The 67,429-nt window shown below is 58.0% G+C and overlaps 3 protein-coding genes across 9 annotated transcripts; all 3 read left to right on the forward strand.

Annotated features, from left to right (window-relative positions):
* Positions 1-4,164: 4,164 nt before the first annotated feature.
* Positions 4,165-9,752, forward strand: CPLANE2 (ciliogenesis and planar polarity effector 2). Of its 3 annotated transcripts, none has more exons than XM_041768266.1 (6): positions 4,165-4,304; positions 6,032-6,180; positions 7,443-7,595; positions 8,102-8,226; positions 8,484-8,620; positions 9,027-9,752. In XM_041768266.1, the coding sequence occupies exons 1-6, from the start codon at positions 4,300-4,302 to the stop codon at positions 9,274-9,276; spliced, it is 819 nt and encodes a 272-aa protein (XP_041624200.1). In that variant the 5' UTR covers positions 4,165-4,299; the 3' UTR covers positions 9,277-9,752. The 3 variants fall into 3 exon arrangements, with proteins under 3 accessions (XP_041624200.1, XP_041624202.1, XP_041624199.1); XM_041768268.1 differs by lacking the exon at positions 4,165-4,304 and adding an exon at positions 5,455-5,654; XM_041768265.1 differs by lacking the exon at positions 4,165-4,304 and adding an exon at positions 5,682-5,890.
* A 4,607-nt stretch (positions 9,753-14,359) lies between these two features.
* Positions 14,360-36,073, forward strand: ARHGEF19 (Rho guanine nucleotide exchange factor 19). Of its 4 annotated transcripts, XM_041768261.1 has the most exons (17): positions 14,360-15,599; positions 16,123-16,404; positions 26,222-26,665; positions 27,081-27,362; positions 27,525-27,633; positions 27,722-27,798; positions 28,076-28,338; positions 29,245-29,405; positions 29,517-29,669; positions 29,943-30,072; positions 30,218-30,292; positions 30,427-30,516; positions 30,707-30,867; positions 33,034-33,192; positions 33,501-33,580; positions 35,010-35,114; positions 35,542-36,073. In XM_041768261.1, exons 3-17 carry the CDS (start codon positions 26,251-26,253, stop codon positions 35,697-35,699), a joined length of 2,418 nt encoding a protein of 805 aa, XP_041624195.1. In that variant the 5' UTR covers positions 14,360-15,599; positions 16,123-16,404; positions 26,222-26,250; the 3' UTR covers positions 35,700-36,073. The 4 variants fall into 4 exon arrangements, with proteins under 4 accessions (XP_041624195.1, XP_041624196.1, XP_041624197.1 ...); XM_041768262.1 differs by lacking the exons at positions 14,360-15,599; positions 16,123-16,404 and adding an exon at positions 20,854-22,413; XM_041768263.1 differs by lacking the exons at positions 14,360-15,599; positions 16,123-16,404 and adding an exon at positions 22,447-22,989.
* LOC121498177 (anoctamin-7-like) lies at positions 18,270-19,939 on the forward strand. 2 transcript variants are annotated; one of them, XM_041768269.1, is made up of 3 exons: positions 18,270-18,600; positions 19,198-19,263; positions 19,810-19,939. In XM_041768269.1, exons 1-3 carry the CDS (start codon positions 18,409-18,411, stop codon positions 19,915-19,917), a joined length of 366 nt encoding a protein of 121 aa, XP_041624203.1. In that variant the 5' UTR covers positions 18,270-18,408; the 3' UTR covers positions 19,918-19,939. The 2 variants fall into 2 exon arrangements, with proteins under 2 accessions (XP_041624203.1, XP_041624204.1); XM_041768270.1 differs by having other exon boundaries at positions 19,813-19,939.
* Positions 36,074-67,429: the final 31,356 nt, after the last annotated feature.

A 67,429-nucleotide genomic window follows, 5' to 3' on the forward strand; every position in this document is an offset into this window, starting at 1 on the left:
CACCCCGCTAAACTGAGGCAAGGGACAGATGAGAATAATGTCTTTCTGGGGGATTCCAGGCCTCACCCTGGGAAGACTGACTCCCCGTGGTCCAGGAAAGGTGCAGAGGGGCCCTGGGAGGTCTGGCTTATCCAGAAGAGCTGGTATTTAGGGGCTGAGGGCAGGACAGAGCCACCCATATGGATTTGATGACCAGAGTCACCCCTTCAGATGTAGCAGGTAAAGAAGCTTATGACCAGAATCCATAGTGGGAGGAGAAGCCAGGACAGATGGCGCCATGGCAAAATTAAGGAAGAGAACGTGAGGCCCCTCCCAAGGTCCAGAACAGAGGATGCCCAAGGAGTGGGTGCCCCCACCCCCAGACACATTTCCCTGCCATTGGGGTAGCCCCTCCTACACACCGACCATGAGCTCCAGGGCTAGAGGAGCAGGAGACAAAAAGAAACAACCTTGAGGAGATTTTTAAATTGTAGAGAATGAGACGTCCGCTGACTTTAAGTTTACTGGGAAATTAGTGAATTAAAATGGCAGGAGCCAGGGGGATCCCTGGGTGGCTCAGTGGTTTAGCGCCTGCCTTTGGCCCAGGGCGTGATCCCGGGATCAAGTCCCACGTCGGGCTCAAGTCCCATGTCGGGCTCCCGGCATGGAGCCTGCTTCTCCCTCCTCCTGTGTCTCTGCCTCTCTCTCTCTCTCTCTCTCTCTCTCTCTCTCTCAAATCAATCAATCTTTTAAAAAATGGCAGGAGCCAGATTAAATCAAGTCAGGAAACGGCTCTATTTTGATAAAGGTAAAAGCTTGTACTTACTCCAGTTAGGAGAGAAATCAGATAAAGTGCTAGGGAATCCCAGCACCTAGGGGTGCTGTGGCTGCTGCCAAGGGAAGAGAAGAGTATTCCAGTAGAGGTAATTCGAGTGGAACCAGGTGGAACCAGCCCTTCCAGATACGACCGTGAGAAGATCAGTGTGACCCAAATGCACAGGGCGGAACTAGAGGATGAATTGGCGAGGAGGATGAAAGGCAGGCAGGATTGGGGTCCAGACCCAGGTGAGGGCGACCCCAAGAGGACACTTAATGTATAGGGAGAAAACCCAGTCCCCAGTGGCTGACTGGATCAAGGGAGGAGGAGGCCAGCGCCCACTCCTGCAGTAAGCGAGCATGTACTGCTGCTGTGTGCCAGACTCACTCTGTGGAGTTTATATTTCAGGGGGGCAGTGAGGGAGAGGGACAAATGTGTAAAGAGCTGAGCAACAACAACAACAACAAAAAACAAAACTGAGCAACATCATTCCAAATAAAGACCATGAGAAAACTAACAATGGGGCGTGACAAAGTGTGATGGGCTCGGGCTCATCAGAGAAGGCCTTTCTGAGGAGGTGACATTCAGCTGAGACCTGAATGTAAGGGCAGCCACGCAGAGAGAACAGCAGAAACAAAGGCCCTGAGGCAGGCATGAACTTGACAAATTCAAGGAGCAGAGGCAAGGCCTGTGTGTCTAGAGTATGTGAGTGAAAGCAGAGGGTGCAGGTGGGCCTTGTAGGCCACGGGGAGGGAGGGTGGGCCTGACTAGGTGCAGGGGAGGCCGTTAGAGAGTTGTGAGCAGGGAAGTGATGCGTGAGGCTGTCCAGGTCAAGGACACCAGCCTTGCTGCCAAGCGCAGGCCTGGCACATCCCAGGCTCAAAAAAACTCCCTGGGGATGATTTGGCAGCTCCAGCCCTGAATCTTGTATTTAAACAGGATCTGGACGTTTTATTCCGTCCTTCCTCTTTACCCTACCGCCCTGCTTCTAAGTGCAGTTGCCCGGTGATACGATCTCAGTCTGCTCCACAGTGGTCTTTCCAGCGTCTGGCCTGGCACAGGGAGTGCTCGTACATACTCGACAAGTACTTGTCTTCACCCACTCAGGCCCAGGTGGTTTGCCCAGCTTCCTAACCGCTCCTTCCAGGCGCAGCCTCTTCAGGCCATTCCCTACGCTGCAGCCACAGCCAGTCAGCCAACACATTTCTCTTGAGCTTTTATTATGTGTCAGACATACACTAGCTAGTGGGGATTATTATGAGCCGAACTGTGTCCCTCCATCACCCCTACCACCACCAAAAAAACAATTCTTAAGTCCTAATGCCCAGCACCTCAGAATGATGTCATATTTGGAGATAGGGCCTTTACGGAGGTAATTAAGTTAAAGCGAGGCCATCAGGGTGGGCCCTGATCCAGTGTGACTGTCCGTCCTTGGAAGAGCAGCAAATTTGGATTCAGACTCCCACGGAGGGAAGGCAACGTGAAGACGAGAGGAGAGGTCACCTACAAGCCACAGAGAGAGGCCTGGAGCTGATCTTTCCTCCCGCCCCTACCAACCTCTCGATCTATCATTTTGAGCCTCCAGAACTAAGAAAACACATTTGTGTTATGTAAGCCACCCAGTCTGGTACTGGGTTACTGCAGGTCGAGCAGACTGATTACGGGGGTAAAAGAGAACAAAAAGGGCCTTATCCTCACGGAGCTTGTGTTCTAGGTGAGAGAGACCAACAATAGATTTAAAATTTCAGAATCAAGAGGCGCCTGGCTGACTCAGTTGGTAGAGCATACAACTCTTGCTCTCAGGATAGTAAGTTCAAGCCCCATGTTGGATGGGGAGTTTACTTAAAAATCTTTAAAAAGTACAATTTCAGAATCCAGAGCAGGACGACACGAAGGAGTGAGCCTAGGGGGTAAGGGCACGTCATCCAGTGGGGGAGGAGGAAGGCCTCTGCAGGTGAAGCAGCTCCTCCCATAGGAAGTTAGTGGGGGAGATGCAGAGAGCACCAGGTAGTGGGCACCACAGTGCAGTGGCCCTGTGTGGGAACAGAAGGCCAGCTTCGCTGGAGTGTAGTAGGCAAGGGGAAGAGTGGCCGTGAAAGCGAGAGGTGGTCATGGGCCAGTCACGGAAGGTCTTGAAGCTATGAGGTTTGGATTCTACTCTGAGCGCAGTGGAAACTACTGGAAAACTATAAGCATGGCTGTAACATTGCCGGATTGATGTTGCCTAAAGGCTACTCTGGTGCCTCTGGCATTCCAGAAGGCAAGCTGGGAAACCCTACAGGACACAGCTGCAGTGTCCAGGCAAAAGAAGAGAAACGTAAATCTGACCACCCCTTCTCCACGTACCTCCTTGGGCGGCCCACCCACCTCTGCGCCCGAGGTCCTCAGGCCTGTTGTGCCTGCGCACCTGGGCCGCGGACTTCTCCAGGCAGGTTGACTGTCCCTCCTTGCCTTGATAAATCCTCTCCACACCTTATGAAGCCTTGTCCAGAAGGTGCTCAACAATTTGGAGATGGAGAGAGACCAAACCATGAAGAAATTAGTGGATTAATCAGGAAGTTTTACACCAGAAGGGCTCTTAGACAGATGGTCCACCTGCTTCACCTCAGGCCTTAAGAGGAGAAGCATCTTGCTTAGGGGAACATTCAATTTAATGGTCAGAGGAGGAACAGAAAAGTGGAACTCACTAGACCAAAATGGCCCATGAGCATCCTCCAAAATGAAATTCTGATCACCTCATTCCCGGGCTCTCACCACTGAGTGGCCTCCTGCCCGGCAGCCGTGTTTCCACCTGCAGACCTGTCATGGACCGAACTGTGTGTCTCCCCTCTACACTCCCCCTCCACCAAAATCCATATGTTAAAGCTCTAGCTCCCAGTGTGAAGAGAAGGCTGCTGCCTGCAAGCCAGGACAAAAGGCCTCACCAGGAGCCAGAACCCTGCTGGCACTTGATTTCGGGCTTCAGCTGCCCGAACTGTGAGCAACGAGATTTCTGTTGCTCAAGCCACCCAGTCTGTGGGATTCTGCTTTGGCAGCCCCAGCAGCCCCACACAGAACCCAGCTTCTGAACCGCCCAGTGCTCTTGTCCCATGTGCAAACTTATAGACCCATCTGGCCCCTGCAGCAGAATCCCTGGTGGATGGACCCCAAGAATCCAGGTTTGAACAGGCTCCTGATGCTCACTGAAGTGTCCTCTCCATGGGCTCCCAAGGGCAGTGAAGGCTGATTCCCCTAAAGACCTCTGGCCACTAGCTCCTCTGATCAGCAGCCTCCTTCTCTGTCCAAGAAGATTTCACATCTGGCCTCCAGGTGAACTGGCGAGCTCATTCTGCGGAGTTGCTTCATTTCCTCACGCTCTCCCTGAGCCCTCTGGGAGCCAAGACAGGGCAGGGCTAAACGGTGAAGTCTGGAAACTCAGATAAGTCAGATCGGAGCCCTGCCACGGAGGCACTCCTGGTCCACGGAGAGAGCGCTCCACACTGTGGCCTCTCCTGCCCCTGCAGATGCGGTAAGAACGGCAGGAAAGGGCGCTGAGCACCTGGGAGCGTGGGCGAGGGTTTCAAGCTGCAGGATCCCGTAGGGCTGGTATTCAGTTGTGATTCTGCCTGACTGCGGTGGAAGCAGGTTGAGAGCAAGCGCCCAGTCTCAGGCCTGCCGCTTCCCCTCTACTCTCTTGGGACTTAACAGGCCTCAGTGATTTGTGGGTTCAGGCCTCCGGCTGCTTTCAGCACTACTAAGAGGAGCCCTCCTAGTCGCTGGGGGCAAAGTTTAAAAAAAGCAACAACAGGAGACCCAGTCTGGCAGGACAGGTGTTCAGACCCCAGGAACCCCAGGTTTCAAGTGTAGTTTTCTTCTCACTGACCAGCTGTGTGATGTGACCTCAGGTAATTATGTTGTCTCCGAATTTCCTCATCTGTTAAAGAGAAGAGGGGTCATAAAACAAGCCTTCCTAATGAGGTCCCCTCTGGAAAGCCCCCGCTGTCTGGCACTCAGTTATCCTTCAATAAAGGTTAATTTATAGATCACTCCTTTAAAAAAAATAGTGATTTGTCCTGCGGGAAGCCTCCTCCAAGAAGATACTGGTGACAAGTGTAATAGCCTCTCAGGAAGGACCCAGCTGCATCCTGTCCCACTCACAGGCGCCCACCTTCTGCTAACAGGCGGGTGCTGGTGGCTGGAACAGGGGACAAGGGGCTCACGACCTCGGTGCTGAAATGTCAGCTCCAGGGGGCCAGTCCTTGGGGCCGTCTTTGGAGCGCCGGCGCCTGGAACAGGGGAACACCTAGCAGGTGCTCAGTGATCACTTGCTGAACGAAGGAGATAAATAAATGATAAAAAGCAATGAATGACTGCCCGATACCATCCTGTGGGCCTCTGACTCCTTTGGAAGAGCTTGAGCAAGTCCTTGACCCCTCTGAGCTGCTGTGTCCCCAGTCGTGAAGGCAGCGGGGTCTGTCCTGGGCCCTGGGCCCTGGTCCTGCAGCAGGAGCAGGCGGAGCCGCAGCGCTGCTGTACGCGAGCAAGCCCCAGGAGGCGCCGGCACAGGCGGCGGCCGGCGCTGAGACGCAGGAAGGCTCCCGGGGGAGGGGCCGGAACCGGGGTGTGGAGGGAAGGCAGGGGCAGGCGGGTGCAGGGCGGCGCGGCGCGGCGGGGGCGGGGGCGGCGGAAGGGAGAGGAGCCCGCCCCGCCTCCGCCGTCTCCCTGACAACGGCCTCCGCGCATGCGCCCCAAGGCCGGCGGCCGGGCAGGCGGCGCGCTCCGAAGCCGGACGCCAGCCGGGCGGAAGTGGCCCTGGCGGGCCGCGCTCTTAAAGAGACCCGCTCCGCCCGGGCCGGTTCGCCCACGGGACCTGCTGAGGGTGAGGGCTGGGTGGCCCCGGGGTCGGGATCGAGGCCGAGGGCAAACAGGGCTGCGGACACCCCCGCCCCCACGGCCCAAGATGACCTGGGAGGGGAGGGCCGCGAGTGTCCCCGGGGAGCAGCATGTGGGGGAGAAGAGACTATGGGGTTGCACCTCCTGGGTAGTAAGAGGGAGACGGGGATCGTGTAGCTCCCCAGGACCGTGGACGGAGCTCGGGCCCAGGGCGCTGATGGGGTAAGGGTGGGGGCCCCATAACCGACCCCCCCACCCCGGCCCGCCGGGAGGGAGTCGGGGCTCCAAGGGAGAGGCGGAGAGCAGGTTGAGAGGGATCAAGGTCCAGCTCCGGGCAGTTACCCTCCCCCATCCCCCACTCAGCCTCCTGCCGCCTCCTCACCCAGTGGGGCGCCCAGCCATGGCCAGACCACCCGCCCCGGGCTCGGTGATTGTGCCAGACTGGCACGAGAGCGCCGAGGGCAAGGAGTACCTGGCCTGCATCCTGCGCAAGAACCGCAGACGGGTGTTCGGTAAGTGCCTGTGGCCTGTCACCCCCCACACCCGGGTGACAACAGTGTCACCTGGTGTTTCCTGGGGGGGGGGGCAGAGAAGTAGGGCAGTGAGGGCCTGCTTTTCACTTGGGGACCCCTGGAAGCCCCATCCCTGGGCGCCCCCCTGCCCCCCCCCCCCCCCGCAGGCCTTAGAGCTAATTCCATCATCAGAGCCAGGAACATGGAAACAGCCCAAACCCTGCCAAGAACCACTGTCACCAGAGAGGCTGTTGATTGAGTTCTCACCCGGTGCCAGGCCCTCTGCTGGGCACATTACACAACAGACCCCCCATTTACCCTCAGCACTACCCCTTACAGACTTCTCCAAGACCCAGCCTGCTAAATAGAGGTAAGCCTCACCTATATCCTGCTGTCTCTAAGACAAGACATTCGTATTTCCCAGGATGAAGCCAACCTAGGGTTGGGCTGACAGGTCAGCAGAGGGGCCTGGCGTCTGCTGTGAGAGCTCAGCTCCAGCCAGAAGAAACAAAGCACCGGAAAGGTTTAAGACAGAGAATGAGAGGGCAACCCACAACTTAGGACTTTCAGGTCCTAGGCCCTGTGGATGTATCCTAATTTAGACTCTTTTTTTTTTTTTTCAAATTAAAAGCATTCATAAAGATCTGATCTATTGATTCTAATAAGTCTATTTATAGTAATTGAGAATATGTGTGCCGATATTTCTCCATTGAGGAAACACTGATGAAAAACCTTGCCTCTACGTGTGGGAAATCTAGAACGTGTGATAATAGTATCAATTAAAACAGCCTCATTGGGATCCCTGGGTGGCGCAGCGGTTTAGCACCTGTCTTTGGCCCAGGGCGCGATCCTGGAGACCCGGGATCGAGTCCCACATCGGGCTCCCAGTGCATGGAGCCTGCTTCTCCCTCTGCCTGTGTCTCTGCCTCTCTCTCTCTGTGTGTGTGACTATCATAAATAAATAAAAATTAAAAAAAAAATAAAAAAATAAAAAAAATAAGTTAATACAACAGCCTCATGCATGCATCAAACTTTAAAAGTAATTTGGTGTTATCTGGAGTGGGCCTTGGTGCAGCTCACAGAGCACAAGTGCTCTTAGCCGAGCTCATCCAGGGATCCTGCTTGTGTCCCAGGCCTCTAATGAGTATAGAAAACCATGGGTGTCTGGCACTGAAAGGCTGTTAAGAGTTGATGGGTCTGATGGGGCAAGTGCAGGTTGACCTCTTGACACCCCACCCCCACCCCGTTTCCTTCTCGCCCAGGGCTGCTGGAACGGCCAGTGCTGCCCCCACCCGTGGCCATTGACACAGCCAGCTATAAGATCTTCATGTCTGGGAAGAGTGGCGTGGGCAAGACGGCACTGGTGGCCAAGCTGGCTGGCCTAGAGGTACCCGTGGTACACCATGAGACCACTGGTGAGTCCAACCATGGAGGGCTTCCCTGGGGTGGAGGAAAGACTGGCCCTTGTCCCACCATTTAGTCTGCAACCTTGAAAAGTCACTTCACTTCTCTGAGCCTACACTGTTCAACAGAGATAATAGTACCAACGCCAAGTACTAGTGGTAGTACTGAGCTGACACAAGACAGGTGCTCGAGGAGCTCTACTCTTCCTTTCTTCTTTCCTTCCTCTGGATGCTCATTGGCCGTCAGGTTGCAACATCTTCCAGTATCCAGTACCTTTGGGTCCCCCTCTGCGTACAAGTGAAACTGCTTTGTCGTGGCTAGGGCTACGGCTGCATCTCCCCAGCCGACTGGAGGCTCATCTAGGGCAAGTCGGTTTCTCCATCAGATTGAGGTTAGCGACTGTATCTTCCTCGTCAGGCTGGTGACCCATCAGGGACATGTCTTCTTCCTATTTATTCCTGGCCACCTACCCCTCTCCACTCTGCCTCCCCCATGCTGAATGGCTGACCCTCCCCAGGCATCCAGACCACCGTGGTATTTTGGCCAGCCAAGCTGCAGGTCAGCGACCGTGTTGTCATGTTCCGCTTTGAGTTCTGGGACTGTGGGGAGTCTGCACTCAAAAAGTTCGATCACATGCTGCCGGTGAGCAGGCAGGTGGGCCTGGGAGGGTCTGGGAGGAGCTAGTTGTCTGTTGCCTGCTCTGCAGGAGCCAGATTTGGGCATGGGCCGAGGGTGCTGCCCCATGTGGGTGAGCTCTGAGCTGGCAGGGGGTACTGGGTCCTCGCCCGGGCTCTGCCCTGGGATAGTCACTCCCTGCTCTGGGCCTGTGGAGGGAGGAGTGAGCTGAGACTTCTCAGGGCCTCAGGTTACAAGCCTCACATCAGCCTCTCCATCCCCAGGCTTGCAAGGAGAAAACGGATGCCTTCCTCTTCCTCTTCTCCTTCACCGACCGCGCCTCCTTTGAAGACCTCCCTGGACAGCTGGCCCGAGTAGCAGGAGAGGCCCCTGGTGTTGTCAGGATGGTCATTGGCTCCAAGTATCCTTTGGGTGGCCCCTAGAACAGTCAGAGGCCACACTTGGCAAGGCATGGAGCAAGGGTATCAGGGACACTGCCTCTGCCCAGTTGTGGGGCCTAGTCCCATGGACTTTATCTTTTTTTTTTTTTTAAGATTTTATTTATTCATGAGAGACAATGAGGGAGGCAGAGACACAGGCAGAGGGAAAGGCAGGCTCCTCAGACAGAGCCCGATGCGGGACTCGATCCCGGAACCCCAGGATCACACCCCAAGCTAAAGACAGATGCTCAACTGCTGAGCCACCAGGTGTCCCCCATGGACTTTATCTTAAAGGCAGCAGAGGCCTCCCCTGCACCAGCCCAGGGAGGAGCGCTAAGGCGGCCGGTAAGCAGAGGCACCCAGCCAGGCTCCTTGACCCTCCTCCAGATTTGACCAGTACATGCACACAGATGTGCCTGAGCGTGACCTCACAGCCTTCCGGCAGGCCTGGAAACTGCCCCTCCTGCGGGTGAAGAGTGTGCCAGGGCGGCGGCTGGCGGATGGGCGCACGCTAGATGGGCGGGCTGGCCTGGCCGACATTGCCCACGTGCTCAATGGCCTGGCGGAACAGCTGTGGCACCAGGACCAGGTGGCGGCTGGCCTGCTCCCCAACGCCTCTGAGAGCACCCCCAGCTGATCCCTACTCCCAACTCTCAGGCGACCTAAGGAAGAGGGCGGCAACCAGGTCCTAAGGCCGAGGCAGGAATATCGATGGCGTCCTGAGGGCCGGCCAGAGGGGCCTGTCAGGAGAATGGTGCCCTGAGAAGCCTCCTGCCCCAGCAGCATGTTCCTTGCAGAATTCATGGCAGTGAGATGGGGGCACAAGGCTCTGTGGGCCAGTCGGCTGAGGGCACGTGGGTGCCCCCCGGCCTTCTCCCTCTGCCCTGGGTGTGTGTGTGGGGTCTAGGCTCCAGAAGCTGAGGAACTATAGGGGCAGGGCCCGCTGGCCTCAAGCTTCTCCCCCAACTGCCTGTTACCCACTCCCTTGCTGCTGTACCCAGAGATGGTGACTGGGAAGAGGGTTGTCCCAGCCGGGCCTTCGATCAAGAGCCTGTATTAGTTGAGTGACACCATCTGCTGTACCAGATAAACCCCAAAATATCGGTGGCTTAACTCTACTGAAAATTTTTTCTTGCTGTGTCTCACTTCAGGTGGAAGTGAAGGTGGGTCTGGAGGTTCTGCTGAGTGAACTCATGCAGAGACGCTGACCCCAGGGCAAACAGGCTCCCGGGTTTGCCCTGGGGCATCAACACGGGTCAGCAGATTCTGAATGAGTGCAGTGGAAGGTCACCTAGGAGGTTTCCGTGGACCTGGCCTCTGGCCATGTGCCTTCTGCCCACCTTCCTTGGCCAACACACAGTCACATGGTTACATGGAGCTGCAGGGCATGCCGGGAAATGTAGTCCACCACCGTGTTAAGTAGGTGAGCCCTCTCTGCAGTACCTTTCTCCATCACGGAGGTGCCAGGCTAGGACAGCGGCCCTGCCAGCCTGGGGAATCCAAAAACTCCCTTTGCAGGACCAGGGGCTGAACCAGGTGGGGTCAGGGAGTGAGTTGCCCAGTTGGGCAGCTCTGCGCTGTGGAAAGCCACAAGGGCAGGTGTAGGAAAGTGAGTGAATTTGCCCACTCTTCTTCACCCCTGCCCCATCTGCCAGAGACACTGGTGAACGCAGGCCGATGTATGGCGGGGTGCTGATGATGAGGGCCTTTATACGTTTGGACACCCCCTGATGGTGGGCTGAGGCCTGGCCTGAGTCTGAGCCAACTGAAAGGGCCAGCCATGTCGCCCCAAAAGCCAGCTGACCCTTGGAGCCCTCTCTTGCGAAGGCAGCACTGGGCTCTGTACACCCCATACTCAACATGCACGATCACATACTGGCACTTGTTCTAAAACGCTGCCCTTCACACGTATGCACACCTGCTGGCACACACAGGAAGTTCCTGTATACCCACTCTGGCTCACACTCCTGGGCACACTGTTTGCCTCCATGGCATTTACCACGTCTGCCACCCTGGGCTCCACCTGAAGTTTTGTCACCCCCTTCCAGGGCCCAAAGGACTGATTTGAGCACCTTCTTACCCCCCCAGCTCTGGTTCAGAGCTGAGACCTGAGCTCATCCCATACCCCAGACTAGGAATGTTCGTGGGCAGGACCCCATGCCTCTCAGTGGCACAGCTGGTAGACTGGCTATGGCTCCTGGGCCATAGACCCTCCCACTGGAGGCATCAGCTCTGTTTCTGGGCAGGAGGTTCAGTCCGTTCTTCTCTGTTCTTAGCTCCAGTAGACCTTACCCTAGCAGGCGACAGCAAAGTTTGGGAGTGAGACCCAGTGAAGGTAGCCTCTGTGCTTGAATGTGACCCCATAGCTATAGATTATCTGTGTTGTCAGCACCGGCTACCCCACATCCAGCTGGTTATCTCTGGGCTTGAAGCTCCCCCAGAAAGGAAGCTTCTGTGTCCTTCTGCATCCTTCTTGGGCACCAGCTCTGCACCAGCAGGCCAGTTTTCTCCTGGTTAGCCCAGCTTCAGTCAGGGACTCACCCTGCCACCCTCCTTCACCCCAAACCAGGAGGTGAACAAACCCTGTGTTTGCCTGTGTAAGGACAAGGTGGGAAGGGTGGTGGGACTTGGAGCCCAGCCACCTGCCATCGCAGCAGCATGTTCTCAGCCCCTGCAAGACCTGCCCCTTTGCCACTTCAGTACTTAGTAGGCTGCTTGTCCAGGGGCCTCAAAGGCAGTGTAGAACTGGGAAGCCGAGGGAGGAAGGAAGCATTATAACACCTGGTGGCCGTGCCTGCAGGGTGCTCTCTGGGCAGGGTCACAGGGAGAGTGAGAGGAGTGTGTAGACACACATGTGTGGATTCAGGCCAGCTTCGTGGGCCTGCCACGTGGGCAGTCCCCAGGGTCCCACACTCAGAGGGGCCTTCCCACCTGGTTTAATGCTCTGCAGTTGCCATCTTGGAACTGTGGACACCACAAATTATGCAGCAAGTCTGGTGTGTTGTCCAGGGACAGGGTCTGGGTTCCAGATAAAGCTCCCCTCTCAGGACTTGGAGTCAGAGGCTGCTTCAGTGAAGTGTCACAAGGGAGGCCCGTAGGAGAAGGGACCATCTTCTCCTGAGGTGAGGGTGGGGGTGGGTTGTGCTATGGCCCAGCCCTGCTCCTGATCTTCCCTGAGTCAGGACTTAGCAGCCCCGCTTCCTTCCCCAAACAGGCTCTCAAGGAGTCCCACCCCCTTCCCTACAGGGGAGTGCCTTGGACCGACTTGTGTCCACCGCCCCCCCAAATTTATCCTTTGAAATCTGAATCCCTAATGCCCTGGTATTAGGGGCCTTTGGGAGGTGATTAGCTCTTGAGGACGGAGCTTCAAGCATGGGATTAGTTATTTTATGAAAGAGACCCCCCAGAGCTCTGTAGCCGGTCTACCCAATGAAGACACAGAAAGTGCAGGCTGTAAGCCAGGTCCTCAAGGACCCTGCTGGCACCTTGATCGTAGACTTCCTGCCTTCAGAGCCGCAAGAAACAAATCTCTGTTGTTTCTAAGCCACCCAGTCTGTGGTATTTGTTATAGCAGCCCAAACAGACTAAGATAGAGAAGCTGAGGTCCAGAGGGGGACAGGTGTTTGCCCAAGGTTGCGGAGCCTTGAAACAGCCCCGAGGCTCTCGGCCCTTGGCACTCCCCTCCCTTGAACCATCCCTCCCCCTCATCCCCTAATGCTGTCTGGGGTGGGGGTGGGGTGGGGGTCCAGCCTCTCACAAGCCCTTTCCAGGTTCTCCCTGCTTTTCCAGCTGAGAAGCCTGGGGCTGCCCATAGGAGGGGAATGCAGAGCTGGCACCTCCTTCCTCCCTCTCCTTCCCTTTTCCTCCTCCCACTGCCCTTCCCAGGCCACGCAGAGCTGGTCAGTGAAAGGTTCTTCCCTGCCGCCAGCCAAATCTGGCAGGCCTCCTGGGCAACTGGGAGGAGCCCAGGCAAGAAACCTGGCCCCAGGATAAGGAAGGGGAGCTGGGTGGGCTTCCAGGGCTCTGGCTGAGGCCAGGGTGGGGGTAGAGTTTCCTGTCTTGCTGAGGATCTCCTAGCCCCCAAGCAGCCTGGTGCCAACTGTGATCCCTGTGTACCAGGCACAGACTTGGAGATGGGGGGGGGCGGGGAGTGCCCAGATGGAGGCAGGAGGCTCAGGAGCCAGGACCAGTTGGAGCTGTTTGGAGTCCAATCCCCAGAGGGCCAAGCTGGGGGTGGAGAGTGAAGGGTTGCAGGGGGGGCGGTGGAGGTTCTTCCCTCCCTGTGACCTCCGACCCAGAGCCTGGGACAGTGGGGGTGGGGGAGGCTGGTATTCAACTCTATTCTAGAAAGTGGGGGTGGATCCCGGGAGCAAGGATGATTGGGGGGGGGGGCAGGAGGAAGGTGAAGGAGAGCTAGAACCTCGGACCATTCACTTTAATTCCTGTGTGTTCGTCTGTAAAATGAAGACAAGAGCAACACCCCCTTTCTTCTTTTGAGTTGTAAGTAAATGTGTGTAGAATGTTCAGCGCCGCAGGAGGCAGCAAGTGAAGGGCACAGTAAACACTGGCTATTGCCTTCGTCCTTGCCTTCCCGTAGAGGTGGCCCTTGTTGGGCTGAGAGCGGCTGGAGAGGAGGGAGACCGGTCGGGTCGCAGATGGGAGGACAGCGAGGTGGCAGTTGCCCTGCATATTCCCCCTTGGGGGTGGTGGCTGATGGGCAGAGGGAGGGGCAGCCCAGCTGGGGCGGGGAATGGAGGAGCTCCTGGCACCTGCAAGTGCACCCGGAGCCCCACCCCCTCACTCCGGTCCTGGGGCGCCCTGGAGGGCGATGGCACCCAGAACAGGCACCTGGACCACGACCCTGTCCGTGCTCCCGCATCAGCATTTATGCCTCAGACTCCCGGGGCAACCTTTTCTGCGCAGGAAGACCCACCTGGGTGAGACCTGGGCCAGACAGGACTCTTGCCCCACATCACGAGGCTGGAGTAGCCGCCCCACGGTCCCTCCCTTAAATCCCCTCTCCCCTAAATCCCAGGCATCTCTGGTCTATTTCTTGCAACGGGCAGTTCCACCTGGAACTTCACCCAGTCCCTCTTGTGGCAGCGCAACTATTTCCTTGAATTTCAGCTTCAGGGGGACCGATAAGCCCAGTCCCCTGCTCCCCGCCCAGGAGGGAGGTGATGATGCAGCTGGTCCTAACCGGCCCCGCGGTGGGACAGTCTTGAGCTCCTGCGGGAGGAGCTGCTGTGACCCCCGCGGAGGCCGTGGAGTCCAGCGGGAAGAACCAGCGCCCTGGGCTGCGCGGCGCCAGCTCCATCCCCCAACGAGCTCTGCGACCTGCGGGAGCGACTTCGCACCTCATCTGTAAAATGGGCTCTACCGTAGGGTCACCCCCGGAGAAGGGCTGGGATGCTTAAGTGGACAAAGTGTGTCCAGCGCTCGGCCCAGGGGCCTTGCACCATGGAGGTGGCCTGTACAGTGGACACAGCAGCCACAGCTTGAGGTCGCAGCCCACTCGGAGTCTCTCCACGTTCATACGTGGGGTGCTAGTTCCCTTCCTCGTTTGAACTTCAAAAGAGAAAACGTGCGTCAAAGTGCTTTTGGGCTTTTTTTTTTTTTAAGTAAGATTTTGTTTATTTATTCATGAGAGACACAGATAGAGAGAGAGAGAAATAGAGGCAGAGCCACACACAGGCAGAGGGAGAAGCAGGCTCCATGCAGAGAGCCTGACGTGGGACTCGATCCCAGGACTCCAGGATCACGCTCCAGACCAAAGGCAGGTGCTAAACCGCTGAGCCACGCAGGCATCCCCTGAGCCACCCAGGGATCCCCCAAAGCGCTTTTGAAGGCGGAAAGGACCCTCGTGCAGCAGGACCTGTCACCCCCAGCCGGAGTCGCAAGGCAAGGGACTCGGGGCTCTGGCCCACTGGGAGACCCTGGTCCCCGGGAGCACGGGCCTGCCCCGCCCCACGCCGTGGACTTCGCCAAGCTGAGCGCACCTGGTTCCACGTGGAGGGCCCGGGAGGGGTCGCCGGGGGTGCGGAGTATTGCCAGGTGTGGGTGACCCTGCTCTGGGCCCCCAGGCCTGACCCCACCTGGCCTCGGCCGGCTCGTTGGAGCAGCTGCGGTGCGTGGGTGGGTGCGACTGCAGCAACCCATGGCCAAGGGGCCCGGGCTTTCCCCGGCGCACAGCCCGCAGCTCCTCGCTCTCTGCTCCCAGCTCCCGGCACCAGCTCCTAGCTCCCCCCTCCTAGCTCCCTGCGAGCTGCGGGAGGCGGCGGGGGCCTTCGGCGCAGGGGCCGGGCGCTGTGCTCCCAGGCTCCCGCAGGGAGGCACCACTTTAGGTCTGGGGGCAGTCCGTGTCCTAGCGGCCCGCGGTGCCCCATTCCCGCCTCCTCTGTCCCCCTCGGACGCTCACCCGCTGGAACACCCCAGCGCAGGCTGAGCTTAGTGGGCAGATGGGCTCTCTGATCATAGCAACCGGAAGGTCGCCGCCCTCGGTCCCCAGACTGAGACGAGACTCTGCAGTCCCGCTGTGTTAGGTCTGGCGCTGGGCAGAGGGCTCCTGCCCCGGCTCTGCTCACCGATTCCTGGGCAGGGATTACTAGGACTCCTACTTCAACACACTGAGGCAGGGGTGGCGAGACAATTGCCTGGGAGGGTGGAGCTGGGACCTAAGTGGGGAGCTGATGCCAGGATTCTCTCTGGCAGGTGGCAGTCTGCGGGAAGATGGCCATTGCCGTTGCTGGCCGGGGAGTCTACACTGCAGCCTTCCCACTGCATGAAGAGGAGAGGACGCAGCCTCAGCTCTCTCCTGCTCCTGGGGCATCAGGAAGGAATTCTGGGACTTCCCTGCAGCCCTCCCTCCTTTCTTCTGCCTAGGGACCCTTGGAACCGCCCAGACCCCGACCCTCACCGATTGCTGTATTCATACTGGACCTGCTGGAGATGCTAGCACAGGTACCAAGCCCTGTACCTTGTATGAGAGTACCCTGGGGAGAAGGTGGCCATCTACTCTGGCTAGATGAGTCTGGCATTGGGGGTGAGGACTGGGAGCTGGGGTCAAGTGCAGAGATGGTGGCTTATGGACTTTAACCTCTTTAGGCTTTTGCACAGCTAAAAGGCTGCTGCACTTCTGGGCACCTTGGTCTTTTTATCTGCCTGGGCACCAACACACCATAAGTAGCTGGAGCTGGGGGCAGGGAGATGGGCTGGGTGGGCTGGATTAGCTGGCTGGTTGAGAATAGACCTTTCCAGGATGAGCTCCTTTTGCTTATAGGGAAAAGATCTAGGCCATGAGGGTGCATTCCTCATGTGCCCTCTCAGCAACACTGTGCCATGTGGAATATTTCCAAGATCTGCCCCATGGCAAGGTGAGCCAGGGACAAGAGCAAGGGAATGGGTAGGTGTTTGGGACACCTGGACCTGGCTGCAGGGAAAGCAGTGCTGGCCACACAGTATGTCCTCTCTCCCTCCCTTGCAGTTGGGCTACGTTTCTGACTATCTGGTGACTGTGTTCTTCAGCATCTTCATGTCCTTCTAAGCCACGGCCTTCCTGGAGCCGTGGAAGTGCAAGCGCATCACCTTGGCCCACCACTAGGACCTCAGTGGCTTCCAGGAAGAGGCGGTGATGCCCAGCTCAGCTGGCCAGGCCCAGAACTCCATTTCCTAGAGTTCTCAGAGACCACAAGGCATGTTGGGAAGAGCCCCGACTTTGGAGTCCATCGCTCCTGATCCAAATCTGGCTCCTTCCCATACCTCCTGGGTTAGTTTCCCACCCTCCGCTGCTATCAGGATGAATTAAGGTTTGGTGAGATTAAACACCGGGCACATTTAGGGCCTCAAAGAGAAACTTTGTAACAGGGAAGAAAGAGAGAAGCATTCCATTCACCCATCCGTCAGCCACCCACCAGCCCTTCCAAACACCTAATCACTTACCTTGAATCTGTTTGCTTCTTTCCATCTCGACTGCTGCTTCCATCCCCACCCCTAGTCTGAGCCACATTGTTTCACCTGGACCACTGTGGTAGTCTTCCAACGTCTCTCTGCTCCTGCATTTGCCCTACTTAATTCATTTTCAGCTTTCAGGATGATCTTTCAAAAACCCAAATCACATCATGCATTGGCCTCCTCAAGCCCTTCTGTTGGGTTGTGCAATCCCATATGGGATGCACCAGGTTAAATAGATGTGGGAGGAAGAAAAGCAGAAAGGGAACAGTGAGGTAAGAAGATGAATGTGAGTGGTGCCCTCTAGAATAGTGCAGCTCATGTGCCCTAAAGAATGGCCCCGCCTTTGCACCGACTGTTCCTCCCCACCACCACCACCACCACCACCACCGTGGGGTGCTGCCCCTCCACTCTCTCCTTACTTAGCATCATTCCTTCATAAGACTTGTTTGCAATTATATATTTGTGCTTATTTGTTTGACGTCTGTTTCCCCAACTAAACTGTAATTCCTTTTTAAAAAAAAATATTTTATTTATTCATGAGACACACACACACACAGAGAGAGAGAGAGAGAGAGAGAGAGAGAGGCAGAGACACAGGTAGAGGAAGAAGCAGGCTCCATGCAGGGAGCCTGACATGGGACTCGATCTCGGGTGTCCAGGATCAGGCCCTGGGCCAAAGGCAGGTGCCAAACCGCTGAGCCACTCAGGGATCCCTAGACTGTAATTCCATCAGGGTTTGGGTCTCCTCCAGGTGTTCACCATATCACATCCAGTATCCACTGTAGAATAGTATGCAATCAGTTACTACTAGGGCTTTTTTTTTTTTTAAGATTTATTTTAGAGAGAGAGAGTGGGTGGGGGGAAAGGGGGAGTCTCAAGCAGACCCTGTAGTGAGTGCAGAACCCGATGTGGGGCTTGGTCCCACGACCCTGAAATCATGACGTGAGCCAAAACCAAGAATCAGACACTCAATTGTCTGAGCCACCCAGATGCCCTAGTCAACAGTTATTGAATAAACTAATACAGTATCCATTACCCATTATCTCTTCATCCATCCGTCCTGTCATCCCACCATGCTTTCATCTGCTCATCCACTTAGCCATCCATCCATCTACCTACCCATCTGCCCTTCTACTCACCCACTTGTGCGCCCACTTATAGAGATTTGCCAGTTGTTTGCCTGTCTGGTTTATCCATCCATCTGTCCATCTACTACCCACCCGTCTATCAGTCTATCCCTCTCCCACAGTGTGTCCATTTGTTGTTTCCATTTCTGTTTACCTTCCCATCTGTGCACCCAGCCATCCACAGGCTCTTAGCCAGGCCCTTGGGGGGAAAAGCCCTGCAGAAACAAAAATGATTGGGACCTCATTCTGGTACTTCTAGAGCTCCCTGCGCAGGCAGAAAAAGATGGGGGGCTCCTCTCACCCCAGAGTCGTGACACTCAGCTTCTTGGGCCCCAGGGGGCACATCTGTTGCCTCTTCAAACAGGAGCGTGCGGGATCCCTGGGTGGCGCAGCGGTTTGGCGCCTGCCTTTAGCCCAGGGCGTGATCCTGGAGACCCGGGATCGAATCCCACGTTGGGCTCCCGGTGCATGGAGCCTGCTTCTCCCTCTGCCTGTGTCTCTGCCTCTCTCTCTCTCTCTGTGACTATCATAAAAAAAAAAAAAAAAAAAAAAAAACAGGAGCGTGCATGTCCAGGGTTGCCACTCTGGGCCCACAGATGGCCTAGAACCCAGTGACAGGCTTGAAGGAGTCCTACTTCCCCAATTGCACCTGCCTTCCTCACCTATTCACCAGCTCTGCAGTCATCCTCGTCATGGTGAGGGGGCTTTGGACCCTTGCTCTGGCACCCCTGTTTGCTATGCTCAACAACGACTGGGCGGAGATCCGACCGGACACCCACAGATTCGTGGGAGAATATTGGAGGCCAGTGGTGGAGCCGGCACAGGGCATTGCAATCTGGCTGCTTTTGCTTGAGGCCATGGCCCACCTTCTGGTCATTGTGAATGTGAGCATGGGGCAAAGGAGGGGCATACGGGCTCAGAGGGGGGAAATAGAGATCAGAGACCAGGAAATGTGGCTTAGGAATAGGGAAATGGAGGCTGAATTCCAGGGTCAGAGATAGGGAAATAGAAACAGAGTGCTAGGATTCTGGGTGCAGGCTCATCCTGGGTTTGGACCCAGGTGGAGGTAGTTGGGAGACAGGACCTCGGAGTCCCTCTGGCCCTGCAGGCTTTCCTCCTCGCTTTCACCTTGGACTTAATGCGCCTGATGGACCAGTACGAACACTGGTACAGCTTTGTCTGCCTCACACCTGCGCCCACACCTCCAGGCGCAGGGACCGGCAAGTGGGAGCGTAGAGGCAGAGGGTCTGGGCCTGTCTAACGGGCAGAGAGCAGAGCCTGCGGGCCAGCGGGGCCTGGCGGGGGGGCGGGGTGCTGGGTGCTGGATCTGGAGGCGGAGGGTGGGGCGGTGCCAGCGGGGGGGCGGGGAGGTTGAGTCTGCGCAGCGTCTCAGCTGGGGGGGCGGGCGGGGGGTGGGCGTACAGCTGCAGGGGCGGGGCGGGGAGCCTCCGCTCAGGTACGCGGCCTTTGGCGACCCACAGGGGAACCTCACCCTCTTCTACTGGAAGCTGGTGGCCGTGCATCTGGGCTTCATCAGCACCTTCGAGGTAGGCTCAGCTCCTCGTGTGTGCGACAGGCCTGGGTTCAAGTTCAAGCGCTGCCGCCGACCCGCTGTAAACGGGGGGGGGGGGGGGTATGCTCTAGAGTAGGATCTACTTCCTAGGAGCCTTATGGAGATTGGATGTCAACCACTCGCACAAGTGTCCAGAACATTGCAGGTGCTCAATAAATCAATAGCACCACTATTACTATTATCTTTAAGCAACAGACCTAGAGGAAAGAGGGAAGGCAGGCTCCCCCCGGCTTTGCTCAGGATCCTTCCTCCAGCCCTGCCTCTACCAGGGGCCCTAGTGTTGTTACGGGTTTCGAATGATACCTCTGTGTCTTTGGGCAAATGACAACAGCTTTTTACGCCTCAGTCTCTTCGCCTGCAAAACAGGGGTAGTAACTGTACTCACCTCCTAGCGTTGTTGCGAGGATTAAGTGAATTAATAGCCCGGAAAGCTCAGAGTGGTGCCTTGCATTTAGTAAGCGCTCCGTAAATGGAGGTAGCCGAGGGACTCCTGCTCTCTTTGGCTCCCCCTTGCCTCCAGCAGGTGCTGTTCTCCGTGCGCCTCCCCGCCTGGCTGGTGCCTCAGTTCCAAAATAAGGCGGGAGCCTGCGGACTCCCGGGAGGCGCTGCTGCAGGTCCGCTCGGCTAACGGACCCTGGCCCCGCCCCCGGCCACGCCCCCAGGACTTGGCTCCGCCCCTCGCGCCCCGCCATCTGCGCTGGCCTCTCCCAGGAGAATCGGCCGGCTTGCCTGGCCCCGCCCCCGCCAAGCCCCGCCCCCGCCAAGCCCCGCCCCTTCTCTCACCTTCCCCCGCGCTGGAGCCCCCTCTGCTCTCGGGGACCAGCCTTTTCAGCCTGCCCAAGCCCTGCTTTCCGTCCTCTGCAGCAGGGGGGCCGTCCCCAGAGCCCAGGACCAGGGGCGAGCGAGGCGGGACCGCCCTTCAAGAACTCTAGGTTCCCCAGATGCTTCCTACATTTAGGGTCCTCTGCTTCTGGTCCGGGGTTTGGGCAGTACCTTGGCCAGCGGCCCCAAGGTCGGCCTCAGAACTGGGAAGAGGATTAGAGCTCTCCGAATTCCACCGGCCTTGCATTGCGTCCCGCTCCCTGTCCCCGTCTCCTGCTCTATGTGCAGTGCTGGCAATAAACCTCCCTCTCCTGCCCAGCGTGCCACCTCTCCACGGACACCCGGTTTCCACACACGCAGCGCAGCGTCTCTTTATTATGTAGGGATGATCTGGAGGCCAAGGGAGTGGAGGGACCCCGATCACTCAGTACTGAAAGGTTCCCAGTTAATGGGGGAGACTTCACTGGGATCTGGGCCCTGGACACCTGCCCCATATGCTCATAGAGGCCTGCAGTGTATGAATAATAGTAAAAGGGTTAGTCAGGAGAGCTGAGACACCTCCCAAAGGATGTTTACACACTTTTCACCAGATCCTCCCAAAAGCCTGGTGACGAAGTCCTGGACAGTGGTTAGGGACACAGGTTGGTGGTTGAGTCAGAGACCTGGGTTTGAATATTAGTTCCGTCCCCTATTAGCTGTATGACCTTTAATCCCTTGGACCTGTTTCATATCTGTAAAACAGACTTCACAGAGCTCACGAGAGATTGAATGAGATAATTCCCGATTTAACATGTCCAAGCCTCATGTCCTCATCTGATAAGTGGGGGCAGTAACAGAGTCCTGGAGGAGACGGAAGACTGAATGAGTACGTATCCCCTGCTTTTCAAAAGTTTGTGTTACACCCCGTGGCTTTCACTGAAGAACTATATTAGTACCTGTTTTCGCTACTAACCGGGAGAAATCTAAAAAGAATTTTTGCTTTTATGGAAAAAGATGAAAATAGCGTTTAATGTTTGTTTTGCAGTGATCCTGTATAGAGGCAGCACACACCCTGAGTAGAGAGCTTGCCCCACCAAGCTTTTCCCTGGCACAGCACTCAGCATCTTTGCATCAAGCCACCAGAGCTTTGAACTGTGTCCAGGAGCATCTGTGCTTTTTCTAGATTTATTTTGTGCATCTGTTAGTGAGATGTATCCAAAAGTATTAGCAAAGCCCGAGAGAGCTTATTTTTGGGGTGTGGGAGTGCTAAAGACATTCTTCCGTATACACTAATGGTCATTGCTGCTTTATTTTATGCCATTTTTGGTTTAGGAAAGCTTTCGTAGGAACACTCGACTTTTGAGTAGTGGGGGAAACCCGTAAGCAGGTGTGGAGTGCTCACAACAGTGCCTGGCGCATAGTGTACAATAAGTTACTAGCAACGTGAGTATTGGTATTTGCGTACATAGTGATATTAATACTAAGTGTCTGGCAATTACGCAGTGCTCAGATAAATGGCAGGTAGCATTAGGAAGAGAACAGCTTTCCCTCTCATGGGCTTGGGAAGACTGTAGGCTTGCTGCTGCTTCCTTACTGGAGGCTGCTTCTACTTGGGCTGTTGGTTTAGTAAGGGCTCATTTGGTGTGGACTAGAGTCAGGGAAGGCTTCCTGGTGGAGGAGGCCATTGGAGGTGGCAAGGCTGGGTCATTCCTGAGAGCAGTGATGCTGGAAGGGCCTGCCGGGAAGGTCCTGGATGCACCACACTACCGTCCTTCGCGATTTCCATCCCCCCACCATAGAGATGAGCATTCCCATTTTATAGGTGCCGTAGCCAGCTCAGAGAGGGGTCAGCCAACTGCAGCGTTCTCAGGGTCCCTGAGGAGTCCAAGGCTTGGGAGGTTCTCTGTGAAGCCTCTCCTCCCCCAGCAATCTCACCCCTTCAGAAGAGGGGTGACCTGTTTCCAGCGTGGAAGAGCAGTGCTTCCCCCATCTTTAGGATATCGGTCTGGGGTCCTTCAGAGCCTCTCCTGGGCATAGGACTCCCATTGTTCCAGCCCCCCTCTTGTACCCCAGACTGGCCAAACCGGTTCTGGGGAAGGGGGGCGGGGAGCAGGCACGTTGAGACAGCCGCCTGCCCGCCTGCGAGGTTCCCTCCGCCTTCGCCTCCCCCCTCCCTGCCCCACACAATACCCGGGATCCTGCACTGCCCGGCTCAGGGGCCATGCTGACATCGCCCCCTGAGAACCCGGCTACAACCCCAGAGCCCCCAGGTGGTCTGGAGCCCTGAACCGTGTCGGAGGCCGGACGGAGCTCCCTGGCTGAGGTAGGGCCCCACCCTGCTGCCAGCAGTCCCATCCTCCTCCCGCCAGTCTTCCCAGAGTGAGTCCTTTGTGCTGCCTGCCTGGCCTCTGATCCTGGCTCCCACCCACTTATGGCCTCCTGGGGTTCAACAGCCTGTTTGGCCTGGATCCCCTTTCCAGTCTTGACCTTCCACTTAGCTTTGCCCCTTAAGGGGCACAGGGGCCATGGCAGGGCCTTCCTTCTCTGGGCATGGGGCAAGGGGGATCAGGGAGGGGGCAGGGAAATCCTGGGCGCAGGAAGCCAGAGGTGCTCTCCCTAAACCATAGTAGTACCCAGAGACCCTCTCTGCCAGCCTTGCCAAGTGGGCCCATTGTCCCTGTGACTAGCAGTGTCCACTGAATGGGACCCTCCTGGGCCCCTGCCCATCCTTATCTGCTTGCAGATGACACAGGTTTCCTAGAGGGGGCAGCCAGGAGGGACCTTATGTGCCACTTCACGGATGGGGACACTGAGGCCCAAGAACAGGCTGTGACTCTCCTAAGGCCCCATAGCTGGTAGTGTCAACGCTCGACTTGAACCTTGGCAAAGGTTTTCACCTGTGAGTTCCAGAATGATCCTTGGCCCTAGAGTATCCGGTGGTCATGTCTGGGGCAGGGAATGTCCCTGCTATTTGGGGCCAGTTCTCTTCCTGAGGCTTTTTCCTTTTCCTTTTTTTTTCTCTCTCTAGCAGAGATGAGCTGCACACAATATGAACACAGCTCTACCCCTCCTTGGTCCCCAGCACTGAGGTTAAGTGGGCCACATCTTTGGAAGCTAGAGGGTATCCAAGCTAGAGGGGTCATTCCCGTTGCTCTTTGGTCTGAACAGAGGTGGAGGTTGACTCATTCCTGACTTTCCCCCTAGGAACCTGCCTCCAGCCTCCTCCCTCCAGAAAGCCTTCTACCGCCTTCCCCCGACATTCACCCAGGCTTCTCCTCTAAGCCTTTAATAGGGGGTGCTCCTGCCCCAAGGCCTCCATGTTTTTGTTCATTTATCCCTGTAACTCAGAAGGGTGTGTGTGTGTGTGTGTGTGTGTGTGTGTGTGTGTTGGGGGAGGAGGTGTGCTCCAGGGGCTTCTAGAATCCAAGGGGCGAGGATGTCCCAGAATGCAAGGGAGCAGAGGCATGTGTGTATTCTCGCACATGCGTCCCCACTGAAGCAAGTAGGATTTCCATGTTGAGGGTTGCAGATTCCTGGAGAGGAAGAGACTTCTTGGGCAGGCAGTGGTCTCATGTCTCCTTCCACATGCTTCTTCAAAGAAGGGTGGGGCTCATTCTCAGTGACTCAGTTTCCCCATCTGTGTGATGGCCCAAGCCACCTGCCTGGCTAGAGAAAGGCTAATACTCCGTTGAATGACTATAGACTACAGAGCTCCCACTGCGTGCTAGGCGCCTTACATGTGCTATCATTAATTCTCGTATTAGTGCTTTAAAGCTGCTATGACTAGCCTATTTATCAGATGAGGAGATAGAGACGTGCTCAGATGGACAGAGGTTTAAGGTACGCGCTAAAGCTGTCCCTGCGGGGGAGGGCCCGGCAGGGTAACTGGCCCTTGGGAGCATCCCCACCCCGCCCCAGGGAGGGGCTGAAGAGAGCAGAGGAGCTGTTGGGTGCCTGCGCAGGTAGAAAGGTCCCCCTCCGGGTCCTCTCCTCCATCCCTCCCTCCCACGGTCACTGACGCTGTCACTGTTCCTCTCAGGTCAAGATTTTCTCCCAGTCGATGTTTACTGGGTCCCTGGGTGTTGCAGCCTGAACAGTTAGTCATTACTTCCTCCAGGCAGCCGTCCTGGAATGCTCGGGTCCAGTTGAGCCCAGCACTGATGGCTCCTCCGGCTTGGCTCCTGCCAACCCAGATTGTAACTGTTTTCATTTTTAGCTCCCTCACTAGACCGGCAACCCTGCCGGCCACAAAACGTTTGTCCATCTGTCTCCCTGGGTTTTTCTGGGCTTCTCATCTGTCTCTGAGTATCTGGCCTGTGAAATTTACAGTGTCTCTGTTTCTGTGGGTCCCTGAGTGTCTCAGAGTCTGTGGTTTTCTGGGTTTGAGTGTTTTGGGGTCTCTGTTCTGAGATGTTCCCTAAGGGGGCTCTGTGTCTCTGGGTCTCTCTCTCTGTCTCTGTCCCCTGGGTCTCCTCGCCCTGTCAGGCGGGGCACTGCTCCTCTGGCCTGAGGAGCCTCTGGGGGGGGGGTCCTCGCTGCCCTGCCTGCCCACAGTGAGGCCAGGCTAGGGTAGGCCCCCGCCCAGCCCGCTGCGTGCTCCCTCCCTCCCTCCCGCTTGCCTCACCACAGGGTTTGATGAATCAAACTCTTTGTCTGGGTGGGATCTTCCCCAGCCAGCTGGGCAGAGAGAGGGCTTCCCCTGCCGGAGCAGAACAACATCGGCAGCGGCCTTCAGCTGGAGAGGTGAGGGGTGCAGGAGGGCGGCCAGGGGAGGGCCCCAGGGGAAGGGCTGTGGGGGCTCAGATCCCTCTATCATTAGGCCTGTCCTGAGGCTCCAGCAGACTCCTTGGGGATGACTTCCTGCCCGGAGAGGACCTAGTCAAGCTGACCCCGGGGCTGGGAGCTGGGGCAGGGAAGAGCCCCTCTCTCGCCCCAGGCTGGGGAGCCAGGACATCTCCCTGCCCTTGTCCCGGGAGGGCCCAGCCAGATCTGGGTGGTGGCCCGCCTGCCAGTCTGTGACCCTCCCAGCCAGCTTGGCAGGGTGTGGGCACCACTCAGCGCTGAGGGCTGCTGCTCTGGGCCTGGGAGAGGAGGTTGGGTAACACCAAAGCAAGGACTTCTGGGCCTGTGTGTTTGTACCTCGGTGTGTGCGTGCAGACAGGAGCAGGAGAAAGCTTGAGTGGGTACATAAACATCTGATGGGTCCGCGTGTATGTGCATATGAGAGAGTGTGAATATATGTAGTTGTGTAAAAAGTGTGTGAATGCGTGAGCCTGTGAATTGGAAGTGTCTGAGTGTACCTATGAAAGCGTGTACGTCCATGTGTGTACTCGGAAGAGAACGTGTGTGCAGGTACATGGAACATACGTGGATTGTGTGACAGTGTATGTATGTGTGTCTGGTCATAGGTCAGTGAGTTAAAAATGCACGAGGTGGTTAAAGCGCAGACTCAGAAGCCAGACTGCCTCGGCTTGAATCTTGGCTCCCCCGTATGTCTCACCTTCCTCACCTATAAAATGGGGATTAAAAAGTGGCATCAACTCAGGGTTGGGAGGATTAAATGAAATAATATATAGAAAGTACTTGGCCTGCCATTCAGTAAGTGCCAAGTAAGTGTATTTTTTTTTTAAGATTTTATTTATTTATTCGAGACAGAGAGAGTGAGAGAGATGGAGAAGAGAAGCAGGCTCCACGCAGGGAGCCCAACGTGGGACTCGATCCCTGGTCTCCAGGATCAGGCCCTGGGCCGAAGGCAGCACTAAACCACTGAGCCACCGGGGCTGCCCAGTGTTTTTTTTTTTTTTTTTTTTTTTAAGATATTATGTATTTATTCATGAGAGACACACACAGAGAGAGGCAGAGACATAGGCAGAGGGAGAAGCAGGCTCCCCACAGGGAGCCTGATGTGGGACTCGGTCCCAGGACCCCGGGATCACGACCTGAACTCAACTACTGAGCCACCCAGGTGCCCCTAAGTGTTAGCTATTACGGTGCAATTAGGTGTGTAAGTGTGCTCGTACAGATGTTGTACATACGTGTACACAAGAGTTGGTCCAGGCCTCCAAGTCAAAGATGGCTTGCTGGCCAGCCCTGCTGTTCCGTGTCTGCCTCTCATACCTTTTCTCCTGCAGGCCCAGGTGGGTGGCAGAGCAAAGGAGGAATGGACTGTGGGCCACCTGCCACCCTCCAGTCCCACCTGGCTGGGCCACGTGGCACTGCCCGCCGCCCAGTAGCTGTGTGCCAGCAGGAGAGTCTGTCCTTTGCAGAGTTGCCCACCCTGCAGCCTCCGAGTCCTCTGTGTCTGGATCTCTTCCCTGTCACCCCAGAGGAGCTGCGGGCTCCTGGCAGCCGCTGGTCCCTGGGGACCCCTCCTCCTCTCCAAGGGCTGCTATGGCCACCATCCCCGAGAGTCCCAGACACCGAGATCTGCACCAGTGGGGGGATGCGGCCCAGCAGGGCTGGCAGCTGGCCACACTGTCCTAGTGCCCAGCCCCCAGCTCTGGAGGGACCCTGGAGTCCCCAGCACCCACAGCCACAGCGCCGGGCCAGTCATGGCTCAGAGAAGAAGTCAGCCTGTGAGTCACTCTGGGTGGGGGGGTGGTGGCCCAGTGGGGCAGATAGGGGAGAAGTTGGGTCGCTCTTTTAAGACTCTTAAGCCCCAGGATTCCCCCAAACAAGCAGAACAAGTGGTAGATTTTAGTGATAAGAGAACCTGAGCTCAAAGAGGACAAGTGACTTGGAGGTTATACAGCAAATGAGTGGCTGTCCTGGGCTCCTTGGCCCTTTGCCCACTGCAGCCAGGCACTGTGCTCTCTCTACTGCCCCTCTTGTTGATCCCATTGGGGGTGGGGGGTGGGGACCAGATCCTGGCAAAAACACTGACCTTTCCCTCAGATGCCCAGGGCCACAGGCATGTGGGGAGCAGGGAGGAGTGGGGAGGGCGCCCAGTGGATGCATGCCAGCCTCTGCTCTCACCCCACGTCCCCATAGGGCGCAAGATGCGGGTCTATCAGCGGGAAGAGCTCCCTGGCAGCGCTGAAGCCCACACTGTCTTCCTGGAGCCTGGCCAGGCAACAGAGCAGGCCCTGAGCACAGAGGAGCCCAGGGCCCTGGAGCTGTCTGCGCCCTCCCGAGTCGGCCTGGAGGGGCCTGAGCGGAGGCGCTTCTCAGCCTCTGAGCTGATGACCCGGCTGCACTCTTCCCTGCGCCTGGGGCGGAACTCAGCAGCCAGGGTGCTGACCCCGGGGTCCGGCACTGGCATAGCTCGGGAAGGTACCAGCTTCTCCCCGGGGGACCCTAAGAGCAGGCCACCCGCCAGATGCACCATGGGGCACGACCCACCCCTGAGACTGGGTGCTGGTCAGCTGCAGTGTGGCACCCCAGTGCCCAGCATCATTCTGGGAGCCACCCACCCTCAACTCTCACCCTCTCCAGGAAAAGCATCTGGAAGGGAGTGGCGCCGCGGAGAGATGAGGCTGGACGGCTTGGCGACGCCGGCGCCTGTTGACCCGAGCACGGGCCAGAGCGGCTGGCCGGAGCCCAGGTACTGTCTCCCACCCCGCAGTCGTCGGAGGAGGAGCGGGGGGGGGTGGTGCGGGCGAAGAGGGGCCCTGACGCTGCCCCTTCCGTAGGCTGGACACGCAGGAGGAGCAGGCGCTGGACTCCGGGAGCGCCAGCGAGCGGCGCCAGTCTCGGTTTCTCCTTAACAGTACGTGGGAGGAAGGGGCTGGGGGCGAGAGCGAGAGAGAGCGAGAGAGAGAGCGAGAGAGAGCGAGAGAGAGAGCTGAGCCTCGCGGGCCAGCACAGTAGCCAGCGCGCAGTGGGAGCGCCAGCCGCGCCTCTGCAGGGAGCGGGAGTGGGGGTGCGTGCACGAGGGGGTCGCGCTCCCGCTCCCCGCGCCTCCGCCCGACGGCTCGGTCAGGGGGCGGGCTCTCGCGGAGCCTGGCCGCGGCGCCCACGCCCTCCCCGCCCCTCTCCCCGCCCAGCGGTCCTCTACCAGGAATACAGCGACGTGGCCAGCGCCCGCGAACTGCGGCGGCAGCAGCGCGAGGAGGAGGGCCCGGGGGACGAGGCGGAGGGCGCGGAGGAGGGGCCCGGGCCGCCGCGCGCCAACCTCTCCCCGAGCAGCTCCTTCCGGGCGCAGCGCTCGGCGCGAGGCTCCACCTTCTCGCTGTGGCAGGACATCCCCGACGTGCGCGGCAGCGGCGTCCTGGCCACGCTGAGCCTGCGCGACTGCAAGCTGCAGGAGGTGGGCGGGGGGGGGCCGCGGGGCGGGGCGGGGCCTCGAGGGGCGGGGCCAAGGGACCTCCCATCCCCGGGGTGGGCGTGGGACCCCGCGGGAGGGCGGGGCCTCGAGGGGGCGGGGCCTCGAGGGGGCGGGGCCAAGGGACCTCCCATCCCCGGGGGTGGGCGTGGGACCCCGCGGGGAGGGCGGGGCCTCGAGGGGCGGGGCCTCGGGGCGGGGCCAAGGGACCTCCCATCCCCGGAGGTGGGCGTGGGACCCCGCGGGAGGGCGGGGCCTCGAGGGGCGGGGCCTGGGGGCGGGGCCTCGAGGGGCGGGGCCAAGGGACCTCCCATCCCCGGGGGTGGGCGTGGGACCCCGCGGGGAGGGCGGGGCCTCGGGGCGGGGCCAAGGGACCTCCCATCCCCGGAGGTGGGCGTGGGACCCCGCCGGGAGAGCGGGGCCGTCTCTGCGGAAGGTGGGTGCCGGGACCTGGCAAGGTGGGGTGGCTGCTAGGGGGACGGGAGGGTGCGGCGCAAGGCGCCGGCTGCGGCTGGACGGGGGCGGGCCCGGGGCGGGGTCAGGCTGGGTCCGCGAGGACACGGAGCCCGCGAGCCCTGCGGAGAGAAAACGCGAGGTGGGCGAGGGACCGAGGGCGCTGGGGGTGCGGGTGGAGCTAGAGGCTCAAGCAAGGTCTTCAGCTGAGCTTGAACAGTTGCGCGCGGCCGGACGTGGTCCCCTAGACCCGCCAGGCACCAGGCCATCGGAGGTGGGGCCAGAGAAGGGGGCGGACGAGGGGGTGTGGTGTCCAGGGCTTGGGCAGCAGGGGGAGGGGAGGAGTGACCGGGTCGGGAGGGCGGGTGGCCAGCGAGGCCACAGTGTCCGGGGTGGGCCGGTACGGCCCTCTTCAACCCCGCGTCCACCCTCACTCAGGCCAAGTTTGAGCTGATCACATCCGAGGCCTCATACATCCACAGCCTGTCCGTGGCCGTGGGCCACTTCTTGGGCTCTGCTGAGCTGAGCGAATGTCTGGGGGTGCAGGACAAGCAGTGGCTGTTCTCCAAACTGCCCGAGGTCAAGAGCACCAGCGAGAGGTGAGGGAGCGGCAGGTGCAGGGGGGCGGGGACAAGGCCTGTGATTGGCGGGTCTCCCAGGTCTGGGGTCTCTGCTTGGCCCTGACCCTGACCCCTCGCTGGACCCCTCAGGTTCCTGCAGGACCTGGAGCAGCGGCTAGAGGCAGATGTCCTGCGTTTCAGCGTGTGTGACATTGTGTTGCACCACTGTCCAGCCTTCCGCCGAGTGTACCTGCCCTACGTCACCAACCAGGCCTACCAGGAGCGCACCTACCAGCGCCTGCTGTAGGGCTGGAGGCTCTGAAGGGGAGGGGAGGATAAAGGAGGCTTAGGCGGGAGTGGGCACAGAGGACTGGGTGAAGAAGGGTGACCTGGGAGGGGAATGGTTCCTGAACAGGGCTCTCTGACCAGCATAGGGTTAGACCCAACCCCAAGGGGCAAGGAGGATGTACTGAGAAGGCACCCAGAAAACCAAGAGGGTGGCTGGGGTCATGAATCCTGGCAGTTCATGGGATCTACAAACCCATCTGTGACCCCAGGCTCTTCCCCATCTTCCAGTCTGGAAAACCCCAAGTTCCCTGGCATCCTGGCTCGCCTGGAGGAGTCTCCTGTATGCCAACGTCTGCCCCTCACCTCCTTCCTTATCTTGCCATTTCAGAGGATCACCCGCCTCAAGATGCTGGTGGAGGTACCTGGAGGGCACCGGGCTGCAGTGAGGGCTGCACGAGGGAAATGGTGCTGTGCCCTCCACAGCCCCTTCTGAGTATCCATGGGTGGGCAGGGTGATGGGTGGAGGGCTCGGCCTGCCTCATTGCACTGACCTCACCCTCCAGAACATCCTGAAGCGGACAGCACAGGGCTCTGAAGACGAAGATGTGGCCACCAAGGCCTTCGATGCCCTCAAGGAGGTGAGCTCAGCTCCCCGGGGCCTCCCCAGAACCCTGACATATCTCCAAATGAGCCCCAGGTGGGAGCCTGAGGCTAGGCTCTGTGAGCTGGGGTTGGGGGGCTGCAGGAGGTGACCCACCCACGGCCTCCCCAGCTGGTGCAAGAATGCAACGCCAGCGTGCAGTCCATGAAGAGGACAGAGGAGCTCATCCACCTGAGCAAGAAGATCCACTTTGAGGGCAAGGTGCATGCCTGCAGCTGGCAGGATGGGATCCACAAAGGGGCAGCTTGTTCCCTCCTTCCCTGGGCACCGCAGGCCAGCTCCTCTCAGCCCATCCCCGACCACTCCCCCCCCCCCTGCCCTGGGTCTGTGCTCTCTGCCCTGCTGTCCCAGGCCTGACCTGCCCTCCCCTTTGCCTCCTCCATCCTTCCAGATCTTCCCCCTCATCTCGCAGGCCCGCTGGCTGGTTCGGCATGGGGAACTGGTGGAGCTGGCCCCACTGCCCGCAGCGCCCCCCGCCAAGCTGAAGCTGTCCAGCAAGGCCGTCTACCTGCACCTTTTCAATGACTGCTTGCTGCTCTCCCGGCGGAAGGAGTGAGTCTGGGCAGGGTGGGGGGGGAGTAGATGGGAGTCAGGTCCCTTCTTCTCCACCATGGAGCTCACAAACGGTCCATCACTGGCCCCGAGAGCCCCTGTTTGTGCCGGACTGTGCTGCTGGGGCACCCTGAGCTTCACAGGCTCCCCCAGAGAAGGCAGAGGTGTGAGGCTAGTCCATTTTCCAGACCTGAGAACCAAGGGCTGGACAGTATGCAGAGGGCTTGATGCTGGTCTGAGCCTTAGCCAAATAGAGCAGAGATCAAGAGCACAATCTGGGAGTCCCGGCTCCGCCCTGACTCATAAGGCTAGTGGCCAACATTTACTGAGCGCCTATTCTGTGCCAGGCATGCCGTGTGGATTATTCTCTTCATTCTTCTAAATATCTCCCTGGACAGTAGGCTCCCTCGTTATTCTCAAGATCACGGATCTAGCAAGTGCAGAAGCCAGGAGGCCGGTTCTGTCTGATGTCTGATCCCAGGCTCTTAACCACTGTATTATCCTATCTTCCATCTGTAAGATAGAGACTATCATGTAGGGAGACTCAGTCTGATAATAATACATGGAAAGAGCTTAGCACAGTGCCTGGCACACACTGAACACCCAGTCACTATTAGCTGTAACTATTATCAGTTTGGGATGAGGGGGAAGACTTTCTGAGTAGGTAAGCCTTAAGGCTGGACGTGGTGAAGAATGGGCTTCTTATACTATGGGAAGGGTTCATTCCTGATTTATTCCTTCATTCACTAAAGTGTCCCTGAACTGCTATTCTCTACCGGGCCCCGATGGGTGCTAGGGCTCTGATGGGTGCCCATAGGTGCTCTCAGAACAATAAAAATACATCCTGATAACCACGTGGTCAGGGTTTTGATGGAAAGGTGCTCTCCTACTGTAGTATTCCCTGGTATGAGGATCAATAAAGCTTCATTTTTTAAAAGATTTTTATTTATTTATTCATAGAGAGAGAGAGAGAGAGAGAGGCAGAGACACAGGCAGAGGGAGAAGCAGGCACCATTCAAGAGAGCCTGACGTGGGACTGGATCCCGGGTCTTCAGGATCACGCCATAGGCTGCAGGCGGCGCTAAACCGCTGCACCACCGGGGCTGCCCCATCAGTAAAGCTTCAAATAGGAAGGGACATTTGAGCTCAGTTTTGAAGGATAATTTGGAGTTTGGGAGGATATAGCGAAGTCACAGTAGGATACAACAGCAGAGTGTGTTTGGGGGATGATGGAGCCTAATATGGTTGGATTTGTAGAGGGAAGGGCAGAGAAGGAAGTTGGGTGGTTGAAAGTCATGGTACCGAGGCTGGGCTTTCTGGGGGCCATGGGGAGCATGGGGAGTTAGGCAGACGAGTGACATTTTACTCCTGTCTAGTTTGGAGGATGGACTGGAAGGGGAGAGACCAGATGCTATTGCAGTTGCCCAGGTGAGAGTAGGTGCTCCTGAAGTGTTCGGGGCTTGTGGGAAGCAGACTCCAGGGACGACAGGGAGTTTGTAGGATGGAGCTGCTGGCTGGCTGTGTATGGAGAGGGAGGGAGGAGGCCGGAACGATGGCTGAGTTTCCTCCTGGGCACCTTCAGGAAGTCTTCCCCAGAACGGGCACTGTGAGGGGATCCTGTCTGGAGTGGGAATTACTGACTTCTGCTTAGACAGGTTGAGAAGGAATCTGTGGGACATCCTTGACCCACCCACCTACCCATCCTTCCTGCAAGTGTTTATTGAACCCGAATTATGGGCCAGGCGGTGTCAAGCCCTGGGGAGGATGGCAAAGGAGAGACAGAGCTCTCCTTCCATACCAGTTAGAGAGTCAGACAGTAAGCAGCAAGGGTCTCTCTCATCCAGTGGGGAGGGCTCCCCGTTGGCTGTTGAGAACAGGGACTGGGAGGGGGCGGTGGTTCAGAGAGAACCTGAAAGCTCGCCCTGGGGATAGGGACGAGTTTTTGTCACCTTCTACTTTGGTCAGGGAACCAGCAGGAGTGGCTGTCTCCATTCCTTGTGGGACTCCGATGGCTGTTAGGGAGGTGATGCCCTTGGGCAGCCAAGTTTCCTTGGGGAGGGAGCCAGAGGGGCAGCCAACCCTTCTGATCAGCACTCACCTGTCCCGAGGGTGGGGTTGGGAGCCTGAGGACAGCCAGGCTGACCTCCCCTCCCCTGGTCCCCACAGGCTAGGGAAGTTTGCCGTCTTTGTCCACGCCAGGATGGCCGAGCTCCAGGTGAAGGATCTGAGCCTGAAGCTCCAGGGCATCCCTGGCCACGTGTTCCTCCTTCAGCTCCTCCATGGCCAACACGCGAAGCACCAGTTCCTGCTGAGGGCTCGGACCGAGTGAGTGGGGCTAGGGTGGGGGGCGAGGGGACCCCTTGGCAGGCAACAGGCCCTCCCAGTCTGGCTGCAGGAGGGTGGCATGAGGCAGGACACGGATGGAGCTGGCGTCCAGGGGCTTCTGGGCCTGCTCTGTTCTTCTGCAGACAGCTGGGTGGGGCCCCGGCTTGGGGACAGGGCTGTAGGGTGGGCCCTGGGTGGGGGGGTATCCTGAGTCTGGACATCATACCCAATTCTCCCAGCCGTTTCACCACTGTGGCCCGGGGAGATTGCACTTTGCGCGTTGTGACAACTCCGCCTCCCCTCCCTAGAAGTGAGAAGCAGCGGTGGATCTCAGCCATGCGCCCCTCCAGCTCCCAGGAGGATAAGGAGATCTTCAGCGAGGGCCAAGGTAGCAGCCTGCCTCCCCCACCCGCCTCTAGGCCCACATCCCCCTTTTCTCCAGGCCTGGTGCCATGGTGCCCCCGGGCTGTCTCCCCCTTTGCCTCAGTCGCAGAGGGCAGGAACCCAAGTGGCCCTGGGGTTGGGGTGGGGGGTGAGGGAGCAGCTCCGTTGACACAGAGGCTTCTCTCTGGGGTGTGAGTGTAGCCACTATGCCCCAGTGCTGCCCAGTCAGAGGGACCCTGGGTACCAGTCAAGGGTTTCTGAGCTGGGGGGCTAGGGCCAAGCTGTGGAAGGGAGAAGGGAACTCATTTCTACTCGTACTTGCCATGTGTCAGGCCCAGTGTTAGGGGCTTTTTTTTTTTCTTTTTTTTCTTTTTTTGTTGTTAGAGGCTTTATATGCATTTATTTCACTTAATCCTTATGAAAACCCTGTGAGGTAGACTCCTTTAAAAAAAAAAAGATTTTATTTATTTATTCATGAGAGACACAGAGAGAGACACACACACAGGCAGAGGGAGAAGCAGGCTCCATGTAGGGAGCCCCACGTGGGACTCGATCCCGGGCTCCAGGATCATGCCTTGGTCTGAAGGCGGCGCTAAACCGCTGAGCCACCCGGGCTGCCTGTAGACTCATTTTTATTCACATCTGGAAAAACAGGCTCAGGAGTGTTAAGTAACTTGCCCAAGGTCAGCCAGCCAGGGGATAGCAGAGCTGGGATTCAAGCCAGGTCTGGCCCCAAAGCCTGTGGTTTTCCCCGGCTTGGGCTAGGAGTCCTGTTGGGGCTGTGGGGTGAGCTCCACCCCACTCCAGAGAGGAAAGGCCTGTGAAGGATGAAGGGGGCAGCCATGGAAAGATCTGGGCAAAAGTACTCCTGGAAGGAGGGCGGGCAGTGCCAAGGCGCGGAGGCAGGAGGGAGCTCAGGGTGTTTGGGGAACAGCAGGGCAGCCAGTGTTGCTGAGCTTCCGGAGCAAGGGGTAGGGGTGGGGGGAGGCTAAGCCAGGAGGCAATGTGGGGAGGACTTTGGATTTTATTCGGAGGAGTGGGAAGCCCTGGGAGGGTTACAGCTGGGGGACTGATGGAAGTCTTGTCCCAGTTGAGCAGGATGGATTAGAGGAAGTCCTGGAGTAGTGACAGGAGCACGGGAAGGGGCCATTTCTGTTGTGGGGGGTGCCTGGGGGCGGCTGGACACTGGCTTGGAGGTTAGCGTCGGGGTGCAGGACTGAGCTGGGGAGGTGAGAGCCCCCAAGCTGGGAGGGACGGCATTCACCCAGGGCTTGTGTTTAGGGCAAGAGAGGAGAGAGGCCAGGGTGGGCCGAGGGAGGCGCAGAGAAAATTAAGCAGCAGCAGCAGCCACCCTCCTACCCCTTTACTTCCTTCTCCTCCCCCTCCACACCCCCCATTACCCCCCCCCCCCCCGCTCTCCCCTGGGCTGTCAGACCGCCCCCAGGTGCAGTGTGTCCGGACATACAAGGCTCTGCAGCCAGACGAGCTGACTCTGGAGAAGACTGACATCCTGGCAGTGAGGACCCGAACCAGCGACGGTGAGAGGAGCCTCCTGGGCAGGCTCCCGCTCCCTACCCCCCGCCCCCATGGGTCTTGGGCAGGCAGGAGGTAACTAGGTGGCTAAGATGTCACAAGAAAAGATTACGCAAGTGTTGATCAACCACAGCATGTAGGAATCAAGTTAGACCAGAGGAGGAACTTCCTGCTCTGGGAAAGATTCAGTGACTGACAGGGGAGAGTGGGAAACACCCTTCTTAGAGGGTGCCGGGAAAAACAGGTCAGGAGTTCACCTACAAGACTGCTGCGAGGGGCAGGGTCCTTCCTGGGGCTGGGATGCTGGGATGAGGTCTCCTTGGGCCCAGGGGTGCAGACAAGGCTTGCGTCAGGGCCTAGGCATTCCCTTGCAGGCTGGCCCTGGTGTCCCTTGGATGCCACTGATGCTGCTCCTGGCCTGCGTGCCCCTAGGCTGGCTGGAGGGGGTCCGCCTGGCAGATGGCGAGAAGGGGTGGGTGCCCCAGGCCCACGTGGAGGAGATCGGCAGCCTCAACGCCCGCCTTCGAAACCTCCGAGAGAATAAGCGGATCACAAGTGCCACCAGCAAACTGGGGGAGCCCCCCACATGATGGGCAGGCGTGGCCTGGGACACCAGCTCCGTGCCCAGCTCCTGGGCAGGTCTGGAGGGGCCTCCTGTGGGGGTCCCGTGCTCCGTGGCCTGCCCTGCAGGGTCCAGCCTGTCCTCGCGCGCCTCGAAGTCCGCACTAAAGGCCGATGCAGGTCCTTCCTCCGGCATAGGGACTGCACAGGTGACCTGTGACACCTGACGAGGACCGGAGCCCACTGCCTTCACGCTGCCTGACTCTGGGTCCCTCTGGCAGGGGCTCGGCTGGGGACGGCGCTGGTGCTGAGGGGTCAGATATGTATATACCTGGGGTCTTCTGGCCGGAGCCTGCTGGGCCCTGGTTGCTGTGACTTTTCTGTAAATAAACTCCCATGATGCCTTTGCTTGGAGTGTGCAAGCTGTCTGATGCTGCCCCACCGCAGCCCCCACTTCCTCTAGCTCGAGGTCAGGAGGGTCTCTGGCTGCCCCCCAGCGGGGAGTGTTCACGTCTTAACCAGGGGAAGGGGACGGCGAGGCTGTGTCTGAATTAGACCTCGCGGGCTGCAGTTGGCAAAGTACCAGATTCGAGTAGGCCTGAGGACCAAAGACACTCGTTAGCTCTTGTGTTTGTTTTTCTTTTTTTTTTAAGTTTTTTTTTTTTTAAGATTTTATGTATTTATTCACGGGAGACACACAGAGAGAGGCAGAGACATAGGCAGAGGGAGAAGCAGGCTCCATGCAGGGAGCCCGATGTGGGACTCGATCCCGGGACCCCGGGATCACGCCCTGGGCCAAAGGCAGGCGCCCAACCGCTAAGCCAGCCAGGCGCCCCGCTCTTGTGTTTGAGTCTTACAACTGCTGTAACGAATGATCACAAACAAGGGGACTTAAGCCAATAGAAGTTCATTCTCTGGCTGTTCTGGAAGCCAGCAGTCTGAAGTCGGCATCTGGGCCCAAACCCAGGGGTCGGCGGGGCCGTGCTCTGTCAGGTGGGGATGTGCTCTAGCGAATTGTTCCTTGCCTCTTCCAGCTCGGGGGTGTCAGCTTTCCTTGGCTTGTGGCCACACCGCTCCGGTCTCTGCCTCTGTGGTCACATTGCCTTCTTCTCTCCGTGTCTGTGTCCGAGCTCCCTGTGCCTCCCAAGTGTAAGGATGCATGTGATTGCACTTGGGCCCCCCCGGATCATCTCTCCATCTCAGAACCCTTAACTTAAATCCCACCCGAAAAATCGATTCTCCGCCACCCCTCGTTTCTCATATAGCTTCACGAGTATCCAGGATGTGGATATCTTTTAGGGGACCGTTTCTCAGCCTACCACAGTTCTCATGACTAAGCAGTGTATCGGGGTGGGCTTCAGGCAAGGCTTCATCCAGTGGCTCTTCGATGTCACTGAGGACTCTGCTCTTTCCAACCCTCTGCCCTGTTGTCCTTGGTATTGTCTGCATCTTGATTCATACCCAACATGGAAGGAGGGAATTGTCTCTGTCCCAGCATTCCCTGTCGAAGTCTGGGCACGCTTCCTGATTAGACGGGCTTGGGTCACGTGGCTGCCTCCGGGCTGATCACAGTGGCCAGGGGGTGGTGTGTGCTGACAGACCTAGCCTAGGTCATGTGCTTTAGCTCTGGAGCTGGGGTGGGAGGAATGTTTCCTGGAACCCCGTGGGTTCCCAGGTGGGGTTTGATGGCTGCTGCACAGGAGGGGGTAGCCGCTGGGGAGGCCAATGTTCTCTGAAACCCAAATCACCCAAGAGAGTTGAAGCACCTGGGCAGGAGCTCGGAGATGTGAACACACCTGGGGGGACCAGAGCATCCTTCATCCCTCAAAAGGAGGCCGTGGGGAACGTAAGCGAGGTTAGTCCTGGAAGGCAGACACAGGCCGATGGGGAGAAGCGCAGACCCATGAAGAAGCTTTTGGGAATGATCTTTTCTTTTCTTTTCTTTTCTTTTCTTTTCTTTTCTTTTCTTTTCTTTTCTTTTCTTTTCTTTTCTTTCTTTTCTTTTCTTTTCTTTTCTTTTCTTTTCTTTTCTTTTCTTTTCTTTTCTTTTCTTTTCTTTTCTTCCTTTCCTTTCCTTTCCTTTCCTTTCCTTTCCTTTCCTTTCCTTTCTTTTCTTCCTTTTCTTTTCTCTTTTCTTTTCTTTCTTTTCTTTTCTTCTTTCTTCTTTTTTATTCATAAGAGACACAGACAGAGACACACGCAGAGAGAGAAGCAGGCTCCCTGCAGGGGTGCGGAACTCAATCCCAGGACTTCAAGATCACACCCTGGGCTGAAGGCAGCGCTAAACCACTGAGCCACCTGGGCTGCCCTATACCCATGTGATTTTTTTTTTTCCCATGTGATTTTTAAAAATAAAGTTTTTACTTTGGAATAATTGTAGACTTCCAGAAAAGTTTCAGAGGTGGCACAGCGACTTCCGTAGGCCCTCCCCCGTCTCCCTGCTGCTAACATCTTACATTAATTACCATGGTACAGTTGTCAAAACTAAGAAACCAACACGACTACATGACTATTAACTGGACTCTAGATTTTATTCAGATTTCATCAGTTTTCCCACTAATGTCCTTTTTCTGGCTCCGGATCCCATCCGGGATCCCACACTGACCGTTGTTGTCACGTCTCCTTGGTGTCCTCTGGTCTGCAACAGTTTCTCTATCCTTCCTCGGTTTCCATGACCCTGACAATTTTGAGGCGTTCTGGTCAGAATTTTGTTACACTGTCCCTCCGTTTGGGTTTCTCTGATGTTTTTCTTATGACGGGGCAGGAGTTACGGGTTTGGGGGAGGAATACCAACGAGGTGAAGTGCCCTTCTCCCCACATGATCTCGGGAGGCACATGGGGTTCACGTGACTTATTACTGGTGATGTTAATCTTTTTTTTTTTTTTTAATTCTTTTTCACTTTTTAAATTTATCTTTATTGGGCAGCCCGGGTGGCTCAGTGGTTTAGTGCTGCCTTCAGCCTAGGGCCTGATCCTGGAGACCCGGGATCGAGTCCCACGTCGGGATCCCTGCATGGAGCCTGCTTCTCCCTCTGCCTCTCTCTCTCTCTCTCTGTCATGAATAAATAAATAAAATCTTAAAAAATATAAAAAATATATTTATTAATTTTTTTAGATTTTATTTATTCATTCATGAGAGACACACAGAGAGGCAGAGACACAGGCAATTTGGAGGGGCTTCTCTGTGGGGAGCCTGATGCAGGACTCGATCCCAGGACCCCAGAATCATGACCCGAGCTGAAGGCAGACACCCGCTGAGCCCCGCAGGCGTCCCTGGTGATGTTAACTGGGGGCTTACTCTCTTCCCCTTGCCATACCCTGACTTTTGGAAGCAAGTGGAACCCCCCACTCAAGGCACGCTCCCACTTCCTGGTGCATGTACCTACATAAATTCCATTACTTGGGATTCTTCCGTAAGGAAGGTTTGTCCCTTCTCCCTACTTACGTAATCAGCCATTTATTCTAAAGGACCTGTACCTTTGGGTGATAATTCAATACCAAGTCATGTATTTTGTTGTTCAGATCATTTCAGCTTTGGCCGCTGGGAGCTCTTTCGGATCTGCTCGTGTGTCTGTCTGACATCCCCTTTTCTTTTTGTTTTTTGAGCATTTGCTTACTTCCCGACACTACAGGATGCTCTAGGCTCACCTCCTGTTTGCCCTCCCTGAGAATCAGCCGTTTCTCCAAGGAGCAGAGTTTCTTTTATTGAAGGTTGGCGTTCAGAAACCAAGACGTGGGCATTGGGTGTGCTCATTGCTATTGAGGTGTCACTGCTCCTAGGCCCCCCTAGGATGTAGGAAATCTGTGTGTGTGACATGATTTTAGGTAAGACACTGAATGGCTCTAGGCCTCTGTTACCATATTTTGCAGAAATGGGGATGGTGACACTAATGCTGACTTCACGGAGCTGCTGTGAACGGACTATGTGAGATCGGGGCGCCTGGGTGGCTCAGTGGGCTGAGGGCCTTGATTCTTGGTTTCAGCTCAGGACATGACCTCAGGATCGTGGGATGGAGCCCCGCATCTGCTTGTCCCTCTCCTTCTGCTCCTTCCCCTGTGCTCTCTCTCTCTCTCTCTAATAAACAAAATCTTTAAAAAGGAAAAAGAAAGTATGTAAGGTCGACATAGTACCTGGTCCATCAGAAGTTGCCCCAAGTGGTAAAAATGGTGGCTTTTTATTATGTCAGAGCCGCAGAGCCAGGGTGTGGGGGCCCTTGTGAGGCAGTGAAGTCCCTTGAAGACTGAAGGAACTCAGAAGGTCCGGGAACAGGATTCCTGCACAGAGTGAAGACCAAAGAGCCTCCCTGCTTCCTTCGGAGCTGAATCTGCCTGGGAAGAGCCAAGTTGGCGTGAGGCTGGCAAAGCAGAGGAAACAAGCTCCCCTGGCCTGTCTGGGTGCTGGCTGACACCTGAGTCTGTGCTGGGCTGCTGGCAGCTGGGGTGGGGGGTGGTTGGCAGCTGGCTGGGGCCATGATGCCAGGCAGGGAGGCAGGGGCACAGGGGGACAGGGGGGCAGGGGGCAGAGAAGCAGGAGGGCAGGGGCAGGGAGCCAGGCTGCACAAGGGCTCAACAGGCCTGCTTCCCTCATTTGGTGCCCATCCAGGAGGGATTTCCAGGCAGCACATCCTGGGGAGCCACTCTGGGGGTATGTGCCCCCCCCAACAAGGCCTGGCCCATGAATCTGGCTTTGGCCTTGGACCTGGGGTTGTGCCCCTGCTTGCCTGGGAGGAGGAGGAAGGTGGGGTGGGCCTCAGGATGTGGGATGAGGGCAGGCATGTCCAGGGCAGGGATTTTGGCCTCCAAGCCCCGGACCTTGGGGAGGCCACCTCGGGCCTTCCTGGAGTCCCCTTCCCGCCCAGGGCTCGGTCCTTTTCTCTACGGCGACCAACCGGCCGAGGGGGTCCTGGTATCTACCACTCTCCCTGGACCCCCAACTACTGTTCCAAAGAGCTGATCCTGAAAGGAAACTGTTGAGAAAGAAAGGGCGCCCTGAGGTTTCTGGGGGAACCAGGAGCCAAGCTTCAGTCCCAGCAGAAGGCACAGCCCTGGGGCAGCGAGGGGGGTGGAGCCCTGCGGCCTGGGGGCCGCCTTCCCATTCTCTGTTGGTTCCCCCTCAGCCCTCCCCTTCCCTCCTGCCCCCCTCCCTCCTGCCCATCCCCCCTCCAGTCCCCCTGGAACCTACACTTCCCTCCCCCCTCCTTTCCTTCCTTCCCTCCTCCTCCCCCCTTCCTTCCTCCTCTCCCTGCCTCTCTCTCCCCTTTCTGATCCCCTTCCTTCTCCTCTCCCATCTGTGTCTCCCATGGGCGCGGGGTGGACACATAAGCATCCCCTCCCTGTGACCGGTGATAGAGACAAGTGACCGGATGCAAAGCCGGGGCTCACACACAGACTCTAGAGCTGGCGAGGGTGGGGGGCAGCAGGACGGCTCCCATCCCATTGGCGGGGTACAGACTGGCCCGATGACTTTGGAAAACAGTTTGGCTGCATCTGCTAGGGCTGAGGACATGGCTACCCGGTGACCCGGCAAATCCATCTTCCTTTGGGGACATACCCAACAGACACGTGTACTCACGTGCCCCGAAACACACGGGCGAGACTGCCCATAGCCGTCCTATTTCTTAGGGACCCAAATACTAAAAACGACCCAAATGCTCCTCGGTGGCAGAAACGGATAAAGTGTGGCCCCTTCCCACGGGGAACACCATACAGCAGGGAAAGTAAAGCCTCTGCAAGCGTGGGTCAGGACGCGATGTGGACGCGCTGGGAGAGAAGCCAGCCACGGAGAGCGCTTCTCGGGTGACTGTACTCAGATGGGGAGAGGAGGGTGGGCTACCCGGGGGGAGGACGCCGAGCACAGCTCCCCGAGCTGCACACAGATCTGTGTCCTTGGTGTATGTGGGTTAAACGTCAGCAGAAGCTTTGCCCCCGTGGGAGAAACGCTGGGGGTGTGGATGGGCAAATAAAAGCAGCAGCCAGCTCTCCCAGGAGATCAGGACAGGCTTCCTGGAGGCAGTGCCACCCAAGCTACTGACATGGAGGGGGTGGGACAAGGACGCCGCAGAGCAGAGACCCGGGACTTCCCTCCTCTGGGAAGGAGAAGCTCTGTCGGGTCAGGAAGAGAGGACTCCGTGGCCTTGAGTCCTTGCCCGACCTTGACCTCGGCCTGCTCCTGCCCTGCTCCCACCGGGGAGGCCCCAGGGAGCCTGGCTCCACGACTTTTTCTGGGTTTTGACACAGAGGTGCCTTCTGATTCCAACAGTTTAGGTGTAGAGCCAGGACTCTTCGGGCTTACAGATCTGTGTGGCTGGAACATGACCCTTTTCTCAGACGAAGGAAGTTTGGGTAAGAAAGGTCTTGGGAGTTTGGAATTTTGCACGTGACTCTGAGTGCCTGCCAAGGGCCAGGTGGGAGGAGGTGCTTTCTAAACTGTGAAGTGAAAAAATAAATAAATAAAAATAAATAAATAAATAAATAAATAAATAAATAAATAATAAATAAACTGAAGTGCGGTACATGTGGATAAGGCCCCAAACCACCCTATAACGGATTCAGTAGTCAGCAGCCCTGGGGGTGGGGGGACGGGTAGTTGGGGTCAGGGTTGGCATTGAGATCAAAACCCGAAGTAAACCTCTGAGGGACTTGGGGGGGCAAGGGTAGACTATCAAGGATGCAGGGGCTGCAGGGGGCTCCATCGGTTCAGCGTCGGACTCTCGATTTAGCTCGGGTCGTGGTCTTGGGGTTGTGGGATCGAGCTCTGTGTGGGGCTCCATTGCTGAGTGTGGATAAATAAATAAAATCTTTAACAACAACAAAAAAGACTGTAGATCCATCTCCATATTAAGCTGATATTGTTGAACCCATTTTACAGATAAGAAAGCACGTTCAGAGAGAAAGGCAGTGAGTGAGTCCATGCGCCAGAGCCCCACACAGGCTTGCTGCCCTGGTCATCTTTCCAGGGGGTCTTCTTTTATTATTATTATTATTTTTTAAATTTTTATTTATTTATGATAGTCACACAGAGAGAGAGAGAGAGAGAGGCAGAGACACAGGCAGAGGGAGAAGCAGGCTCCCTGCGGGGAGCCCAGTGCAGGACTCGATCCCAGGTCCCAGGATCATGACCTGAGCCAGAGGCAGACCCTCCACCCCCGAGCCACCCAGGCACCCCTCCAGGGGGTCCTTAGATGCCAAGCTCATTCCAGCCTTGGGGCTCTTGCCCAGACCCTTCGCTTTTCCGGGGTGTTCTCCCGAAAGAGCCTCCAGTCTGGCTTCTGGCTCCTCCAGTGTCGCCCCTGATGCCGCCTCCCTGGGAGGCCTCCCCGCCTCCTGCTGACCGACCGTGGCCTCCGCACCAGCCTGTGAGCTCCCCGGCAGGGACTGGGCGTTGGCCTCACCACTGAATGCCTGGCACACAGGGGACACGCAGCAGATGTTTCTTGAGGGGCTTGCGGGGCTTTGAACCCGGCTCCCCGTGAGCCCTGAGCCCGCGCTCTCAGACCTGCTCTGTTCCTCAGCTCTCACGCCAGGCGCGTGAGCCCAGGGGGGCAGGGGGTGGGCCTGGGCTCCCTCAGTCTGTGGGTGAGGCTGCCCCACCTGGGCTGAGGCCGCCCTGGGCACCAGGAGACCAGCTTGGCCACTCTTGCTGCCTTGACCTGGGTTTGAACCCAGGCTGGGCTCTCACTTCCTGTCCCTGAATGACCTTTCCCCTTCGCAGAGCTCCTCAATCCAGGTCTCAAAAGTCCCCCCGCCCCCCCCACAGTCCTGCGGGAAAGAACAAAAGGAAATGGGCCCACTCCACAGCAGGAGGGACTCCGGTGAGACAAGTGGTAGAACTTCCCCACTGTGGGAACTGCGACACCTGGGCGGGTAGAGGAAGTGGATTTACGGTATCTCCTCCCCGGAGCAGCACGAAGAACAGGATGAACAGTCATGGGCTGGGGTGGGTGCAGGGCGATGGACAGGATGACCTTTGGAAGCCACTCTGGAGCTCTCTCTCCGCCCTCAGCTGCCCTGAGAGCAGGGGCCTGGTCCAGAAGGAGGGGTGGGGAGCGAGCACTGGGACTGGGCAGCCTGGCTCCCGGGACTGCTTCCCTGCTTACAAGCCAGGAGCCTCCTGGCAAGTGACGTCCCCTTTCTGAGCCTCAATCCCCTCATCTGTTAAATGGGAGTAATAGCGCCCATTAGGGGCCTGGGGCTGGCTCGGTCAGAGGAGTGCGCGAGTCTTCACCTCCGGGTCGTGAGTTTGAGTCCCGGATGGAGTGTGGATGTCACTTAAATAAAGAACTCTGGGTGCCTGGGTGGCTCAGTCAGTGAAGCATCTGCCTTCAGCTCAGGTCATGATCCCAGAGGGGCCCCGGGATCGAGTCCCATATAGGCTCTCTGCTCAGCCAGGGAGCCTGCTTCTCCCTCTGCCCCTGCTGAGCCCCCTGCTTGGGTGCAGCTCCCTCTCTGCCAAATAAATAAATAAATAGCATCATTAAAGAAAAATGAAGAACTTTTTAAAAAAAGGTGCAGCTTCAAGGAGGGGACACCGTGAAAAGGGAGTTTGCAAAAAGCATTTGTTCAAAGGGGAGGCGGTGCTGGGGGGATGGCGCAGGTGCCCCGGCGGTGACGGTGGTCTCAGAGCGGCCTGTGCACCTGGCGTGAGGTCACCTGGCGTGAGGTCACCCAATCCTCGCAACCACCCTGGTTGGTCAGCGTTGGGCAGGAGGACTCAGGCTCCGAGAGGTGACACGACGTGTCCAAGGTCACAGTGGCAGCTGGAACCTGACTCGGGTTCTGAAACCAGTCCAGTATCCTGCAGCCTGTGACCGAGTGAGAAGGCACTTTACAAACTGTACAGTGACCAACGTCCTCCTCCTCCTCTTCTCCCCCTCCCCCTCCTCCTTGTCATTTTATTTTTTACTAATTGCTGCATCTGAGCAGGTTTCCCCCAGCGGCCAGCGTCCTCCTCAGTCCTGCCACCGGGGGGCAGCAGAGCCCTCAGTCCGGAGAGGGCGCCCGGCTTACTCCTCGCGGCCCCGGGGATGAGGCATCCCGAGGCTTGGGGGGGGCAGCGGGGGCAGCGGGCTGGGCAGGGGGCAGGGGGGTAGGGAGGGCGCAGCCCCCGGAAGACAGGCCTCAGCTCGGAAAGGAAGGGGTCTGACACGCAGGCTGGTGATGATGGGGGCCCCCTCCTCCAGGAAGCCCCCCGGCTGCCTCCACCGCCAGGTGGGGAGCCCCCTCCTTCCCTCACTGCGGCCTCCGGGGGCCTGTGGCCACCTCCCTGCTCCCACGGGCCGGTCAGCTCTCTCTGACTCTCTCCGCGGCGCTCAGGCTGCCCGAGGTGCCCTGAACACAAGTGTGGGGCTGTGTGGGCGCCGAGTGCAGAGCCCCTTCCCTCGGAGGGGAAGGGCAAGGGAGGGTCCCTAACATGGGTGCTTATCCCCAGAGGCTCTGGACACACGCCCTGGCCCTCGGATGTCCCAGGTTTTATGCCAAGTTCTTGGCTACCTGGTGGGACAGTAAACACCCCACCAGCGGGTACTAAGTGTTGTTGGCCCCGTGGGCCGCACCGATCACCTCCTGAACCGTGGTCTCGGCCCTCCGAGCAGGTTCTGTTGGTAGCGCCCACATTTGACAGAGGAAACCAGGGCTCAGAGAGGGGAAGCGACTTGCCTGAGGCCGCACAGCTCCGGAGACGCAAAGCTTCTTTGCACCCAGGCCCACTTGACCCAGAGCCTACTCCCCGAAGCCTTTTGCTGGAACAAGCCCGTCCTCGCGGCTCTGCAGCCATCTCCAGTCACAGAGCCCCTGCCGTCACCAGCACGTTCCCGCCGCATCTCTGGGAGGTGGGCTGACTGACGGGGAGCTGATGATGCCGACGCCCCACGGTCCACTCTGCTTCCCGCCCGTGTGCCCGGCCCTCCCGACACCTCCGCCCGCTCCGCTCACTCCTGCCCTGCTAGGGTGTGGGATGGTGCCGTTTGCAGCAGCCGAGCCCCGATCCTGTTGGCCCCCATAAGGTGTGACAAGTGCGTGTGACGGGCCTGCTGGGCTCCCTGGCCTGCCCCCCGCCGCCCAGGACAGGGGTGCTCCCGACCCGGTCCTCTGTGTGGTTCCATCTAGGCGGTGGGATGCCCCGGATGTCATCCCGGGGAGGCCTCTGGCGCCCCTAGGCCTGGCACAGGGCCACTGACATTCTCCAAAGGAGGACACCAATGGTGTCACATCAGCCTGGCCTTGGCGCCCGTCTCTGCCTGCCCCTGTCAGGGTGGGGCGGAACAAGGCGCTGCGGAAGGCAGGTGCCGACGGGCCCGGGAGGCTGTACTGCTGGGCGGAGGTGGTGGCCAGCGGCACCGGCCACTCCAGGCCCCAGGGACACCTTGGAGCAGGTCCCTGCCGCCGGCTCTGCCTGCAGGACCCGGGGCCTTGGGGGTCCAGGCGGCAGGAGGGGGCTGCCCAGGGCGCCGGGGGGGTAAATGCGCACGGGCTGGCTGGTGCGGAGCCGCAGTGCAGGCTGGGGAGCCCACACCCCCTTTCCCCAAACAGGTGCCTCCCTTCTGGACTCCCCCACCGCGTCTGCAGGCTTCCAGGAAAGGGCCGATGCAATCGCTGAGTCGGCTGGCGGAGGCTGGTATCACCCTGGCCGCTCCACAGGACGAGCCTGCTGCTCCCAGGGCCCAGCAGGGCCTGCCCGGCAGCCCGGACCTGGCCAGGCTCCCGTTACCCGCCCTGCTCCTGTTCCTGCTGGGCCCTGGCCCCACCCTCTGGCCCCCACTTCACCTCACCCTCAGCTCCAGCCCCTGTCCTGTGGCCCAGATGCCAACCCTACTCATCCTGGGATAGGCTGGGGTTTCAGGACCCCTGGCTGTGCCCACTCCCCACCCGACAATGCGAGGAGCCCCAGTCTTGGTGTAGGGTTGATTTCCAGGACCAAGTCTGTTTTGGCTTGTGGCCTTGGGCAGGTCCCCTTACCTCTCTGAGCCTCACTTCCCTCAATGATGACCGCGAGCTGCGCCGTGAAAACGCGGAAAGTGCCGAGCAGGGAACCTGGCGTGACGATCAGGAAATGTCCTTTACAGACTCTTCCCCGCACGACCTGTTCTTCGGGGCCTGTGGGGAAGGAGGAAGCTGCGGGCCCTTCCGCTTGCCCCCTAACATTAATCAGCACGCAATCATTATGCTCCACATGCGGCTCTAATTGTTCGCTTGTGAAATGGGCCCCAGCCCTGGAGCTCCCACGTCCAGGCCCGGGCTCCGGGCTCGGGCCCCGCTGGCTCAAGCACCGGGTCGGGGGCTCCTGGCCCTGACGGGGCCTGAGATGTGGGTGGGGAGTGGGCGCTGCCCGGGGCCCCCCTGCCGGGCAAGGTCGGGATTTGGGAGACTCCAGGTGGTCAGAGAGGGGAGTGGGCAAGGCCCGGGGGTGGAGGCCCGGGGGGCTTGGGGTGCCCCTGGCCCAGAAGCCCATGCTGGAGGTTGGCGCCCACGCCCCGGCTCGGGTAGCGGCGCGGCAGCCCTGCTCCGGGCAGCTTCTTGCTTGTGTTGAGTTGGGGGCAATTGATGAACGTGTCTTAGTAGTTAGCAGTGTGGCGGGCACCATGCAGGACGGGCTGGGGGGGGGGACAAGCTGGGCTTGGGGAGGACTCCCCGAGGGACTGGGAGAGGGAGGAGTGTGGGAGTGAGCGAGCGGGGGATTGAACGGGAATGAATGAATGCAAGTGGATTAGTGAATGAGTAAGCCAGTGCGTGCCTCGTATTAGCAAACACTTACGCAGCGCTCGCTGCAGGCCCCACGCTGTTCTAAGCACCTTACCTGTCGGATCGCACTTGATGAGGTGGTGTGATGACTGCCTTGTTATGGAGAGTGGACCCCCCATAGAACTGGACCCCCAGTTCTACCCCCCCCCCCCCCGGGCACCGAGGAGTCAAGTATGGTGCTCAAAGTCACACAGCTGGCGAGTGACCGAGTTGGGACTTGAACCCACGCCAGCTGGCTCGACCCTCTGGGTAGGGAGTGGGAGCCTAGCCCCGGGGCTATAAAGAGAGTTAAAGGCTGAGGGGTGAGAAGATGGATTTTGGGGCCTGGGCCTTGAGGCCTCAGACCTCACATGGTTCCTTCTTTCCTTCCGTCCAGCACCTGCTGGTCACGTGCTCACTCGTCCATTCGCTGAATACTGGCCTTAGGAGAGGGAGGGGTGGGGTTAGTAAGATTCTGTTCTGCCTTGGCAGCATTTGTCCTTCAGGGCTCAGCTTAGGTGCCACCTCCTCCAGGAAGTCTTGTCTGACTTCCTCTGCAGAGGGCTCGCAAAAGCCCAGTGCTTTTGTCTCTGAATTTTTGGCATGCCATGGGTGCTCAATACATGCTTCATGAGCAAAATGTTGGTACTGAGCCTCCTCCCGGGTATTCCTGCTGCTACGGGCTCTCTGCCCGCCCCGCCTCTCCCCAGAGCCTGCTCACTGCAGCCAGGGCACTCCAGTGTCTGTGCAGAGCCCACAGGGTTCCTATACCCGCCCCCCCAAAGTCCTTCCCCTCTTGGAGTGGAAACCCTGGTTTTAGCCAGGGGCCACCATCAGCAGGGCTGGGACTCAGACTCGCCCCTGCACTGGAAGGAGGGGACTGGACCCGCCCTGCCTCAGCAACCCACAGAAGCCTCTTCCTTCAGTTGGCTAAATGTTTGTTTTCAAATTCCTGAGGCCTGCGTCACCCCCACCCCTGTCCCCGCTGGTCCCTGGCCTGGCCCTCTGCTGCTTCCTTCCTCCTCTTGCTTGGCCAGGCTGGTCTGCAGGGTGGGGTGCCAGGCCAAGTCTCTCTGTCCTGCTGCCCCCCAGCTAGGGTCGGCGCTGTGAGCTGGGGGACGGGGGGACACGAGCCAAGGAGCTCAGGGGCCCTCTGCAGCCCCTCTGAGCGCAGCCTGGAAAGGCCACTGCTTCTCTCTGCAGGGCACGGGGGTGACTGAAAGAGAGAGAGAGAAGGGCAGAGACACAGGCACTGCAGTGAGCCTGATGTGGGACTCGATCCCAGGGCCCCAGGATCCCATGAGCCAAAGGCAAATGCTCAACCACTGAGCCACCCTGGTGCCCCCCAAATTTAATTTAAAGGGAATAAAATCAAAGCCAGTTCCTCGGGGGCATTAGCCACATTTCGAGGACTCAGTAGCCCCTGTGGCTGGTGGCTTTCCTCCCCATGGCACAGAGCAGATATGGAACACTGCCATCCGCCCCTCCTTCCATCCACAGAAGGTTCTAGAATGTCAGCTCCATGAAGGCAGAGGTAATTGCTTTATTTACCGCTGTCCACGGGCTCCAGCACAGTGGCTGGAACATAGCTGGGGATCAATCGCTACTTTTTTCAATGGTTTCGTTATTTTTTTAAAAAAATTTTTTTTAATTTATTATTTATGATGGTCACACACACACACAGAGAGAGAGAGAGAGAGAGAGGCAGAGACATAGGCAGAGGGAGAAGCAGGCTCCATGCACCGGGAGCCTGATGTGGGATTCGATCCCGGGTCTCCAGGATCGCGCCCTGGGCCAAAGGCAGGCGCCAAATCGCTGCGCCACCCAGGGATCCCAATGGTTCCATTATTGTAGGCAAATACACACCGCATAAAATTGGCCATTGCATCCATTTTTAGGCGTGCGGCTCAGTGGCGTTCCATACACGCACGTCGCGGTGCAACCGTCACCGCCGTCCCTGGGCAGGACTTTTCCACCCTCCTAAACTGAAGCTTCTGTCCCCAGGAAGCGGTACCTCCCCGTCACTGAGTATTTTTTGAATGAATGAGTGACCGTGGTCAAGTCACTTCCGCTGCCCTGGGCCCCAGCTGTGTTAGCTCCAGAGGGGATCCCCGCGGATTGGGCGGGTCCTGAGCTGTAGGAAAGGACTGAGTGAGATAAGGCGGGAGCTTAGCGGGCGGGCACAGCAAGCCCTCAGCAAACAAGCGCCGGCCCGCGCCCTCACCCATCAGGAAGTCCTGTCGGGATCCCACACCTCCCTGCCTTCCCAGCCCTGCGTCCAGATGAGCAGAAGCAAGGACACTACTGGCAGGAATCACATGGGCGTGTTTTTCTCTCCAGGGTGTGAGCCGCCCTGACCCTTTGCAGGCCGCTGCCTACCCTGAGGGCCACATTTGCATTTCCCAGCTTCTCTGCCCAGGGCCTCCGGGGGATCTTGGAACAGCCCGAGGTGGGGAGAGGTTAGAAGGAGCCCCCGGGGTGGCGCCCGAAGCCGGTGGCCGAGCCAGGGCTCCGAGCAGAAACCCTTCCGAGACGCCACCTGCTTGGCCCGCGGGAGCCACTGAGTGAGCGGGTGGACGTGGACGGACACTGTTAGGCGGATGAGGCCCCCACACCCCCGCCGCTCCCCCCCCCCCCCAAGAAACAGGCTCAGGGAGGTTAAATGAGGAGCTTGGTAAATATTTATGGAATTGATCGCATGGTGTCCGAGGGCAGGGCGGGCTGGCCGGCCTCTGACCCCGCAGTGCCTTTAATCGCTGCCCCGAGGGACAAGGGACGAGGGACGAGGGACGAGGGATGGCCGGGACAGCTCCTTGCCCTGGGCGGGATGTGATTCTGGAGGATGAGAAAGAAGCTAACTCTTGGCATCGCGAGGGGAGGAAGAACTTTCTTTGGCCTTGGAGTCAGCCTCAGATCTGTGATGTATCTGGAGACCAGGGTGCGGGCGTGGGAAGCTCTCAAACCTAGAGACCCTTCTGGAGACGTTATAAAAGCCATGGCCTCGGGGGACCCCTGGGGGGCTCAGCGGGTTAAGCAACAGCCTTAGGCCCAGGCTGTGATCCTGGGGTCCTGGGATCAAGTCCCATGTCAGGCTCCCTGCATGGAGCCTGCTTCTCCCTCTGCCTGTGTCTCTGCCTCTCTCTGTGTGTCTCTCATGAACAAATAAATAAAATCTTTAAAAAAAAAAAAAAAAAGCCGAGGCCTCCAGTCAATGGTGAGCTGGTAAAGGTTTAACCACCAACTGTCAGAGACGAATATGCAAAACAAACAGGCAAACAAAAAACCATGCGAAACCTTGGTTTGTGTCCCTGGCCAATTGCTGGGGTGTAAATGCTCCCAGGCACAGCTGGTTTCAAGGTGCCAGTGACCTCCGGGTCGCAAGGTTCACGAAAATTGAACACCTCACCCCCCACCCCCACCCCGGAGCCGGTAGGAAGCAGCTCCAGCCCATCACTAGGTGCCAGCAGCTCCGAGCCTCAGTGCTCTCTCCCGCACCTCCATGTCCCGACCCAGGCCGTAGGGGACCTGCAAGACTGGGGGGGACGGTGAGAGGGCAGAGCTTTCAGCCCTGGCAGGGGCGTGTTGGCGGGGCCCGGGGCACAGAAAGGGGCATCGGTGGTGGGGAGCCAGCACCTCTTCCCTGTCTCACCCCCGGCTCCACGCCTGTTCTTCCCTCCTGGCCCCTGCCCAATGACCCTGGAGTGGTCCAGCGGAGGTGACCGTGTAGCCCCCTGCCTTTCCCTGTGGGCCACTTTCAGAAGCAGGGCGGAGGGGAGGGCAGGGCAGCCCAGCGGTGACGGTGATGGCAGAGTTTGCCCAAATCTGGGAAGACAGGCTCACCTGTCCCCCCCTTGCCCTGCTAATCCCCCTCATTTACCCTGGCTTAGTTCCTGGCACTGTAGGAGAGGGGAGAAATCCCCCTCCGCCACCCAGGCAGCTCCTCCTCTTCCGACCTGGGTTTTGGCAGGACCCTGGGCGCCCGCAGGGGCACACCTTTGACAAGGGTGCTAGGTCAGGTGACAGTCCCCACTCCCCTCTCTCCTCCTGCTCCCGGCATCTAAGGCATTTGCACCCAGGGAACAGCGAGCCTCGAGCTTAAGGGGAGCTGGTTATGTTGGGAAGGGTCCTTCCCACTTGGGGAGGGAAGACTGCATTCCTGAACAGGTGTTCCAGAAGCTTCTTTCCATGAAGGGAAACAAGAACATATTAGGGTGAAATGGTGCCTAGTGATAAAAACAAGCCTTCTCATGCAAAGATGGGGAAACAGAGGCCAGTGAGGGGAAAGGGCATGTCCACGGTCACATGAGGACTCGGGCTGAGCTGGGACCAGGACACAGTATCTGAATGTTCATCTCTCTTCTTTGCCTGGTGAGCAGCCGAAGGGGCTGGAAGGTGGGGGCCTGCCACTTCCTGGGGGGCCCTCGTGCTGGCGACCGCTCAGTGGATGTCTGTCACCCACTGGAGCAGAGCACCCTCCTGGAAGACCTGGGGCCTGAGAAGTGCAGTGACTGGCAGGCTGGGGTGGGACACTCCGTGATGTGTAGGCCATGCTGCCCGCACCGCTGGGGACCCGGGTCTGTCCAGCTTTGCTCCCATTTCTCTGCGTTGTCCTGGGCAAGTCACGGTCCCTCTTGGCACCGGCCTCTCTGCTGCAAAATGAGAGGTGTAGACCGGATTGGTGGCTGAAAACTTGTTTTAGCTGCAGGATTATTTCCTAGATGCCCAGCACAGAAGATGGACAGAAGAGGGCAGATCTGGGCGACGCTGGGGCTTAGGAAGGAGGAGAGGAGGGGGGAGGATGTGGGTTCTGGAGCCTCACGGCTGGGTTTGGAGGCTCAAACAGCTCTCCCCTGGGTCCGGGGACTCCGCCCTCTTGGGGCCAGAACGCCTGCCTCGGGCTGTGGAGCCCCTTGAGGATTCCGTCCTCCGGGAGTCCAGGCCACAAGTACCCCGGGGGAGGAAGTCAGGTACCCCTCCAGACCCCTGATAGCCGGGGTGGGGGCAGAGAGAGAGAGAGGTCAAGAGATAGACAGAGACGGAGAGATAGAGACAGAGATACAGAGATAGAGACAGATAGAGGGATAGAGACAGAGATACAGAGATAGAGACAGAGATAGAGGGATAGAGACAAAGATAGAGATACGGAGATAGAGACAGAGATAGAGGGATAGAGACAGAGATGGAGACAGAGATAGAGGGATAGAAACAAAGACAGAGATACAGAGATAGAGACAGAGACAGAGATAGAGGGATAGAGACAGAGATAGAGATAGAGACAGAGATAGAGGGATAGAGACAGAGACAGAGATAGAGAGATAGAGACAGAGAGATAGAGAGATAGAGACAGAGACAGAGATAGAGGGATAGACAGAGATAGAGAGATAGAGACAGAGACAGAGAGATAGTGACAGAGACAGAGACAGAGATAGGGCAAGATGGAGAAAAACAGAAGAGGCAGGCACACACAAAAAAGAGAAATATTTGAGAATGAAATGGGGGGAGAAAGAGAGGGAGAGAGGGAGGAAGAGAAGGAGAGACACATGTTTCCACTCAAAGTTCTTGTTTAAAATAAAACCAAACCAACAATCTCGGCGGCTGATGTTTGGCCGGAGCCCAGGCCCCAGGCAGAGCGCGACCACGGGCCTCCTGGCCCCCTGCCTGGGGGACTCAAGTAACGGCCGCCTGGGGCCTGCGTCAGCCCCCGCCTCTGCCAGAGCCGGTCCCCCCGACGGTGGCTCAGGCCGGAGGCTACCGGGGAGAGAACCCCCAGAGCGGGGAGGGCCAAGGCTTCTCCCATAGGCCTCAGGGCGCTGCTGCTGCCCGACCGAGCATTTCAGGCCAGAGCAACCGGCCACACGAGGCCTCGGGCTGCGGGTCAGAGGGAAGCCCGAGGAGGGACAAACTCAGGCTCGGCTTCACCGCGGGCCTGGTCAGCAGGGCCCAGCAGCTGGTCCCCCGTTCAGGCCCCAGGTGCTCAGGGGGCCCCCACCCCCCTGTCTAGGGACACCTCGTCAGCGCCTGCAGCCCCGGGCCCGGGGCACGTGGCTGGGCATTCCGGAGGGCGTCCTGGGAGGAGCAGCAGGCGGGCGGGCGGATCTAGGCCTTGCCCCCAGCACTCCCGGCCAGGCTTGCTCAGAGCCGCCACCTCTCGCTCTCGCTCTCCTTCTCTCTTTTACACACACACACACACACACACACACACACACGTATATTTTGCACTCGGAGCCAAGATTTGATCTGGCTTATACCCCCACATACCTGGGCAGGAAGAAAAGCACTTTAATAGCAGCTTCCGTTTCTAGAGCACCTGCTGCACCCTGGCCCTGCCAAGCCCTGAAGGCATCATCTTAGTGAATCCTCACAAGGCTGGAGCCACGATAACGCCCACTTTACAGATCATGAAACTGAGGCTCAGAGGAGCTCCTGCCCTTAACCAAGTGTCACAAGTGAGTTGCAGGATTTGAATCCAGGTTTGTTCATCCAACACAGTCCCACACCCCGAGGTAGTGAGGAGCTTCTGGGGTGTGGGACCACCCCCCCCCCTGCATCCCAGGGCCCACGGAGGGGGCCCAGTCCATCCTGAGGCCCAGACTCCCGTCCCTTCCGGAGCTGAGAGAGGCAGGTCTGAGAACAGCTGATCCCCTGGGTTTTGTTCTTGGCACAAAGGAGTCCGGATCCGGGCTTAGTGGTGAATGGCGAGGGGCCCGCAGCCCCCTCCCGCGGGCCGGCCTGGCAGGCTCCGCTCCTGCCTGCTTCCCCACAGCCCTGAGCCCTCAGCTTCCTATTCAGAACCCGCCTGAGCCCCGACAGGAGTATCAAAGGCCGGCAGATCTAGGGGGATTACGGGAGGCAGCGGGAGGCTGGGGGTGCTGGGCTGGAGGCGCTCCCACGGGACTCCCTGCTAGGTGCTGGCCTCTTCCTGATGTTGGGCAGGACTCACCGCCCCTGGCAGTGCAGGCGGGGAGGGGAAAGGCGAGGCTAGAGAAGGCAGGGGACTGTTCCAAGGTCACACAGCGATCAGAGCCAGGGCGTGAATCCAGGTAACCCGGCTCCCACTCGGGGCTTTTTCCACGAGACGAGGCTCCTCTGTGCTCAAGAAGCCCCTGTCCTGTGGCCTCTTCCAGAGTCAGAAAAGCACAATGTTGGGCAGCCCCGGTGGCTCAGCGGTTTAGCGCCGCCTGCAGCCCAGGGTGTGATCCCGGAGACCCAGGATCGAGTCCCGCGGCTCGCTGCATGGAGCCTGCTTCTCCCTCTGCCTGTGTCTCTGCCTCTCTCTCTCTCTCTGAATGAATAAATAAATAAATCTTAAAAAAAAAAAAAAAAAAAAAAAAAGAAAAACACAATGTCAGAGGGGAGGACGAGACCTGCTGGCAGGGGCGGAGGCAGGAGAGAGAGGGCCTCCTGTGGGGAGTCCCTTCCCTGGGCCACTTGAGGGGGGCGTTGGGGGCCCAGAGCCAGGGTGAGCCATGGGGTCTGGGGACTCGGACTCGCCAAGGAGACCAGGATGCCATGGGTCTTGCCAGTGAGGGCCCTGGGTGGACGGAGAGGACTGGGGACTGGCTCTGCTGTGTGGCCTCAAGGAGGTACAAATCCCTCTCTGGGGGGATCCCTGGGTGGCTCAGTGGTTAAGTGCCCGCCTTCAGCCCAGGGCATGATCCTGCGGTCCCGGGATCGAGTCCCAAGTCTGGCTCCTTGCATGGAGCCTGCTTCTCCCTCTGCCTGTGTCCCTGCCTCTCTCTCTCTCTCTGTGTGTGTGTCTCTCCTGAATAAATAAAATCTTAAAAAAAAAAAAAAAAAATCCCTCTCTGGGCTTCTGTCTCCCTCTAGGCCCCCAGAGTCAGGAGACCTCCCTCACTCTGCAGCGAGGCAGCAGGCTGTACCCGAGGGTCCCCGTCACCGAATCCCTGGGGTCGGGGGTGGCTAGGCTCTGGGCCTGCGTTCCTTCCACCCGTCCTGGCGGTTCCACCAGGAGGCTGCTCTTCCTTAGTCTTTCCTGCCCACGTGACAGATGAGGAAACCGAGGCTGGGGAGGCCTCGGCCAAGTTCACACCGCGTGTAAAGGCTTCAGAGCCTCCGGGCCCTCGCTCCTGCCCTTTCTCCTCGGGGCGCCCGTGGGGCAGTGGGCTGGGACCCCCAGGGCCCGGGCGGCTGTGGGACCCTGGGCACCCAGCCCCGGCGCGAGGCCCTCCCCGCTGGTGCCAAGGTGGCAGGGGAAGGTGCCCACCTGCCCCCGCGCCGGCAGCCCCAGGAACGCCGCTGCATTCCTGTGGCGGGGGTGTGGCGCCCCAGGCCTGCGGCCCCAGGCGGTGCCCGTTGCTAAGCGAGGCCGCTGAGTCAGCAGCGCCAGCCCCGTCACTCCCTGCCAAGCACCAGGAAGGTGGTGGCGGGGAGGAGGAAGCCCCACTTCCCTCGGAGGAGGGGGAGGCCTCGGGGTCACGGCTGGGGCCACAGGCTGGACAGAGCGGGGAGTCTGGGTGCAGGTGGAGGCCTCCCCAGGAGTGAGGCCTCCCTGCGGAGCAGCTGGGGTGGCGGGGCGCCCCCCCGGGAGGACTTCAGATGGCCAGGGAGCATCTTCGGGGTGCCAGGTGCCGGGCCGGCTGTGCCGTCTGGGTGTCGGAGTCCTTACCTCATATAATAAAACGAATTCACCATTGATAACCTCCATTGTTCATTATGGGGAAACTGAGGTGCAGCCAGGTCCTCGGTGAGTAAAGGGCCTCACCTCGGTGAGTAAGTGGCGGGCAAACCACACCTGTGCTCAGCACACCGGGAGTGGGGACCGACCCCGCCGGGCCTGGCTCTTGGAGCCTGGACCAGGCTGGGCCTCAGTTGCCCTTCTCTGCTGGGGTCAGCCCAGGCGCCTCTCCCTGACACGGAAGGGAAGCCAGAGGCCCCACAACTTCCTCCCAGGAACCCCTAGCGGGTCTCACTCCCCCACCTCCAGCCAGACTTTGATCTGGCGGTGCCTGCCTTCAGATTTCCTTATCTTTATGGGCGATGCCTGGGCCGCCACCCTCACCCACACCCACCCCATTCAGGCATCCTGGGCCGCATGGGGCAGGTGGACAGACTGGCACCAGGACAGGGCCAGGACTAGAGGGGTCTGCATGCTGGCCTCCTAGTGCCAGTTCTGCTCCCTCTCGGGCCTTCCTTGGTGGGTCGTGGACACTGGGTGCCAGGGTGGGGGAGACAGGGTGAGGCAGGGTGAGGTATAGGTGTCAGAAGGCCAGGACTTTCCATGTCTGGTTTTGGGGTTTTTTGTTTGAAGATTTTATTTATTTACTTATTTATTTAAGAGTGAGCGCAGGGGAGGGGCGGAGGGAGAGGGCGAGAGAATCTTAAGCGGACTCAAGCCCAGGACGGCCCAACGAAGGGGATGCAGAGCTCAACCTCATGCCCTTAAGATGGTGACGTGAGCCGAAACCAAGAGTCAGACGCTCAACTGATTGAGTGGTTTTGGTGGTTTCTGATAAGGGAAGGAAGCGGAGGTGACAAGGCCAGGAAGGGCGGGTGGGGGTGAAGGGCAGCAGGTCCCATCCCCGGCAGCCTGTCCCACTGCCCTGGCTCCCTTCTCAGGCTGTGGGAGGCGACTGGAACAGAAGACAATGATTTGGGGGGTTAGGGCTGAAAGGGGCAGAGTCTGTGAGACTTCCTCTGAGAGGGAGGGGCCCCTAGGGGCTGGGGGGGCTGGGGGAGGCTTGAGCTGATGGGGGAGGCCCAGCCTCTGCCCCGGAAATGTCTCTACTCTGGTCAAAGGGCATACACTGCATCCCTGGGAAAGGACCCCAGCCTGCTGGGGGCGTCCCTGCCCCTTTCCCTCTGGGGGTCCCCTTGCCGTCTGAAGTCAGAGGCGGGCAGGCAGGGGCCTTGTGTTCAGAGTCCAGGCCGTGTCCCTGGGGGCCTGGTCCGGCCAGCCTGAAGGTGAGAAAGGCCAATCCACCTCCACCCCGTCGGGGATCAGCCTGGGGTCAGACCCTGGCTGCGGGGGAGTCTCCCCGGCAGACTGGCCCCGAGGCACACTTCCAGGCTGTGACAGGAGGCGGATCCCCGGGCAAAACAATTATTACTGCCTGCTCCTCCAGGCCTGGCGAGACAGGGAGGCTCTATTACAGGGTTGGAGCTGCAGGCGGCCCTCCCGCCCCACCCCACCCTGCCCACCCCCACATACACCCAGGCACAGACACACACACCTGCACACGCGTGCAGACAGACACGCTCGTTGTACAGGTGAGCCCCCCCCCCCCTAAGCCTCGGTTTCCAGGGCTTTTATGAGGATCATAATAGCGTGCGTGCCTGAGTGTACAGTATCTACACAGGCCAGCCCACCCCGCGCCCTTGCACTAGGACAGGACAAACAGACCCGGGCATGCACGCATTCCTACACACTCACCTGGGTGCTCACCTATGCCCGTGCAGCCCTGCTCGGCCCCCCACTCACACTCACACAATGTGCCCACACATTGTCTTGCCCCAAGGCCTGCACAGAGCTGCATGCACGCATGGATATGAAGTTGGGGGCCCTGGCGGGGTCCCGAGGACCCTGAAGAGAGCCCCGCACCACCCCCACCAGCAGCATTCTGTCTCTGGGGTAAAGCCCAAGTCAGCCAGGCCCCAGGCAAGGTCCGCAGGCTTCAGGGAGGTAGTGCGTGGGAGACATATAGTTCTGGCTTCGAATGCCAACTCTGCCCCCTGAGCCTCAGTTTCCTCATCTGTAAAATGGGGATATAACCAGTCATTGAAAGATCACAGGACAGGGGAGGGATTCCACGGGATGATCTAGATCAAGTGTGACATGCATAGAGGGCCAGAATATAGTAGATGCTCAGTGAGTGCTGGCTGGACTGACTTAGGGACACAGAACCTACCCAGAGTGTGGAAGATGACAGGTATTACGGGTGTATTCAACAAACACCTTATGTCCCAGGCCTTGAGCTGAGCGCTGGCGCCTCAGATTTAAGACAAAGCAAAAGAAAACCCTGTTTCCTCCTTTCCCTCAAGATGCTCACTCGAGGGATCCCTGGGTGGCGCAGCGGTTTGGCGCCTGCCTTTGGCCCAGGGCACGATCCTGGAGACCCGGGATCGAATCCCACGTCGGGCTCCCAGTGCATGGAGCCTGCTTCTCCCTCTGCCTGTGTCTCTGCCTCTCTCTCTCTCTCTCTGTGACTATCATAAATAAATAAATACATTAAAAAAAAAAAAAAAAAGATGCTCACTCGACACTACAGACTCGTGGCACCTGCCCATTTCAAGTCCGCATGAGTTATGCCGGGAGTTGAACAGAGAGGTAGCAGGGTGCTGGGGCAAGAATGGGGTTCCCTCTTATTGGGGGTGATCTTTGTCAAGTGACTTTTCTTCTTTGAGACTCAGTTTCCCAATCCATAAAATGGGGATGAAAATAACCAGCTCACAGGGCTGGTTCAAGTTCAAGACGTGTTGGACTCATAACTCACTAAGCAGAAGGGCTCATGACTCTGGTGTGGCTGCAGCCCAGAAGGTGTTCCCTGGGTCCCTTTCTCCTGTTCTGAGCCTGGGGTGGGGGGGTCTGAGGGTCTGGGGCCAGTCTACCCCAGTCTAAATAGCACAGCCTGCATTTCCTCCCAGGAACCCAGTCCTATGGGGCCTCATCTCTGGGGCAGGGTGACCCCCAGGACGTGCTTGTCCATGGACAGACGTGGTCCACCACCTGGATCTGTGCGTCTCTGGTGACCGCAGACCTGGAGAAGTGACAGAGGTGCACTGAGCCTTAGGGACACCCAGTCTAATGGGAGAGGCACCCCGTCAGAGCGGGAGGCAGTACGGCAAGTCACTCCCTCTTCATAAAGCTGGAGTGGGGAGGCCCCTGAGAGATGTCTCTTGGGTCCCGGGGTGGGGGGTGGTGGCGGTGTTGGGGTGGGGGTTGGCCTGGGAGACCCACTCAGGACCACAAGGCTGGGACTCACCCTGGGGCACAGCACGGGGCCAAAGTGGGGCGAGCATTCGGAGCCGGGATGTTACTCAGCCCAAACCCAGACAAGCCTGTGGTCAGGCCCCTGCCCTCTGGCTGGTCAGCTGGCGAGATCCAGGGGCGGCCTTCCCCTCCTCCAGGTGGGGAAACTGAGACCAGAATGAGGATGGGCTTTTCTTGCTGGAAGACCTTGCGCCCACTGGCTGCCAGCCTCAGTTGCCAGCCTCAGTTTCCCCATCTGCTCTCCCTGCAGGGCTGGTTTGAGGGCCAAAGGTGATAAAGGTGCTGAAGGACAAGCGGCAGCTGGTGCCCAGACAGGGCTCAGGGTCACCGCATCATTGTTACTGTTAATTTTATTTTTTAATTTTTATTTATGATAGTCACAGAGAGAGAGAGAGAGAGAGGCAGAGACACAGACAGAGGGAGAAGCAGGCTCCATGCACCGGGAGCCCGACGTGGGATTTGATCCCGGGTCTCCAGGATTGCGCCCTGGGCCAAAGGCAGGCGCCAAACCGCTGCGCCACCCAGGGATCCCATTTTTTTTTAATTTTTTTAAAAGTTATTTCATTGTTACTGTTGAGAGGCCGCCCAGAGGTGGTAGTGGCTGGAGGCTTCCTGGAGGAGGTGACTTATAAGCGGGGCGAGCCGGGCCGGGCCCAAGAGCAAGAACCAGCAAACTGTTTGCACACGGTGCACGGGGGAGCGGCTGTCGCCCACCGCGCCCCCAGACGCCCTGTCGCCGTCCCCAGGACCGCCCCTGTTTCCACGGCAACGGGGGCCGCCGACCCTCCAGGGCGGCACCTGAGGGCGGAAGCGGGGGCGGGAGGGGGGGTCGAGACCCCATCCCCCCCCCCCGCCCCCGCCCCGTCCCCGCCCGCCCCATCTCTCCCGCCTCCCGCCTCCCGGGGTCCACGTGGCCGGGCCCTCCGGGCCTTTCCCGGGCGCCCCCGCCTCGGCTCCGGCTCCCAGGGTGGCCTCAGCCGCGGGAAGAGCCGGCGGGGCCCCGGGGGGCCCGGGGGGCAGGGACCAGCCGGGCCGGGGGCTGGGCCGGGTCCCTAAGGCCCCTCCTCCGCAACCAGGAGATAAGATTAGAGGCGGGCACTTCGTTCAAGTTGCGGGCTCCTGTCTGAAGAGCTCATTGATGTCTCCGGTGCAAAATGCATACAGAGCACAGCCAAGGAGGCAGTCACCCCCTCCCCCCAGGCCCCACCAAGGTTCCTGGTTTCTCTCTCTCTCTCTCACGCGCACACACACCAAGCACGTGCTCCTCAAGGCAGGGCTGTGTCCAGGTCTCCGGTCCCCTCTGGCTGCGCACAGGATCCAGCACATTGCAGGTCCCGGGTCACAGGGGTGGCTACAGAGGTGAGCTCCTGTGTTCATATGCACGCCACACCCCTGCCCCTGCCCCTGCCCGAGGCTGACAGAGGGGCACCTCAGGGGGCCTGACCAGGGGGTATGTGATCGGTGGCAAGTGTGGACAAGTGGCTGTCGGGTGATGGATAGGATGGCAGACGGATGGATGGGCTGGGGACAGACAGATAGACAGCAGCTGCCAAGAGGTGACTACCTGGCTGGGCAGGACTGTCTGGGAAGTGATAGATGGGGCCGGGCCCATGGGGGAAGAAAGGAAGGAAGGAAGGATGGATAGATGGGTAGACTGACAGATCAGGGAGACAGATGAGGGGGTGGAGGTGGGCTGGCGGAGGGGATGTGTGAGTGATGAGAGACCCTGCCAAAGAGAAGGGACAGGGTCTTGCTGGGGAGGTTGTGGCAGAGATGATGCAGGGGACTGGGTGAGGACGGATTGTTCGCTGCTGGGCTGCCTACAAACAGCAGGACAGACAGATGGACTCATGGATGGGTGGGTGGGTAGATGGGAAGGGGAGTTGGGAAGGAGCGACCAGGGCCCCACTGGACTGGTTGATGGAGGTGGATAGACAGATGGAAGGAGACAGGATAGGCAGGAGGGGCAGGGCTGGGGAGGGTTAGGAGCCTTTCTGTCCTGCAGTGGTTCCTACAGAGACCCGTGTGCCTGGACAGGTGTGCGTGAGTGTGTGTGTGTGTGTGTGTTTGCACGTGCCTGCACGTGCACATAGATAATGTGTTGCTGGGGCTGTGGTTGTGTTCACAGCACTTCTTAATATGTGTGTAGACTCCTGAGGGTGCAGGCCTGATGCTGGGGAGGGGAATGAGGGCCTGGAGGGCGGGGTCTCTGCTCCTCCCTTAGGAGCTGGATGGGATCCTGGGAGGTTTACCCAGGGAGCATGGCCGGAAGGAGCAGGGCTCCCAGTGAATGGGACCTCAGACTTGGAGGACCTCAGGAAATAAGCAGAGCGGCCTCCCCACCCTTCCTCCCTTCTTCATCAGAGCCTCCACCAGGCCAGCAGCCAAACTGTCAGGATGCAGGAAGGGGGGTGGCACCTGGCAGGTACTGTGCCAGCCCTGGCCCCCAAATATGGTGTCAGTGATAAAAATAATCACAGCTGACATTTATGGAGGACTTGCCATGTGCCGGGCGTTGTGCCAAGAGTTTTTCACACTTTCATGGCTCCCCCCACAACGTGGGTATTATAATATTTTTATCCTCACTTGACCAAGGAAAAAACAGAAGCTCCTCATCCGGGGCTCACAGTAAGTGGTGGCTGTGGGAAGCCAGAAGCATGCCCTCTGCCCCTCGCCACCCACGGCGCAGGGGACCCTGGTTGGCTGGACCATCACAACTCACAACAGAGAGGAGACCAGGGTGGAGAAGAGACAAGAGGATCTCCAAAGGCCATGCTTAGCTCAGTAGTGCTGAGAACATAGAGCCCAAGGGCTTGGATTCGGATCCTGGCTTTGGACTTAGTTGTGTGACTTTGGGCAGGTCACTGTACTGGCTAAACTTCAGTTTCCTTGTCTGTGAAATGGGGATGTGCTGCTCCAGGAGCTGACGTGAGGATGAAATAAGATAATGTAGGAAAAGCACTTAGCAGGTCAGAACACCCCAGGGCTACAGAGGCGTGGGTGGGGGGCAGGGAGGGAACCCTGGAAATTAGAGAAGCCCCCCACCTTCTACAGCAGCGGGAATCTCCCACTCGTCCCATCAGCTCCTGTCTCCCAAATTCATCCTGGGCCACTGCGTGTGGCTGAGCACTGCTCTTGGCACGTCGCGGCAGCTGTGTCATCCTTCTGCCTCCCTAAGAGGAAGAGCCCCTGTGTAGCAGTGAGGAAAATGGAGGGAAAGCGGGAGTAACCAGCCCAGATCACACTGCATTCTCTTACCATTGCAGTAGGAAGTGTGAAAAGTAATAAAAGGGGACCCCATATATATTTTTTAAGATTTTACTTATTTATTCCTGAAAGACACAGAGAGCGAGGCAGAGACACAGGCAGAGAGAGAAGCAGACTCCCTGTGGGAGCCCAATGCGGGACTCCATCCCAGGACCCCGGGATCACGACTTGAGCCTAAGACCGATGCTAAACTGCTGAGCCACCTGGGTGCCCCCAAAAAAGGGACCCCATCTGAAATGGAGTTGGGAGGGGGCACCTGGGTGGCTCAGCTGTTCAAGCATCTGACTCTTGATTTAGGCTCAGGTCACAGTCACAGGGTCATGAGATCAGCTCTGCACTGGGTGTGCAGCTTGCTTAAGATTCTCTCCCTTTGGCCCTCCCTACCTAAAATAATAAATAAATAAATAGATTAGTTAATTAAAATGGAGCTGGGAAGCCCAAAGGGGGAGCCTTCATGCTCTACCACTCTGCCAGGAAGAGATGCACCTTGCAAGTCGATACTACTTTACCACTCAGGCAGGAAGGAAGATTTCCTTCCCGATCAGCAGCTCAGCCAATGAGAAACTGTCACCGCCCAGAACCTTCCAGTGGACTCAGCCCCCCCCCCCCAACAACCTCTCCTGACGTCCTCCCTTTTCTCCATCAAGTAACATTCCTCTCCTTTGCTTGTTGAACTTGCCTATGGCTTGCTTTTCCTCAATTCCAATTCTTTGCTATTCCTGAATAAACCCATTTACCCATTTTACTGGTAAAATAGTTGGCTGATTTTTGTTTGATGCTCATCAGTGGCTGTTTTATTATTTTTTTAAAAAATAAGTAAATATTATTTACTTATTTATTTGAGAGAAAGAGAGAGAGAGAGTGTGTGTGTGTGAGTGAGGAGAGAGGCATAGAGAGAGAGAAGGGGAGAGTCTCAAGCAGGCTCCATGCCCAGCTCAGAGCCCGATGCAGGGCTCCAACTCAGAACCCCGAGATCATGACCTGAGTTGAAATCTAGAGTCGGACGCTTCACTGAGTCCCCCCAGGCACCCCTGTTTTATTTTTAAGATCAACCGAAGCTACCACATTTTATACCCATTTGTTCAACAAAGCTCAATGCCATGAACCAAACAGGCAGTGCCAGCTCTCCTGGAGCTTACACACTAATGGGGCAGACAACAGACCAAAAACAGTACTACGTAGGGTGTGGGGCTGGTGGTAAGTGCCATGGAGAAAAACACAGCAAGGAAGGGAGATAGGGAGTCCAGGTGTGGGGGTGCCCTATGCCCGGTTACACAGAATGGTCAGATAAAGTACCGCAAGGAACTGAGTGAACCTCCAGCAGGGACCTGAAGGAGGGGAGGGAGGAAGTGAGGGAGGGAGGAAGTGAGGGAGGGAGTGATCCAGGCAGAGGGAAGGTAAGTGCAAAAGCCCTGGGGCAGGGCTGCCTATTTCTGTCTTTCAAATTCCTCAATCCACAGGCCCTGAGGAGGCACCTTCCAGGTACCTGACAGCCTTTGAAGTCGGAAGGGGGGAATTCCAGCCTTCATGCTGTTTCTGTGACTTCCACCAAGGCTTTTCCCCTCTATGGGCCTCAATTTAGTAAAATACAGAGGTTGAGCTTCATCTCTGGAGATTTTCTTTTGCAGGACATGCTGTGACTGGTTTCCCACACATGGTCAAGGGTGTGTGTGTGTGCGTGTGTGCGCACAGAGGGACTGCAAGAGCAAGGACTTTGAGGATACTTCTGCCCCTTGAGCTCCTGACCTTCAGCAAGTGACTCAGACTTGCCTGAATCTCAGTGTTCTCATCTGTAAAACAGGAGTAGAGTCCCCACTTCTCCAGGCGCTTGAGTGCATGGGATGAGGTCCTTCCTGCTGCAAAGCTCTCAGCCAGGGCCTGGCTCGTCCTGGGTACTCACAAGTGGGCACTGCTTTCACTCTGCTGTTTAAGACGCCTGGTTAAAGACTGGCACTCAAGGAAGGGAGGAAGGCTGGGGGCCCAGGATGGTCAGGGAAGGCTTCCCGGAGAGGAGGGTCCAAGCTGAGTTTGGAAGGGGAGGAGGAGGATGTGGCCAGAGAGGGAAGGAAGGCCAAGAGAAATGAGGGGTGACAACCGGGAGCAAGAGTCCGGAGGAAGGGGTCTGTTAACCCAGGTGGGAGGTGGATGGAAGGCCAGAGGGCGGGCCCCCAGCCACCCAGGCAGGGGAGCCCCCAGCACTGCCCCAGCTGAGGCCCCGCCCCCGCCTGGCCCCCAGAGCCCCAGGGCAGGATTTGCCTGGAACCCACTTCAAAGGGTCCCCGGAAGCTTGAGCAAGCCCCAAAGGAAGCGGCACAGCCTCTAACCCAGCTCTGGGATTGGGGGAAGCCCCGCAATTATATAAGGGGGGGCCCCCTCCCACGCTGCCCTCCTCTCCTCCGAATTCGGGAGCCTGCATTTACGTACCCCCTCCCCCTCAGGCCTGTCCATGGGGGTCCGGGGAGGAGAGCTCAGCGAAACTTCTACTGCGGCAAGTTCACCCCAAAAACCTCACCTGAAAATCTGAAAATCTGTCCAATTGCGGCTGCAATTGAGAAATGTGTTATTTTGAAACAAAACCTGGAGTCCGGGGCCGCCTGCGCGTGCACCCCCTAAACATTTACTGACCGCCTGCTGCTCCCCGGGGCGCCGGGGCTCTAGCGGGCCTGGCAAGGTGAAGCAAAGCGGCCTCTGGCCCTGGAGGAGCGCCCTGCCTACAGGGGAGGAGGTGAGGAAGTAATTATAACGTGAGAGCTGAGGTTTGTTCCAGGGTGAAACAATTTGGCCTGGGGGAGCCCAGCGGCTTTTCAGAAGTCATTTTTGATTGTGAAGGTAACAAATAGCTAAGATTTAGTGCATATTCACTGTGTGCCAGACGCTGCGCCAAGAGCTTTACATTATGGATTCTCACCTAATCCAGCGGCAGTGCTGGCGGGTGGAAACCATTATTATTGTGCCCATTTTACAGACAGGCAGCTGAGGTTATAAGGCTCGGCCAAGGCCACAGAGTTGGTTAAGCAGCAGAATCCGGGTCCGCTGGACCCACCATCCATTCCTTCATTCGCCCCCTAAATCTGCTTCTGTGCACACCATAGCCCCGCACTTCCCCCACATGCGGGGTTCCAGGGTTCCTTCTCCTGGGTTGCCCCAAGGTAAGTCTTACCGGATGTGTCGGGGTTGCCGAGGTGGACAGAGCGCCATGGAGATGGGGGATACAACTTGGACAAAGGCACACAGGCTTGAAAACACGTGGTGTGTTCAGGAAAGAGCAGGGGACTGGGCTCTGGGGTGAGACGCACTTGTCTGGTTCTACCTCGGCCGGTCGCAGCTGCAACATTAGACAAGCCGGTTCTCTCTGGGCCTCAGGCTTCATCCACAGCAACGGCCACAATTTTAGGTTTTCCTTCCCGGGCTGCTGGAGGGTGAATGAGTTCTCCTGTGTGAAGGCGACTTGGCGCATAGGAGGCCTTCGAGAAATGTGAATTGAAACAAATGAAGGGAACTGACTTAGGCTGTCACCACTGGGGCGCCTGACTGGCTCAGTCGGTACAGCAGGAGACTCTTTCTTTCTTTTTTTTTTTTTTTAATTTTTATTTATTTATTTATGATAGTCACAGAGAGAGAGAGAGAGGCTGAGACACAGGCAGAGGGAGAAGCAGGCTCCATGCACCGGGAGCCCGGCGTGGGATTCGATCCTGGGTCTCCAGGATCACGCCCTGGGCCAAAAGCAGGCGCTAAACAGCTGTGCCACCCAGGGTTTCCTCTTTTTTTTTTTTAATAGTTTCTCCATTTTCCAGGTTTTCTTTTTCTTTCTTTCTTTCTTTTTTTTTTTTTTTAAAGATTTTATTTATTTATTCATGAGAGACAGACAGAGAGAGAGAGGCAGAGACACAGGCAGAGGAAGAAGCAGGCTCCTCGCTGGGAGCCGGATATGTGGGACTCGATCCCGGGATTCTGGGATCACGCCCAGAGTCAAAGGCAGATGCTCAACCGCTGAGTCACCCAGGCATCCCAGCAGGAGACTCTTGATCTCAGGGTTCTGGGTTCGAGCCCTGCCAGGAAGGGAAAGGGGTGTCGGACACCTTCCTTGCCTTGGAGAGCTTATCATCTAGTTGGAGAGGCAACAAAGAGCTCAGCTGACTGAGACCAGGATCCAGGGGGGCATGTGGTATGGGGGCCCCAGGGGCTCATGGGAAGGCCTGATCCCTGGGGTTTCACCAAAGAGAGAATCATCAGACTGGCCTCGGAGACACTGGCTCGGAGACACAGCAGACACTGCTGATTGCACTCAGCAGGTGCATCACTCCAAGTCAGAGAACAGCTCTGGGGGGTTCTGGGGAGTTCAGTGCTTCCAGAAGCAGGGGACAAGACAGGTTACCTGTGAGGTGTGCGCCGGATCCAGACTGCCAGGGCTAGAATACCAGCTCCAACTATTAGGTTTGCTCCTCTGTACAATGGGGACAGTATCAGTGCCCACCCTGTGGGGCTATCCTAGAACGAAGGGGGTCAGTATAGGTCAAGTGCCTAGAACTGGGCCTGGCGCTTAAGCGCTTTACGTAAGTGTTGGTTACAAAGATCGTTTTTTTTCCTGCTGCTCTTGGCCAGAGGCAGGCACAGATCAAAGGTGGGGTGGGTGAAGCTATTGTTCAAATGTTGATCTTTGTGGTCTGTTTGTCCCCAGGCCACAGCCAAGTCCCAGCCTCGGTGGACACCTGAGCCAGGCTGGTGGGCTGGAGGTGGGGAGAGCAGGCGAGGCGGCGCAGCCGCACACAGACATACCCAGGCTCAACCTGCCTGTACCCGAAGCCTTGCTTCCTGCAGTGGCACTCAGGC

Source organism: Vulpes lagopus, chromosome 8 (assembly GCF_018345385.1).
Source record: "Vulpes lagopus strain Blue_001 chromosome 8, ASM1834538v1, whole genome shotgun sequence".
NCBI classification, from domain to species: Eukaryota; Metazoa; Chordata; class Mammalia; order Carnivora; family Canidae; genus Vulpes; species Vulpes lagopus.

What these genes read in the sequence shown, in the direction of transcription:
- ARHGEF19 (XM_041768261.1), top strand. Translation starts at nt 26,251, where the DNA reads ATGGACTGTGGGCCACCTGCCACCCTCCAGTCCCACCTGGCTGGGCCA. An exon ending in AGCGGCTGGCCGGAGCCCAG is followed by an intron (nt 27,634 to 27,721) that starts GTACTGTCTCCC and finishes CCCCTTCCGTAG; the next exon opens with GCTGGACACGCAGGAGGAGC. An exon ending in CTGCTCTCCCGGCGGAAGGA is followed by an intron (nt 30,868 to 33,033) that starts GTGAGTCTGGGC and finishes TGGTCCCCACAG; the next exon opens with GCTAGGGAAGTTTGCCGTCT.
- LOC121498177 (XM_041768269.1), top strand. Translation starts at nt 18,409, where the DNA reads ATGGTGAGGGGGCTTTGGACCCTTGCTCTGGCACCCCTGTTTGCTATG. An exon ending in ACCTTCTGGTCATTGTGAAT is followed by an intron (nt 18,601 to 19,197) that starts GTGAGCATGGGG and finishes GGCGACCCACAG; the next exon opens with GGGAACCTCACCCTCTTCTA. An exon ending in GCTTCATCAGCACCTTCGAG is followed by an intron (nt 19,264 to 19,809) that starts GTAGGCTCAGCT and finishes CCTTGCCTCCAG; the next exon opens with CAGGTGCTGTTCTCCGTGCG.
- CPLANE2 (XM_041768265.1), top strand. Translation starts at nt 5,736, where the DNA reads ATGACCTGGGAGGGGAGGGCCGCGAGTGTCCCCGGGGAGCAGCATGTG. An exon ending in GGGCCCAGGGCGCTGATGGG is followed by an intron (nt 5,891 to 6,031) that starts GTAAGGGTGGGG and finishes TCCCCCACTCAG; the next exon opens with CCTCCTGCCGCCTCCTCACC. An exon ending in AGGATGGTCATTGGCTCCAA is followed by an intron (nt 8,621 to 9,026) that starts GTATCCTTTGGG and finishes ACCCTCCTCCAG; the next exon opens with ATTTGACCAGTACATGCACA.